This window comes from Cydia pomonella, chromosome 3 (genome assembly GCF_033807575.1).
Source record: "Cydia pomonella isolate Wapato2018A chromosome 3, ilCydPomo1, whole genome shotgun sequence".
In the NCBI taxonomy this organism is placed as follows: Eukaryota; Metazoa; Arthropoda; class Insecta; order Lepidoptera; family Tortricidae; genus Cydia; species Cydia pomonella.
Genome location: NC_084705.1, coordinates 25560870 through 25632958, shown reverse-complemented (window position 1 = coordinate 25632958; position 72089 = coordinate 25560870). Strand labels below are relative to the sequence as shown.

The 72089-nt window shown below is 35.8% G+C and overlaps 2 protein-coding genes across 3 annotated transcripts; both read left to right on the top strand.

The window, feature by feature from the left end:
- The first annotated feature begins 20384 nt into the window (after window positions 1-20384).
- On the top strand, window positions 20385-48795 carry LOC133516414 (glucose dehydrogenase [FAD, quinone]-like). Of its 2 annotated transcripts, none has more exons than XM_061849339.1 (4): window positions 20385-23684; window positions 41679-41836; window positions 43209-43323; window positions 43419-44763. In XM_061849339.1, the coding sequence occupies exons 1-4, from the start codon at window positions 22899-22901 to the stop codon at window positions 44751-44753; spliced, it is 2394 nt and encodes a 797-aa protein (XP_061705323.1). In that variant the 5' UTR covers window positions 20385-22898; the 3' UTR covers window positions 44754-44763. The 2 variants fall into 2 exon arrangements, with proteins under 2 accessions (XP_061705323.1, XP_061705324.1); XM_061849340.1 differs by lacking the exons at window positions 43209-43323; window positions 43419-44763 and adding exons at window positions 47178-47292; window positions 47394-48795 and having other exon boundaries at window positions 22702-23684.
- Window positions 48796-50296: 1501 nt separating this feature from the next.
- On the top strand, window positions 50297-55602 carry LOC133516411 (glucose dehydrogenase [FAD, quinone]-like). The gene is made up of 4 exons (XM_061849333.1): window positions 50297-50420; window positions 51041-51198; window positions 52019-52133; window positions 53320-55602. Exons 2-4 carry the CDS (start codon window positions 51170-51172, stop codon window positions 54634-54636), a joined length of 1461 nt encoding a protein of 486 aa, XP_061705317.1. The 5' UTR covers window positions 50297-50420; window positions 51041-51169; the 3' UTR covers window positions 54637-55602.
- The last annotated feature ends 16487 nt before the right edge of the window (window positions 55603-72089 follow it).

Sequence of the window (72089 nt, the reverse complement as noted above, 5' to 3'; positions counted from 1 at the left end):
AGACAACACGCCGCCTTGCGGTACGCCGGCCAGCGTGTTGCACCAAGAAGACCAGAGATCATTCACCTTAATGCATTGCCGACGACCAATTAAGTAACTGCGAATCCAGCCAATTGCCGCAGGAGATATGTTAAGGGACCGCAGCATACCAAGTAGAATGTCAGAGTCAACAGTATTAAACGCATTACTAAAATCTAGTAGCGTCAATACTGTCAACTTCTGATCATTCATTCCCGCCCGAATATCGTCGGTGATCTTGACGAGAGCAGTAGCAGTACTATGACCGGGCCGAAAACCAGACTGGAAGGGGTTAAGGAGGTCTTGTTTATTCAAGTAGGATACAAGCTGCTGATGAACAAGACGCTCAAGTACTTTGGAAAGAAAGGGGAGAATAGAAATGGGACGAAAGTCTGGAAAAGTGCTTTTGTTAGGTGTTTAATTAGGTGCTTTTGTTGTCATAGATTGAGCGTAAATTTATAAGTATTTGCCGGAGATATAGTTTAGATCATTTCTAGGTTAAATTTAATTGAACGTATTAGCCCAGATAAAGCTTCTAATTTTAAACAGGCTGTTGAAGTCTTCGGCGACGGACATTATTAAAAATTCCTTTGATCATTTTTTCAGTGCTCCTCAGGTTGTTTTCGTAGATATCCCGAGGGAAAATTTAATAATTAAGGTCAAAACGTTAGCTACTTTGTCTGTTTAATTTGTATTTGGGGCAACCTCACGGCCAAACGTAGCACTGTTGTAGCTACACATTGTTTCTCGACTACCGTACAGCGAACAACGCTTTGTAAGGAAATTAGGGAGCAGTTTCAGTGGACCAGGTGTTTTGCGGACGGCGTTCCGGAATCTACGCAAGCTTGTTTAGTCTTTGTCTTTAGCAAGATTTTATGTAATAACCTTCCCAGCTAGGTTATAATTTCATTTTTTGATGGTTGTGATGCAATGTATTTTAATCACCTGAAGCGGTGCATACATCTATAATAAGCTAAAAAACTCGGTTTCAGGTTAAAGAAACCGCACTTATATCGGTCCATTAGTTGGAGAGCTACGATGCCATAGACAGACAGACAGATGGATAGACAGACACTGGCGTCAGAATTTTAAGCCTAAAAACCTAGTTCCTCAAATGGCTCCATTGCGCGTTTTCCGGTACCAGGACCGGATTTAGAGACCTAGGACGCCTAGGTACTTGGTATTAGCACATGGAATTTAGAGACCCCCTTCTCCATTTCAAAACAATTGCTAAGTTGCCTGGGCCCATAGGCCCGGGCCTTGTTGGTCTAGGCGGAAACTGATTTTACCAGCCCTGACCGGTACTGATTCTTCGGGCTATTTTATTCATATGAATATAAAGGGTTTTATCGTTTATCATACATAGGTATGTAGTAATTGGTATTGTCCTTCTTCTATCTTTAAAAACAGCTTTAAAAAGAGGAGGATGCAAAGTCACGTGCTGAATGAACGACAATAATCAATTAATCACAAAGTGTCGCAATCGCCTGCAATTAGACTGTAACCAAGAAACTGATAACCAATGGCATTGAATTAAAGAAATAAGCGGTTCGTACTCATTTCCCTCGCAAGGTATTCGGAACGGTATTGTTACTTAGCAGGAAATGTTCTGTCATTTGGGCCTTGACTAAATACAGTGCACGATAAAGCAATTCAACCTCGTTATCATTTCAATTACCTATATTGTTCGCGTTAAGGCGACTAGTATCGCATATCACCTACAAAAAAGTACATAATAGGTACCAATACAATGTTTATTATCTGTCAGGGTCATGCTTCAATTGCTTAATAGATGCAAAGTTTGGCCAAAAATTTAAAGTAATAAGAAGAAAGGGGAGGCCTCTGCCCTGCAATAGGACATAAAATAGGCAAAATATATAAAAGAAAATTATATTTTAAACATACACATAATTCTATTTTTTTCGTGATTTGAGGACTATTAAAAGTTAGGGAAAACCAGCAACAAATGTATGAACCTTCTTTTCAAATTTTGCATTTTTACATACACCTTAAATTATACCTGTCCGTTACTGTATCCGTTATTGCAATTGATCTGAAATGCACTACATAACTGCCTTTCAAAACGTCACTAGTCACGAAAATTCACTACTAAGTAAGGATATTTGATTTTAAGCACATTATAGCTGCATACCATGCCAGATAATTCAGCAGAATTGTAGCGTTAATGCTACTCAATGTTGTAATTAATGACAACATTTTGCTGTCTAAATGTTAACGCGGCGTGTGAAAACAGTATCTTTAATTGTTTTGTCAATATTAAACTGAATGAATAAAATATGTTTCCAATGAGCCGTTCTAGTATTTTTAGTTCGTGTTTCCAGTTTTTTGGTAGTAGTCGGGAACCTCTACCAGACAACTGAAAATAACATCAAAATGGGTTTTCATGGTAACATGGTCATTTAAATTATAACAAATACAGTACACTCGTTAAATCCCCGCGTTCAATAATACCAATAATATTATGCAAATGTCGAAACACGTCATCAAAAATGTCTCAGTAAATTAGGGGGACACAAACATTCTGATATTAACCCAAGGATAGTTTCCAATACATAATGGGTTTACATATAGATCGATAAATTGTCTTTAGATCTTTGGTCATTGAACGTCTAGTTATTTAATTGTCTGCGTAACGGGCGGTTTAAATCAAAGGACAGGCTTTTGACGGGTTGTCAAAATCATCAGACTAGAAGTGATAAAATTCTCATTCGGTTTCTCTCTCGCGCGATCGGAGAGATAAATAACAATATGGCGGAGATTTTTCATAATTAATTAGTAATTTTTTTATACAACGAGCCGAAAAAGATACTTTGAAGGGTCATCTTTTTTCCAAAATATGTTTTATTTTGTAAAAGAAGATTTTTTTACATTACTATGTAAGTACGTACATTGTCTTTGTGATAAAGTGTATTTCTAAAGAAATTGCGAAATAATCTAATCTTAAAAGCTTTGTAGAATTGCTTTAGCGTCATTCATCAAAGTGGAACCTAAAATGTAAACCCAGGCAATCAGCGGACATCCGGACAGCCGGCATGCATATTCACGATCTATTTACGTGTGTGACAATGTATCACGTAGGATGGAACAAATCTTGCGATGGCGTCGTGCATAGAGCGAATCATATTAGTTCAGCGCAAATTATCGATTGTAACTTCAGCAAGGTTAGGATAGGTTAGCTACATTCGAGGTTTTAGTGGGTCAACCATGGGTCTCATAAGCCTATATGGGAGACCCACATAACCATCCCAGCCTGGGTGGTATTCCTAAAGCAATTCCCCTTAAAAATAGGTTAGCTACATTACTATTGCGGTGTCGTTGTTGTCGCTGCTATATCTATTGATTTCCTTGATAAAATAAGTCACGAAATGAATCGCATAATCTCGGCATTAATGTAGCAGCTAACGTCACTCATTTAATCAAGGCAATTGTCACTCATTCAATTAAGGTAATTGTCACTCATTTAATCAGATATAGCGACGGGAACAACGACGCCGCACCAGTAATGCAGCTGCAGATAATGTCCGAACGTCACTTTTGCTGTTGCAACGTTGCTGGTGTATGAGTTGGTTCCGTCATTCATTTTATTAATAAAATTGATAGCAACGTGTAGACGTCCGTATCTCGTTGCTGCAACGATTTAGTCTCAATCGGAATGTAGCCATTCATGAACATATATATGCGAAATGAATTTCCGATTTGTAAAAATCATGCAAAACCCTGCAGGATTGAGTGACAGTGTAATGCTTTAAGGCAACAAGCCTATTACTATTGTACATACATCCATGGTAAAGGAAAACTAAACAGCAAAACCTCATTTATCTTTTCTATTTCCTCGGAAGTTTCCCAACGTAAAATGTATCATGTTTCGTTCATTGCCACGTTGAAAGCTAATTTCTAGTTAACCTCGAGGACGTTTGTATTTACAGTTCTCGTTAAGACCAGTTTCCAGGAAATGGAGCTATTTACGGAACGAATGAAGGCAAAATGATTGGTGTGCTGAACTGGCCCCAGTTTGATGTTCGTGTAGATAAGTGTGAAAAAGATTTTTATGCAAAAACGTCTTCTAACCAGACGTACCATCCACATTTGAAATATCTCAATAAAAATATCTCGATTAAATAATAAACTGAAAATATATATCATAAATTAAAAAAAGTGTGATCGTGGTTAAACGCCTGCCTATCCTCCGTTAAAAAAAAGTGACTAAAGCCCTCCAGTGGCTTAGGTCCGCATGGAACCGACGAACTAAAATCTAAGCTATCATTAAAATACGTAAAATTAAGCCCTTAACACTTTCGTAAAATTATTATAAAAATATGAAATATCATTCTCCGACCTAAAATTACTAGTAGAAGTAGATAATAATCCACAATAGGCAAATGTAACATCAGTACCCCTAGTATAACTAAATTCGATTTTGAAACGTGACGTACGCGTTTGCGTTTAGTCTCATTTTGTATTGGATTTAGAAAGAGCGCGCCAAGCGGGACGTTTTGGAAACTCAAAATCCTATATATACAAAATGAGACTTAACGCAAACGCGTTCGTCACGTTATGATGTCGATAACATTTACACTAGGAGTACAGATTTTGACACAACGTTACGTTATAAATGGAATGGTGTCGAGATGAACTGTCAAAAAAGTGAAGTTGTGTACTTTTTGTTGTAACCAAGACAGCCAATTAGCCATCATAAGACATTTACCCGGTATTATAAAGTTACGATACCGTAATAATCGTTTGTCCCTTTCCATCGTACCAATACGTCGGAAAGGGACAAACGATTACCTATTAGCGGCATCGTAACTTTAGTAGACGTTTATGAATAAGGGGGTTAATATATTAGTAACCTAAACTATCTAGGTATGTTGTTGCAGCGCGAGGTTTGACCGATGATAATGTACATTATCTTCTCATAAACCCTCACTAGTTTAGCGCACTCGGGTCCATTTGATCATGTTTAACGATCAGATGGAGGTGCGATTAATCTGCATCATGAATATGCACAGACATACGATTTCCCTTGAATCCTAGATGTGTCAGGCGGAGATGACATATAACGCAAACTTACCTACCTAAATTATTAAACGTAACGAAACAAGGCCGATAACAATAAATACTTTATCTAGACTTAAAGGAGAGAGGTTGTGACCCTAATTCCGGGCCATTTACGAGTATGATGCAGCGGCAGCCTATAACTATAGTGTCTATCGCGATTCAACGTCTCATAGCGGGGAGCGTTCTGGGCACCTTTGCGTCAGAATTTTTGTTCATAACTCAGTTTATTTTGGTTTTAACGTTGTGTAGTTTAGATTTTCATGATATTTTTAACGTTGATGCGTATGTATTTAATATTGATAGGTTGTATTTTTGATTTAGAGCAATTAACAACAAAAATTTAAGTTGATACAATCCTGCAAATATTATATAATATGTCTACACAAATTTGGCTTGTGTTATTTTGGGATAACTCGTAACATAAGCAGCGTGGCGAATTTGTAAATTAAACGAGGTTAAATTGGTTTACTATTAGCTTAACTAGTAATCTCTGCTTCCCGCCTTTCCCCTTGGTCGCAAGCTGTGCTAGGGCGCATGAATGGTGATTGTCGTGTTTACTCCGCTCGCTCCGACACCCACAATTCGCCATATTGTAATACTAAATGATAGCTATATTATGTGCAGTGATCGGAATAGGCAGAGTATAAATACCTAAAATATCTTTAACCCGAAATTTGGTAGAACAAAGTCATATATAGTGGAGACTGTCTACTGTCTGTGACTAAAGTGCCGGAAACGTACTAATGTAATTAACTTTGTTATAAATACGTTAAAAAGCGATGTATTCCTCGTTTTTGTTCTGTGTAGATTCTAGAATGGTATCGGTCCGGGCCGAGGCTTTCGAAACTTCGTTTTCTTATCTGTAGAAAACATCACGTAAGTACCGATCAGCCGTCATACAAAAAGAAGTGTCAGAAGTGACCCGGGCCGTTCTAGCGTCAGTAATCCTTAAATAAACGAAATCGAAAACTATTCAAAAAATTATTTTCTTTCTAGCGTTTGTCTCGGTTTATTGCCACGGCTCATGGGAGCTTGGCGTCCGCTTGGTAATTAATCCCAAGAATTGACGTAGGTACTAGTGTTCACGAAAGCGACTACCATCTGACCTTCCACTCCAGAGGGGAAACTAGCCCTTCTTGGGATTAGTCCGGTTTCCTCACGATGTTTTTCTTCACTGAAAAGCGACTATTGTACATAAGTTCCGAAAAATTATTTTTTTCAAAATGTCATTTCATATTAGCCAGTACGGTTTCGGCTGTTACGGTTCAGGACATAATCTTTATACCAGCACTGGGGCCTGTTTCCTAATTCCTAGTACAGTTAAAAGGTCAGACAGTGGTATTTTTCGTAAAACCATAATTTACAGTCAAATAACACTTACATAAGTATCAAAAATCTGTAATCCTGCATGTAACAAACATTATCAAGTGAAGCCGTGTAAGCACCCGCGAACGCCGCGGTCCGCTCGTAAAAATGACAAATGAGCTCGCATTACGACACACACGGTGTCCGCATAAACATGCCTTAATGTGCCTTAATACTTTCGAGATTTGAATTTACTTTTTTTGTTTGGACTCCCGCGGTGTCTGTGGCATTGTCAATGACTTGTTCCATCGTAGTCGTGGTCCAGCATTTATTTATTCAGTAAATATGCATAGTCAGAGGAGTGAAATTGAGTACAAACATCCCTTACCCTTTTTTTCTTCTTGGGTGGAAACTGTCGAGAACAGAACCGTACCCGTAAAACCCTTTTTCATATGGACGGAGCAAGTCTCACTAATAACGTAGTAACTAAGTTTCTATAAAAATATTTTTTTTTTTTTTGCTACTTCTTTTAATATCCATTGCAATTATGTGTGCTTATATTTACTCAACAATTCCAACTACAAAAATTCCAATTCATCTTACTCAACCAGCAAAATACATTTTTATTGCAAAAGGCATTAATTTACATGTGAAAATTCAATTAATAAAACCGATTCCCAAGCGGTAGGTACACGGTATCAGGTAATTGGTATTGTTAAGCGATAGGTTATGGCCAGATTATGCCAGAATTAAACAATGAAACGTAAATGATCGTTCTCGTGAAATATGTGTGTCGTACGTGGACTATTGGCATAATGTTTAAAAGCGTCCCGTTGTCAAGCAAAAAGCACTTAAGAGGCAACAGGAGTGGTCATTTCTCCATAATAACGTACTCGACTATTCCCTCCGTGGTTTTTGAAGTTAGAGCAATGTTTTTTCAAAACAGATATTATTATTAATGTTTTGCTTTTTTTGATATTTTTGTTCTTCAAGGCGCTAGTGCACTTCAAATATACGCAATAACGGGCTAATTTACTAGGCCGTAAAGAGAAACATGGTATTCAAAACTGACATCAATTGGCCTAAAAAGCAAAACAGTCCGACACAGATAATTTTATTACCATTCAGATCTCAAAATTTCGTTACATTTGGTTAAGTTTTGGACGAGGAAATAGTCGAGTACGAAAGATAACATCGTTTTTTGAGATTTTTACGCAGAATTTTTCACCTAACTGGGCGTTATCCTTATCGCACTAGTTTTAGGAGCGCCTTCCGTTAGCGAAACGGATTTATTCACCAAAAATTCCCGTATCTTCTTAAATAATATATTATGTGTAAGTAAGATAATTATCATATTTTTCTGCACTTTTTTTTTATGTACACCAGTCGCACAAATTCAGTCCAACCGCAGACCGCTACGACACTATACTGCAATAATTAGGTAGTTTGTGAGTTTTACAATTAATGTAATTCATAGTTAGCCTCACAAACTAATTAGTTAGATATCTACATAGAAATTATACGATTTTAGTGTATATATACCGATTGCATCGTTATCTACGAGCAAATAATTCCAACGGCTAGTGTAATTTAGATATAATTCCTAGGGGAAGAACTAAAGCTCATATATTTTGCAATATACTGATTATGATTTGAGTTATAATTACTAAAGCGATTGGAGAGATAATGTAACGTTTACAAAATAAAGAAATACCTACATATGATCTGCAATTTCCGAGTTGATTTCGAAAATTCTACTGTTTTCTTTAAAAAGTTATAATATAACTCCAGATTGGTGGAACTAAAGGTGGGCGGCACCTTCCTTTTTTTTTCGCGCGAATTTAATGTGGCAGCTGGGCAGCTCATTTCTGTATTCGATTCGACTTCAAAAAACTTTCGTTTCTTAATAACGTGTCGAAGTATGGAAGATATTTTAATATATACTTAAACAAATAACTCATTCGACTTTGTAGATGGAAAAAAAAGTAACAAGAATATAAATTTGCTTATATTATATCAAAATATGATAAGGTGTCTAACTCAAAAGAATTAGTTTTTTTAACGAAATTGACTGCCGTGTTACCCATCAATCCGTTGAAAACAAGGCCTAATTAGGATATTTTAGTCAATTTTTCAAGAAATTTTAACCGGTACGAAATAGTATTACATTCCACGATTTCGGGTTTGGAATATGAATCCATTACCTTCAGGAATTTAGCTAGTTATATACTATGCCTTATGGTTAAATGTAAATCAAGGGACAGAGTTGAGTGTTACAACAGCTTATAGTTTTAAAACAAAAGATACCCAGATATACATTTTTTGTTACAATTCTCCTGAAAAATCATAAATCATGACTGAAATTTATTCATAATCCTACGCTTTTAGAGGCGCTTCCCAGCATATCTCCCTATTACCGAGTACACAAAAGCTTCTATAAAAAGAACAATCCTTTAAATATAACAATCCAGTGAAAGAATTCAAAAAGAACGGACGAAGTATTTTACAGTGCAACATGAACTACTCATAGAGTTGGCAGCGACAAGTAAAAATGTTATGTGCTCGAGTTTTATTAGTTTAGGATTTGCATTGCTGACGGTACTTTTGAGTGTGGAAATTTTATTCAAATTGATTGATTTTTTTTTTGTTTAAGTGTGGTATCTTATTTGAATAAGCGCCAATTGCACCATCCCACTAACCAGGAGTTACCATGGTTACCCATACAATTTGACACTGGATTAACGGTCTAACTGGTTAATCCGGATTAGTGGGCTGGTGCAAGTGGCCCTTAGACTCAAGCCAAGATATGTTGGCAGCGATTTTGACAGCCCAGACAGTGTAAGTATTTAAACGGCAAACTTCTATGAAATTATGATGTCTACTTAACACTTGCACAAGCAGGGCTATCAAAATCGCTTGCCTTGGTCTGACTCTAAGCGCCACTTGCACCATCCCACTAACCCGGGGTAACCGGTTAACCGTTAATTCAGTCTCATTCTGTTCTGGTAACCATGGTAACTCCAGGTTTAAACGGTTAACCCCGGGTTAGTGGGATGGTGCAAGTGGCCCTAAGTGTTTTAACATTCAAACAGTAGTATGAAACCTAAATCTGAAGCAAATTATTCTTATGTATTTCACACGAGACGGTGACTATTGTTACAATAAAGGTAATATTCCGATGGCAAGTTCTGCACTACTGTTGCCATCGCGCAAAATAGGCGCGAATTGCGACGTCGAGTTGCGGAAACCCAGCCCGCGAATACGAATACGAATACTGTTGCCATATTACTGATGAGGCGCTGATGCCGCCGCTATATCTGTCAATTTTCTTGATAAAGTATGAAATGTTCACTGGCGCATTACTGCCGCTAATATGACATTTAATCCATCACTCATTTTGACAATTGACAAACTCAGAAGTAATATCTCAACAGTAAGGCAGCTGCAGTTGCCCTCTGAATGTCAACTTTACGGTAATTAGAATTTGTTACGCTTTTATTATGGAGACAATCGCGAAACGATGTATTGATAAAAACGAGAGTCGAATGACAAATTGTAAACGCGAGTAACCTGCGGTAGGCAACGAGACGGGATGTATACAATCTTTACAAGTTTACCCGGCACCGCACTCCACTTTATGATCCGGAATTCAATATTCGATATCTGTTCACGATTTATGCATGTAAAGTCTGAATTGCGACTTTGTACTTTATGACAGATTTTATGGTGTTGCACTTTATAGACTGGTTTGGAGTTGTGCCATTGTTTTGTCACTGGTTGTCACTGCGGTAGCCGCAGCTGGTTGGTTTGGCGAGGTACATTCTATTTATTTTGTACTAAGAGAAGTTTTGCCAACCGATATTTTGTATACTTATCAAATGTTGATTAGGGCACTTCTTTAGTCAAAAGGGTACAAATGTAATTTGAAAACACACATAACGCTAAAGTAAAAAAAAATCGTTTATAAAGCTACATTTTGTAGATTGGTAGGTATATTTGCTTACGTACCAAGCTGTAATTGTAGGTTACATTTATTTTCATAATTAATTTGAGACGCAACGCTACTAAAGTAGGATTCAAATAAAAATTCAATTTCAATTTATTTGCAACCAAGTACAAAACACATACAACTTAATGCTAGAGGTGTACAGTACCCTGGACCCTGATAGGGCGCAGCAAAACTCGTCTTTTATGTCTCTTTTAAACTACGTGCTTGTTGAGTTCTTAAGAAATTTGTTTCATCTTTATGTAACTTTAGAAGTATATCTTATTTACTTTAATCAAACTGAAATGATAATTTAATATTTGAGACAATCCATATCAAAAGGGACCTTACGGCGGGCGGTATTTCTTTTATTTAGACCAATATCCATCCATTGCTATTTATTTAGAAATGTTTAAGTGTAACGGTTTACTAATTGAGATGTAAATTAAATACTTACCTAGTGCAATTGTTGGCCTAACATATAATTAACCATGCATTCACGGTAGGCAGTAAATTAACACTTGCTGTTGTTTAACATTAAGGTCAGTGCATGGGTTACGCTTTCTTGACTTAACGGCTGAAATCTTTTGATGATAAAATCATTTTTAATTGTCATGTTTGAATACTGGTTTGTACTTTGCAGACTTTCTTAATTAAGTACATGTTCATGATAATGAATATTACTTTTATAAGGCAACTTATACCAATAAATAAATATATATAATAATTTATTATCAGGCAACTAAGGCCCATAGATTCATACGTACATAGAATAACAAAAATCTTAATCATTTCGGTGGCACTGTTTTCTCTTGCGTCGCGTGTTTCAAGTGTTTCAACGGAACCACCGAAATAGTTACCACACCCTTCGAGCCAGAAGTTCGCGCTCGCTATGTTAATGAAAATGATCATGACTTCATGACAAGATTTAAGTGCAGTTTTACTTACTTTGAAGTCTTTATTTGAAGATTTTTTCTAATTATTGATTAAGTAAGTATATAATTTCTAATTCATATGCTCAGCTAGTTGAAATAATCACCTGTTAGATAAGCTGCCAAACAATATGGCTACATTGCCTCTTGACGTATAAAACATCTAGAATCTTCAAAGGAGCCGAACATGTAACAGTAACTCTCTCCATCAGTCCTTCAATACCTTGTATTTTGTAGGAAATTGTAGCCTTATAACTGGGTACTACTCGACACGACAAAATTGCATTCAAAGCAACTAGAAACGGCAAAGGAGCAAACCACTTTATTGAACACCGTGTTGTTTCCCACAGGAGTAAGCGCGTCACTACGAGTTTTCATTGGAAAGAGTCAAACTACAAAACCATAGAGGCTAATTCACGAGCCAAATCGCACGTACACTGATATCAAGGGTCCTACCGCGAAAACCGAAATTCACAAATTGCGGGGATCTTTCTCTTTTACTCTCACTGGGACGTAATTAGAGTGATAGAGAAAAATGCCCGCTATTGACGAACTTCGATTTTCGCGGTTATAGCCCAGAAGTATGACATCTTAGAGTCACCCTACACTAGGGTCTTCCGAGCGTCGGCGTCTAGTCAACTCTATGGCTGCTGCTCGACGCAACGTTGGCGCAAGGAGTCCAGTTGCCCAAGGAGTTGCAGGAGTCCTAAACAATTTATATGTTAAAATGTAAATTGTTTAGGCCTCCTAGTTTATAAAATAATAATTATAAATAATTGCCAGAAGGTGGCAACGAGCTATCTGTGTGCAATTCTGAAGAGTCTAATAACCCTTCAGGAGGCTTATAAAATTGATCACGGTTTGTTTCATATAAATGATCTGTCAGAGTCAAAAGTAACATTTATAAATCAAGATCAAATACAAGTTGTTTTTAGTGTCAGAACACGCCTTCTGGTGTTACAATGACAAATTACGACACCAGATTTATTCGAATATAATTATACTTATTAAGGCTAACGGGGAGCGAATTATTGATCTGGTTATCCGCGATATAATTAATAATTTATCAATTGTATAACTCGTTAACTTACTTGCGTATTTTTGATATGCAATGAATGTTAAAACCCTCCCACCACTAAAAGAAATACGCAAATAAATAAAACAAAGCGCCGCAGTATCGCGGATTACTAAGCAATATTATTGTTCTAAATAATGGACTTCCGCAAAGTTGGTAACGCCTGATTCAATAAATTATCTTGTTGTTAAATTATTGTAACAACAAGATACGATAGATTAATTTTACGTATCGCATTTATCAGATAAAATTACCTATTGCAGTATTGGATGATCCGAAACTATTAAAGAGTTCATAATATATTTCGGCTTTTCCATTAGTTACCAGTGTTAGCCGAACGTTAATTAGAATTGACCATTAACCATTACAAATTGAACCGTAAACCGTAACGGACGGTTACAGTTTACGGTTCAATTTGTAATGGTGAATGGTCAATTCTAATTAACTTTCGGCCAACATTGTTAGGTACTCGGTACTCTTAAAAGCCGTTGCGTTCATACTTAGAAATGTATTCATTGTAAAATTAACAGTTTCGTGCTCTGAGTATATTAACTAACTAACTATTGTGGCGCAGTGATCCAAACAGGGTCTTGGCCTCCAAAACGAGAGAACGCCACATGTCCCGATTCTCTGCCACTTCCTGCCAGTTATCGGCTTTGAGTTGGCACAGATCCGTCTGTACACTGTCGCTCCAGCGGTATCTGGGCCGACCCACTGGACGGCAACCAGTCGGTCGTCCCAAATAAGCTCTCTTAAGACCCCGATCCTCAGTAAACGGCCGAACCAGCGAAGTCTGTGGCATTTTGTTTCGCCGATGATATTGGGTTCGGCTACTCCTCGATTTCGGCATTCATACGGATCCTCCAGGTGCCGTCATCTCTCTTGATAGATCCCAGGATTTTCCGTAACACCTTTCTTTCCGCTATCAGGAGCTGACTCTCTTCTTTCAGGGTTAGTGTCCAAGCCTCGCCTGAGTATATTAAGGTAATAAAATCCTCATTGATTGTATGAGACTAAAGCATGTTACGAGTACGAGTATGTAAGGAAAATGATGTACCTACCATGTACTATACCACCTACCATGTAGTTAGATGCGAATTTGCGTGGAGAAATTATGAATGAATTCATTGATAAAGTTGCCCTGCACTTTTACGGATAATGGTATCTATCAATATTCTTACAGCGCGGCTTACGTGGGCGATGACTCGCGAATGCGACGCGGCATGGCGCGGCGGCCCAACTGCATTCGGAAACACTTCCATAGGTATCAAAGTATTAAATTCACCCGCGCTGCGCCGCGCCGCTTCGCGTTCGCGAGTTATCCGCTCAGGTAAGGCACTGCCTTAGCCTTCATCCAAAAACAAGGTTCTCACATTAAGTGGCTTTGAAGTGTGTTTTAATAATCCAATTTCAACTTTTTATTTGATAGTTTGGACCAAAGAAAAATGGTGGCAAGGTTACTACAGAATATAATTTATTTAGTAGGTGAACTGCTGTATCATGCAACTCTAATTGATTTCACTTTCATTTCGTATCGAGTTACAAAAGTATCGGTTACAGTGTAAGTAGTGTTCGCAAATGTACTGCGACATTATTTCCGACCGGTATTGTTCGGGTAACTTACTGCAAAAACTTTCTACTGCCACAATACTATATTTAAATGGACGTATAAATTCTGCATTCGCGAATGTTACGTCTTGGATAAAACAACAAATCAACTGCTGCGCAACAAAGTTACCTGAATAAGGACATGTAGACCTAAGATGGTCGGCTCTTTATCATTTGTCACCATGCCTGTCACGTTCTAACAAGTATGTAAGTGCGAAAGTGACGGACATATTGACAAGCGATAAAAATAGAACCATGTTGCCACTGGAATCCTCATACCCTTTGTCTTGTCCCAAGTAAAATACGTATACTATTTTAGTCTTATCCCACCTTAGTTGATTTTATCTGCAATTAAATTTAAAAATAATCAAATCTCCCATATACCACAAGTTTATACATTGTATATTTCACCTTTAACCAATAAATTGTACAATATCGATACAACTATTTAGGTTTTACAAGAATTACTATGAAATATTTTTTAAGTTATTTATTATATTTTTTTCACAAAAACAAGAGTAATGCATATGTCATCAGTTTTGTATGGGACTGTAAAAAAAATTGAAAAGTTTCGATTGCTCTTGAGTGTTAACGCTATTCTGACCTACCAAGCATAAATAGCTATTGGAAGATCAGTTGGAAATTATAATTTGGTGTACGAAAATATGGTAAACAATTAAGACAATTCCAAATTATGTTTCGATATTTGACACTGCCGTCTACCGCGTGCACACGGAAAGGTGGGCCAAAATGGTTGCTGAGGGGGACTCACGGAATGCCATAGACGGTGCAGGACGGGGTGCAGGCAGACCGAAAAGAAGATGGCGGGACGACATGGACGCATTCTACCCGAAATGGTGAGAAAATATCGATGGCAGGGCTGAGTGGACAAAACAAGGAGAGGCAGCAGTGGGGCACGAAAGTAGGCTAATTCAATTGTATAAATATAATTATTACACATAGGTACAAATTCCATTCTAATATCATTTTAAAACAGCCAACATAATTTTGGTAGTTACTGCCAAGTTTCCCACTAGGTATGATATTTTCATTCCTGCAACATTGCCGCTACACTGGAAACGCTACAAAAACTTAAATTACACGTCAGTAGCGTCGCCTCGTGTGAAAGATGCACATTGTTCTCAAATGAACGAATATTTTTCAAAACTTTCTGTAAAATAAAAAAATGTAGAAATGCAATTGCGACGTGTATTAAACTGCCTCCAGGGACACTAGAAATGAAATCACAAACATTTTTGTCTTAATGCAGGTTTTTTCTTCTTTAATTTAATTGCTATTATTTATTTAAAAATGCAAGTCTTGTACCGCAATTCTTCTACGGCAAAATGTTTAGAGATGTAATGCAAGACAAGGCCAATAACTTATTCAGAACCGTCCTATCTACCGGTCTATAGAACTCCAAAGTCATATATAGTTACCTAAAGTTATAGATATTATCTAATAACAATTTGTTTAATTACTCATTAAAGAAACAAAGTTTATCCTCACTTTGACGACACGTGGCATACCAAGAACAAGCCGGCATCTCGCTCGCTTTTGCCCCGAAAGTACAAGTTATGAAATCAGCTACCTTCTGAGGTGTTTCCCTTGCGCTATGACATGGGGTTTCAAGAAGCAGGTATTTAGAGTTCTCAAAGGTTGGCAACGCATAAGTGGCTCCTCCGATGTTGGTTATGTCCATGGCCGCCGATGACTGCTTCCCATCAGGCTGCTTGTCTGCTCGTTTGTTGCCTATTACATTAAAAAAAAATAGGATGTTTTGCAATCGCAAATCGCTTTACTTATAGATATACCCGTATGTGTATAAATTTGCTATTTATTGCGATATTTTCAATTAAGTCTAATTTCAACTATATATATTAAAAATTATTTGTTTATATAGCCAAGCAATTGCAAAGTCAATCCATCACAAGTTAAATATGGTCGCTGGCCATTGCACGGTCGCGGAATTCCGCCTCCTTGTTAAATAAATCTGTAATCAGTAGGAAGAGCGAAATTTACAATAAGTTGAAACCGAGAAAATGAATATTCAAACTAAAAACCTAACTATATAAATTGACGTAAAAAAAACTGTAAATTTTGTTTTTGTGTTGTGAGAAAGATTTTTATTATACATATATACGAGTACTAACGCTTTATTTATGCTTCCGTTATTCATGCCCAATGATATTAATATTGATAAAAAGTCAAAAGTCACAATGGTCATTTACGTCTTTTCTACTTGGTTAAAATGTCAAATGCGACCGGAATCAAAGTATTTGAACTCGTTTCCGTACGGACCAAGCTAAAAAGACAGAAGTGTGTAATGTGCGGAATGTACCTACCTATGTAGGTTTAATTAATTAAATAATTAATTATTAATAAATTAAAGAACTAATTATTGTGAGAAAAAAATGTGAAATCTATGAACATACCCCCTTTTAACTACTTTTATACATATATTACATAAAATAAAGTAAATTATACTAGCACATGCGCAGTCTTTAGCTCGTCACGGCAATATAAATAACTTTTATTTTAATATTAGTCGCCTTTCTTCTTAGTGATGACAATAACTCAGCTACGAGTATCTTCAACGTAAAGCAGCATCAGTCTTGCGTGAATGACAGCTCAATACGTGGCAAGATAATTTTGACTATAGTTTTGATAGTGGTATTAGTTGCGTTTGTATAAATAATAATTTATTATACCATTTTGGTTTGGACACAAACCCTCAACAACGCGTGCTATGAAAGTTTGAAACGCAGGGAAATTAACCGGGTCTGAATTTTTTTTCTCCTCAAGCATGTTGATCGGCATAGGTTTTATAAAAAAATACACAAACATCATGAATAAAATCATACTTTTCGGTAATAAAGTATTTAAATAGGATTACCTAATCTTTGCCAAATACATGCTACATTCCACAATAAGTACAGCGTTCTAACATATATAGGTATTATAGGTATGGTATTTACTATTGAGATGGACATGTAAAATTGCCCCTGTGGCCTATTTGCTGAATAAATGTTTGATATTTGATATTTGAGTACTATTTAATTCGTGACTGGCCTAAGGCTACAAAGTGATTGGAATGATCAGTTAAGAAATGGGCATGACTAAGATAGTTTACCTGACTTATCGTAAAGGTTTATCTACCAGTTAAGCATATTTGAAGATTGTGAAATGCCAACGATGACTTTATTCTTCAGATAAGTGGCAAGTAGCTTATTCAGGACTTTATTTGAACGTTCTGAAACAGGCCCTAACACTATTAGCATATAGTTATTTACCTTTTAAAACGTTTAATCGCAATAATAATCGTATTTTTCGTGTATATGTATAGTTTTCTTTTTTTTATTTACTCTATAAAAAATACACAACAATATTAATTTTACATATTTTTCGCCAAACTGCATGACAGTTTGTTGGCGAACGGGAATTCGAAACAGTTAAAGTCTACATACAACTAGACTGTTAGATAACAAGCTCTACAAGTCCCAGTGCTGCAATGCTCGGCATCAATGTCACCGCAGTCGTATATCAGACATTTACAAAGCCCAAGTTGAGGCGAACGCCATCAAAAATTCAGGCCCGCACTATAAAGCGGCCATAACAGTTCTCATACCTGCGTTGTGGAACATAAAACAGGTGAATTCCCCGCTGCGGCTGCGCCAATATTGTTATGGCGGCTCAAATGTTGCGAAAAAACATAATGTTGGGCTCGAAGCGTTACTGTTGGAGATTTAGTCGATTGTTTCTCTTAAGTACAAAAAATTGGGTATAAATATAGTTCAGAGCTTCTTAAAAAAAAGTACAGTTTAAACAAATATAGCATAAAACAATTTCGTACATACATTTTTTTTATACTACGTCGGTGGCAACCAAGCATACGGCCCGCCTGATGGTAAGCAGTCTCCGTAGCCTATGTACGCCTGCAACTCCAGAGGAGTCACATGCGCGTTGCCGACCCTAGCATTCCCCCCTCGTTGAGCTCTGGCAACCTTACTCACCGGCAGGAACACAACACTATGAGTAGGGTCTAGTGTTATTTGGCTGCGGCCTACATTTCAAATGCCAATATTATTTCGGAAACAATAAATGATTTTGGATCAAGCCTCTTGCTTTTTGGTAGCCATTATAAGTACAATTAATTTGTACTGAGTTTAAAATAGGGTTGGAATAACAAGTTTAAATGATATATGACTGCATACATATGGTATAGCAACGAAATTTAATAATCTACGTATTTTTGTAATAAAAGTAAAATGTTCTAGAATACTGCAGAATATGTATGTATGTAACCGTTAAAAGTTTGTTCTTAAAACTAGTTTTCCTTATCGCCAAAGCGAAACGGAAAACTAGTTTTAAGCAAGGAAAACGCATTTTTACTAAAAACGGTTTTTTTACGGTAACAAATATTGTACAGTATGCCTTTGAATCTGTTCCAGTTAAAAGGTCCAGCATTCTTTTCGTTGCTTTGTTTCTGTCCACTGTACCGTGTTTTGATTTGTGCCTACCTAAGAAAAACAAAAGACCTGTGCCATTTAATGTTTTTTCTAAATAAAATTGCAAAGGAACGAGAAAAATAAAAACGCGATTATAAAAATCTCATAAAAAAACTCCGATCTGTCACATTTTCAGGAACAGAATTAGTATTCTGCACGTATACTAATTAAACAATTAGTGTAATTATCTAGTGACAATGAAAAAACATCTGATCGATACTCGATATTTTTGCTACATTCTATTAAGGTTTGAAACTAGCAACGTTTTATTTATTTGCATCATTTATTTATCTATATACCTAAATTACCTAGTATAGCAATGTAGTCGGGATTCAATCTCAGAGCTCGACCACATCACTTTGTTACCTGTTGAGTTGAGTTTATCGCTAATTCACCTACATTTGTACAAAGATTGTGTTTACTTACTGCAAATCAAACTTCTTGTTCCTCTCCTCAGCTATTGAATAAATTTATTGGAAGTAACGGCCCGATTGGAACAATGCTTCTAATAAGTCACAGCGATACAATACCGATCTGACGTTTTTTGGTTAAAGAAAGGTCACTTTTGATAGTGACAGATGGGTATCGTATCGTTGTGACCTGTCACTTCTTAGAAGCATTGTTCGAATCGGGCTGTAACTATCGTTTCATATTTTTTCGGCATTGCGCTGTAGGGGTAATTAAGGTGGTAGTTATTTAGTGACTACCAGGCCAATTCGAAGCGCACTGACATCAAACCTATATTTGAATGATATTGAAATAATATCAGAGACGCCCGCCGAGTGCAGATAACCACTACCAAGTACCAGTATAATTTAAAATCGGATTGATGTTAGTGCAGGTTCGAATCGGCCTGATAATTTAAAATAGATAATATTTCAGATTATCTTATAGAAATAGCATCTAAAGATATAACTTCTCTTTCGCGTAGTACCACTTCATTACGGAACAGCGGTGTTAGAGAAAACTCGAAAATATCAGAACTGTAAACAAGATGGAAATAACAACTTACTGAACACTGCATGAATAGAGATGCTCCATTTCACCCCTTTTAATAATAAAATACAGATGGAACGAAATGGGATTCGTTTTGTGTATATTTTTATACATTTTATTAATGTGGTTTCCAGATCAATGTGTATTTATTATACGGGCAATAATATATATTGTGGAGTTAATACCATGGACTGGATTCACCAACAAAGAATGATATTCAATTTATTGAAGTTATAAGCGCATGCATCGCATAGGTATGAATGCAACATTTTTGGTATCGTTGAACTGTGCCCCTAGTGTAAATTTAGTCGATAGCGAAACGTGACGTACGCGTTTGCGTTAAGTCTCATTTTGTATGGGTTTTTGAACAGCGCGCCAAGCGGGACGTTTTGGAAAGTCAAAAATCTCATACAAAATGACACTTAACGCAAACGCGTACGTAACGTTTCGCTGTCGAAAATATTTACACTAGGGGTACTGAACTGCAAGCGAACACGTGATACCCTACGTGTATTTACGTCCAATGATATAGGTACCTATTTCAGATTTAGAGTCAGGTAAATTAATTCTTGCAAATATCATCGAAATTAATGAAATCTACAAATATGAATTTTTATTGATATATCTTAAGTTACCGCGATAGTTACTCATGAATTTAAACTATGTAAACATTTTAGTACCAGTACCCCTAGTGTAACTTTGATCGACATCATAACGTGACGAACGCGTTTGCGTTAAGTCTCATTTTGTATAGGATTTTGAGTTTCCAAAACGTCCCGCTTGGCGCGCTCTTTCGAAATCCAATACAAAATGAGACTAAACGCAAACGCGTACGTCACGTTTGAAAATCGAATTTATTTACACTAGGGGTACAGATCTATAGAAGTGTTACTTAAAATATTTGTGATGTGTAATTAGCCTCATTACCCTATTTTGCATGTATGACCACCCATAACACATTCACTGCCATCAACGCATACATGCGTTCACCGTCATACATAATCACATCCTCTGGCAGTAAATCTATTAGAATTTAATGTTTTTGTTTCATAATTTTTGTATGTGATTATTTTTGCGCATTGTCAGATTGACAAAGGTGAATTTTATTATATATTGTCACCACACACGCTTGTAAAGGCTCTCATGATTGTGAAAACTGATGAGAAAGTTGCATTTTAGCTACGAGATTGGCAAAGTAATTTGGTGCAAATTTTGGGTTGTTTCCTTATGTTGGCTGGTAAAATTGACTTTTAAATGGTTATTTTGAATGGAAAATGTTTAATAACGTTTATTCAGATATGATTTGGTTTTGTTTTGTATGATGTTTCACAGTTATTATTTTCATCGCGTTAGTGTGGTGAAAAATGTTGTTTCAGTCTGTAGCAAAATTTGTTTAACCTTCGTGCCTTAAAACGCTCAACCCTATCAAATGCTCAAGATTCCGTTTTTAATGGAATTTTAAAATCTTTCGCTTGCTCGGATATCAATGTTAGCACGAGCGGTTAAACAACAATTTTGCCCCTTGTCAAACAAATATACATTTCCTCGGTCTCCCGTAGACCACGAACGCTGTAAAGGATTCAAAATGGTTGAGAAGCCCAAGAGGGGGTTTTGTAGTTACTTGAGCGCGTCAGATTAAGATATTAGTGATATCTACCCCGTAATGATCACCATTTTTAGTTGTCTACGTTGTTCCGATCCATCGTGGGGTCAACAAATCGTTAAGCACATTGTGGATTGGTCATTCTAGTCCAAAATTAATGCTACAATTGTTTTATTACTAAATCTGCCAATTATTTGTTCGAATTCTCTTAATCTCACGGTTATAATTTGAAAATCGGGCGACGAACTTGAAACCCTTAAAAATTTGTAGACGCTTTCCTGCTCGCTGGAAAAGAAAACTTTATAGAGGTAACCTGTTTTCCTTCTAATAATCTAATCTTACGATTCCAATAAGTCTCTATGATGCTCGAGTAACTACACATTTAACATCGCCGGCTCCCCAACTAAAACGTCGGAATGAACTTTAAACTTTGGATATATTTTAAATTCATTATACGCGATATATTCTTCTTTTTATGTTACTTCAAGATATTTCCTGGGAAGGATTTTACCAGTATTATATTAATTCGATAGAAAATAGTCATATAGTTGGTTCTGTTTTTGCATTATAGAAAAAAAAACAGTTTATACACACATCCTTTTATATTTTAATGAATGTATGGTCTCCTTTTAAAATAGTAAGTAAAACTATTTAGTAAGATAGGTAAAAAGTACATCTTTTTCAATCATAAAATTAAAACATAAAACAAAATCAAAAATATAAACAAAAAATAATCAAACCAAGACAAAAAAAAATTATAACTACTAAGTAACTAATTCATGTTGTTTCAATAACAGGACTATGAGAGATATAAAAATAAAAAACTCCTTAGAATTGAAGTTCGTGAATGTTTAAATATTCTGCCTTCCACATCCTTAACACTGTCAGTTGACTAGTTCCCAATACTAGCTAGCTTCAGTAACCATGATTCAAGTGGCATATTTCTTGAAATGTAATTACTTAGCCATTTCTTAACGTAATTAATTGAGTCGAAAGTTAGCCTCAGATTTCCCTCGAGAATGGTTGGATTTCACAGTTAAAATATCAATTATTTGTTTACTAGGATGAATGTGATTTCACTGTATAAAATACTTAAGAATATTTCTCAGGATGGCATTGGCATTGGGAATTTGAAGAACATTATACAGCTACCTATTATATCTTATATTATTGTCACTGGATAAAGCAGCTGTAACATTTGAAACTAAGTAGTAAGGGCTCGTTATGGGCACACGTAGGTTTAGCTTAAAATAGATATATTTTATTATTTATTGGGAAAAGGTAAGCATTTGACCATAATCTCACGAGTTGGTAAGCCGATGCTATCTAAGATTGAACATGCTTACCTAAAAGATGTCTATTTACTCTCAATTTACGATCCAAGTTGTAGTGAACTGAAAAAAAAACTGTTTCGAATTTACAATGTGACTGGTTGTGGCAACTATGATGAAGTCTGCGACGTAGTTTCCACAATAGGTTATTATGTTACAAAATTTCTTCTTTAGATACTCTATCTAGCCTATCTAGTAAATTTTGCAACACCTCTGTGTTTTGTTATATTTTAAGCTATTATTTACTATAAGTAAAAAAAAAATAGTTTCAAAACAGTCTATCTTTTAGGTTACAGATGAATAGGAGATATTGCAGCAAAAATCAATAAAATGCATCAATGCACATACATTGTTGTTAGCGCATCGTAACTAAACGCGTAACTTAACCAGCGAAAGGCTCCACTGAATTGAAAAGATAAGATTTTGCAATTAGCCGCCGTTAGATCTTTCGCACGTTTATGAATAACCTAAGACTAAGGACACGCCACCCGCTTACAGCTCAGGCGAATGTAGTTGAACGCGCGCTCACGGTGAAACAGCACTTGCCAGAGTTATGCGACTGTTATAGTGCCTCAGTGAACCCGGTAAACACAGTGGACTCAGTGACGATGGCCTCTCAGTGGTTCCCGCCCGACATAAGCCAAGTATGCGCTGAAGCAACCGCACCGTTGACTCAATGTTCCCAAACAGGGTTTCTCTATTTGACCCTCCTTGCTCAACTGTTCGGACGCTCAATAGATGACGACGCTTACCCTAGAAGAAACCCATATTTGAATGCTCCCAGCTCGGTCGGGCCAAGTTTTGAAACAAGTTTCCTACGGCCGATGCAAGTTCCATTAGGACCGACACCTTTGAAATTAAACCCGGAAATTAACGCAACTCCCCTAGGCCCTCTCTTGCCAAGCTCCACAATCAATCAGTACAAATCAACGAATGGTAAAAGTTACCTCATGCAAACGTTCTATTTAAAGCCGGATAAACAGGAGCCTAAATTCGAATTCGGGAGGAAATTCGAGCATCCGTATTTGAAGTTCGATAAACCGTATGAGTTTGGATTTAATGAAAACAGATATTTTGATGCGGATATAGCTGACTCTAAAAAAATACCGGTGGCTGTGGAGAAGAAAACAACAAAACGCAGAAAGAAAAGACAGGCGCCAGAAGAATATGACTTCATCATAGTCGGTGCCGGATCAGCGGGATGTGTCCTCGCAAATCGTTTATCTGAAGTTAAGAAGTGGAAGGTATGTTAAGTTATCCCTATATTTAAAAAAATACATCACTTTCTTCTTTTTATAAATCATTGGTAAGTAAATGATTAAAGTTATTTGTTGACTTCACTAATTTAGAGAGGAAAATTAAATGATTTAGTTGGCCATAGATCGATTTTGTAAAACTTAATTTATTTGAAAACATAAAAAACTGATTTAAAGACCTACTATTGTAATAAGAAAAATCAATATGTCAGAGTGCGGGGTAATCAATTTCAATACAAATAATAGAATTGATTATTACTTATATCATTTGTTATGCTCGTAGTTAGGGCAAGTACTCGTATGTAAATCTGTGGCGTAAGTGAAAGTGATTTCGAAAACTTTAGCTTAACTTTTAGTGTATCGTTGATCGTTCGATTTTATCAGGTAAACAAGTAAGTAGATGGGTAATTATTTGTATTCCCGGACTTGAATAATTTTGTAATATGGGTCAAGAATCTTTGGGAAAACAAGCGCCCTTCCTAAAGTTAACGATTTAGGTACCTGTAGAACTAAAGCTCTCTACATATTGGTATTATAAAATGAAACATTTGATTAAGCTCATAAGGATTCAGCAAGAAAATTATTAGGGTTTAAATTCAATTTTTTATATGATGTACACAGCAAGGACCCATAACCTTAACTGATACTAAAACAGTTTTTAATCAATCTCCAGTAAATTCGCGTTTTAGAAATAATATTAAAGAAAATGTTTCTAGTTAAAGAAAGGCTATATAATTGAGAACATTTTCTCAAGCGGTCATCGCATTTATTGACATTAAAAAAAAATTGAAAAAAGATAATGTTTGCTTAGCATAATTTTCATACATGACTGATATATTACAAAATAATTTGTAAATAATAATAATTTGTACAAAATAATTTGTAATTTGTTGCTTGTTTGTAATTGTTGTTGTTTTAATGAAGTGTAAATGTTTTGTTTGTTGTTTGTGTTGTAATAAGACATGCATGCACTTTAGTTTAAAAATGCCTGATTAATCGCACTTGTTAGTAGTATAGATATTATGTACATGATATATATTTTAAATGTATATACCTATTACCATGTGTGATGAATAAACTATTATCTATCTATCTATCATAAAAACTTCTAGATTTTGCCGGAAAAGCTATGATTGCATTGTCATATTCATTTGTATAGTTTGCGGATTGAAAGGTAGAGAAATAAGAAAATAATAGAATAAGGATAAAACACAATTAATTAACGGCTAATAAAAAATCCGCGGTTTAAGAAATGGATACAATAATATTCCATATACTAATGAAATGGATATAATAATATTACGAGTAACATATACTAGGAAAGGTTCACTAGTTACTGCACGTGCAACATAATGTTCTACAGATCGGACAGAGGCGATACCTATTTTAGTTATGCGCGGCGGGGAAGTTCCTGCTTTTTGCCCGTCCGAGGTCACGATACGTATACAACAATCTTTATTCGTCCCATTTTGACAAATATTCGTCAAGCATCTACGAGTATTGTAGAAGAGTAAGAGTGAACTAGGAACAGTGCATTGTCATGCAACAATGCAATGCTTTACTTTTTATATGGGAATTTACGCATATATGCTGTGCTGTGGGAACCTGCGTTGCGAAATAATGATTAAACAATACACATATAATGATTTTATTGTGTTATTCACCTGGCTATAAAATAATTTTTAAATACATATGTAGACATAATCGTAAGAGCATTTTATGAAAAGTTTGGTACCAATTAGTTTCAACATGTTTCGTAAGAGATAGCAGGATGATATTGATAGGAAATTTATAGTTCGAGTAAAAGTATAATAAATAGTTATAATAAAATGTGTAGTAAAAAATTAATACTGATGGCCTAAAACAGATCAATTGCAATTTTGTGACATCTTGTATTCTCGTATGTTTTATACAATCGTGACATGACACATCATGTAAGTATTTAGAACCTTTCGTATCACTCAAGTTCAGTGTTTAGGAAGAAAGGTATGAGATTTTAAAAGGCAACGACGATAGGCCGAGTATCTTGAAAGTGCAATTAAAACTTTTCTGAACTTTATATAAACAAAATTGATCATGCAATGTGTTATTTTTAGTCCTTAACTGAAAATAAATAAATTAGACAGCTATGCATTTTTTTAAAGTAATTTTCCAAAAAAGGTGTGTTTGTTCTTAGCTGTCCAAAACATTTATTATCATAGGTAGGTTCATATTAGAACAATAGTTGATTTTAACGGCCCGATAAGTTTTTAACGCACCTAATCGTATGATAAAACGTAGCTCTTAGTTATCTAATGGAAAGAAAGCCATTTGAGCCAGGTACGATTCGTGACGATTATTTAATTTATTTTAAATTGTTAAAGATTGTGTTTTAAATAACATTTCATTTATTTAAGTATATAATTATTATTTATATTGATTAAATGTAACATTGTATTAAGAAAGATAATTAAATTTAAGTGTAAGTTTAAGCTTTTAATAGAAACATTTAGAGTCGAAATCTTTTATCTCACCGCATAAAAAGATCTCAAACCATTTAACATGAACGCTTAAGGAAATTCAGAAGACACTCCAAGAAAACCCGTAAAGAAATAAGAAACTGCGTTCCTGAAAAGAAAAACTATTATTCTCACTCGCGATATCGTTTACTCAGATCGTCTTTAAATTAGTATGTCCGTACTAAAGTTGGGCTTGCGGAAATATATCAACTGGATATGAATGGTACTTCTATTTGTAAACTAAACTGCCCACGTCTTTATAGGCATGGAAGTCGTTATACTGCCCTAAAAACACACATTAGACCCTCTATTTTGTACATACATATAAACACGCCTTTTTCCTGGAGGGGTAGGCAGGAACCACGGATTTCCACTTGTCAATACGATCCTGACATACCTCTTTCGCTTCCTTCACTTTCATAACATTCCATTCATTTTCTATTAAGCATATGTCTGGAAATGATACCACGATGCTTAGAACGAGGCAAAGTGGATAAACTTACTGTCTAGTTGCTAGAGCGGTGGTCTGGAATCCCGGGTTCGCAGTTCGAGTCGCATCCGAGACAATGAATTTTTCCACTTTGACTATTTCTAATACCCTCAGTTCTATGAAAACATTTCCGACAATCTCCAATTTGTACTGTAATAAACTGTATTGGCTTGACATTACTCGCAATACATCTCGCTCGCACTTAAAGCCGTACAAGTAAATTAAATCGATGAGGATAAATCAGATTTATTTCAAGTATTAAAAATGTTCTGCTAAGGTATCTGGCAGTGTTAGCACCAGTGTTCGCCGAACGTTAATTGCAAATAACCATTATAAATTGAACCGTAAACCGTAACGGACGGTTACAGTTTACAGTTCAATTAATAATGGTTTATTTGCATTAACGTTCCGGCCAACACTGGTTAGCACCCCTTAAAAAAAATCTTGCCGCTTCTATAAACATTATAGTTTTTCTTAGTGTCGCTTCCAGCACAGCGCCTCTTCCGCAGTAAAACTAAAACAATGAGAGTTGGTCTCAAAGCGAAAAACTTGTACAATTGCAGTTTGTGAGTTTTGTCTGAACTGTATTCTCTTTCTCTACAAGCTTAGGTACTTAATAGTTGTAGATACACCTACAATGTAAGCTAAATAGGTATGCAACAATTTTGCTGCTTCATAGTAGTTTAAATTTATTAATTTAAATATATTTAATGTTCTAAGAGAACTCTGTTCTACGGGGTAACTAAAAAAAGTGTTGTAAACCACGTTCGAAAATTAATAGAATCGGACCAAACTAACTCTTCATGGCATTTGTAATTACAAAATGTGGTAATGTCATCATAAAAGACATATATTATTATAATAACAGAATTTAAGCGATTTTTGTTAAAACGCAAATTCTGTTTTAAGTCACTGTCGAAGCCAATTTTGAAGAACAATAAAGATGTGTTCAAATATACTTGTAATTTATTACATTTTATAGTATTTTTACAACGTTATTAGCATTTAACAATATTGGATTGGATTAATAAATTCATTTTCTTTGAAGCTGAAAAATAATACGCGTTGGCAACATAGCGAAACAACAACAACCTTGCGACATTAACAAGTCCTTGACGCTAGAAGGACGGTTACATCTTTATTTAGTCCGGTGCAAAGACCCCACCAGTCAAATCAATCAATGCAGTAAGGTGTCACAAGGTTATAATAGTATTTCATATAATCGTGATATAATAGGGAGCTTTTCAGTCGAGTATCGTGTTTAAACAGCCAAGCTTGCTGAGTTGCCCATGTAAGGTACGAGATTGAAAAGCTTTATTATATCACTATTGTACTTATACAATACTTTTTCTACGACTCGTCTAAAATAATACTTTTTTTACTATGAAATCTAAGTGATTAATGAAAATTGGGATATCTCACTGGACAAAAATGTAGACATAAACGCGCGACTCCCGCCCCGCGCCCGTTTAGTATTTTCTATGCGAGCGCGGCGATATATGATTGGTAATTTTTTTTATAATTGACTACAGCGTATCGAAACGAATCTTATAGTTGAGTGGCCCATACATGTAAAGGACGCAATTATAGTTTGGTATGCGAAATCTTAATTCAACCATTACAGTCGACGAGTAGAAAAACATAATTTCAGCAGCATACACGACAACGTTATCGTAAAAACGACCATATTCAAAGAAAAGGGTCGCTATTGTGTTATGACAGCGAGTTATCTTCTGTTAGCATCAGTTAGAATTAATTACTGCATTGCAGCAGCCATTGCACTTTGTCGTAATTAGAATGAATTTAGGAATGATTTCCCATACATTATGTGGCAATTTTTTAATTGCTAATACATTCCGAACCTCAATTGACGACACTGTTTACAAAAAAGAAAAACTAGTAACTATATTCGGTCACGGTCTCTCTAATGATAGTTTTTTGTTACTATCGGCACAGAATAAATAATAGTACCTATCCGGTCCTTCATTAAACGTTACTAAATCAATATTTACAGCAAACAAGGGCAAGCAAAAAAATAATCTCTTTTGTTTTTGTGTCAATGGTCATGGTCCAAGGTATCATTCTTTAGGAACAGGTCACTACATAATATACTTTTACTGTATAATTATTTCTTATGTCTATTGATATGGTCGGAAAGCAATTTGAAGTTATAATTTCTGAACTTGATATGAAATCTATTTTACCTATAATAGGTACACGTGGTGCAAAATGCAAATGAATAAACAAGTGCGAGTCGGACTCACGCACGAAGGACTCCGTACCGTACGGAAAACGGTAAAAAAATCACGTATGAGTAAAAAAACTGCTGGAGTAAAAAAATGGCGTTCGAAGCAATTATTACAGAACTTCAAGTTATTATGGAAAGTTTATCGAGGTTTAACTTAACCACAAAGTTGGGTACATTTTCACAACCATTTAGTTTCTTAGTGAGACATGAACGGACGGACATATCCGATATCCGATTCTGCCATTTCGACTACGACAAAAAAGAAACCCTGAAAACGGCAGCAAACTGGGGATTTTCTGCAAATAACGTTGCAAAACACAAAGGTTCTTTGTTATTTATCCACGGCCAGGGCTAAAGTGAACGCAACACCCGCAGCCTTTGTACTTAGATCAGGTCATAGACAAGTTCCTATCGCAACACCTTTCGCCTATTCAATAAATACACCGCAAAGCAGTGTGCGGTCACGGACTTTAATTGTTGAGCCCTTTAGGGTTTAAAGATAAAGATAGTTTATTATTCAAGTAAGCATATTACAATGCGTTTATGAACGCACATTACATTGCGTTTACTTTACATTGGACATTCATACCGCTAGTATTGAAATCCAAATTTGCTTGAACCCTGAATGGATTAAAATTAAACTCCGACCGTACAATAAACAGGAAACTAAGTATTCTTATAGTCAGCAGCAGAAATAGCTAAGCTTGTGAGATGTCTAAGATGATCTAAACACAACGGTGCAGTTGGTCTAACCAGCAGTTTTGACATATCGTGGCGCTTTATTACAGCAGAAAATACTTCTGTAACTTCATTATTTCTAAATGAGATTAAACAACACTTGCTCTATAGAAAAATAAACACGAACATAGGTGTAAATTGCACCATTATTTTTTTTAACAATGTTTGCAAACAATTAAAAATATGAAAATTGCTTCTAAAAATGCGCAATTTTATTTTTGATCGAACGCGTTGATTACTTTTTATTTTGTTAAAACTAAACTAAAAATAACAATTCAAAAACAATAATATCCGCGATCTCGGGCCGCACAACCGTTTCGCTCACGCTCACAATCAGTGAGAGTGAAATAAGAACCTGAATTTACGAGTTTAATTTTTAGCATCTTGGCCATAGTAAGAATAGAATAACGTACGATGTACGTATACTTATATGAAAGATTGAAATGGCCTTAATGTTCATAATAAAATAGATTTATTTGAGCAGCAGTGTCTGGAAGACCTAGATGCTAAGCGACATATCCACAAGACGCGACCTAAGCCCTTCTACACGTATACCCACAACTTGATTGGACAACTTGGGTATACGTGTACTCTCGATTGGACAACTCCACTACGCAATCTTCAAAACAAAGTTTTGGTTTTGCAAGCCACATTAGAGCATTTCATAATCCGGATAAGAACTGTTGATGAAGTCGCTATTGCCGGATACGGCAAGGAAGAAGATGGATGGAAATGCGAATGTAACTCTAACCTGTTCACTCTTCATGTTTAAACCGCTGAGCCGATTTAGATGAAATTTGCCCGCGACTTCGTCTGCGTATAATAATGATGATAATGATTGTAGGTATATAATAATAAAAACTACCCTTTGTCCTACCCCTGGCCTCGAACTATTTCCATACCAAATTTCATCTAAATTGGCTCAGTAGCTTAAGAGGAAAGTATACCACGTACTCGTCCATGTAAAAAGAGAAAATATATTCTTCCACTTTTCATTGACACAATGAAAAACTAGTTTAATAGGTTTTCCTTTTTTTCAAAATTTAAAGCGAAGCCTATATCCCTAGAATATATTATTCTAAAGCAATCGACATCAAATTCAAAGTAATTTGTTAAGATTTATTTAAGTAGATTTAGTGGAAACTGTTTGTACCGAAATGGAATTATAAAGAAAAAGTACTGTTATTCCATAAGGATCGCAAAGCTATTCTTCCCTCTTAAGCGTGAAGAAGTAACAAACAGATAAACAGAGTTTCCTTCACATTTATAGTATTATATAGTAGGTAGAGATTAATGCATATATATATAATAAACAAAAACACTTTTATAGAGCACATAAACGGAGCTGCATATTCATTTTCATACATAACACCGCTCTGCACGAGTTTTTAAAACTAACCGCATCAGAGAGGCCATTAACTGAAAGTTTAACAAACTCATCTGACGATGATGAAACTTCTATTGGGTGTAAACTATCAAAATTAAATTAATTGCTTTCAGTATTGAGTTTCCAGAACAGAAGCTTGTTTATTATTAGGTTGGATTTTTTATGCATAGTTGTTTATTTTATGGAAGCGCTCGTACTTTTTTTTTTTGCGTACTTTTTATGTGGCTAAAATTAGCTCCTATAACTTTACTTATGTCAATTTATATACCCTGAGATGCTTTTAAATACCTATTGCATTTCAATAGGCGCGAATCTTTTTCGTTGGTAGGTACTTAACACTCGATATACTGTTAACACATTCACTGCCAATGTTTTCGTAGCGCAACGCTCAAAGCCGATCCTAGCGTTTTCTCGCTTTGTAGAGGAAAGCGACTACGAACAGAGAACTTGCCAAACGAGTTCCCGGCGCTCAATGATGCACCGAAGGAGACACATTGAAGGGAGAAAGGATTTAGGTTTTTACAAAGCATGCAAAATTGGAACGATTTGGAACTAAATGGAACGTTTAGAAACAAACTAGGCATAGGCAATGACAAGTAAAAAAAAAACAACCTTACATTTAGGCGTCGGTTAAAATGTGGCCTTTATCACCCGAGCTATAAAAACGAATGTTCTTCAGTGAAAAACTGAACGTAAAAGTATGAAATATAAGAACATGTAGAGGAGAGTCTTTTATATTATATCGAGGGCTTCATGCTAAAGGGGCGTATAAGCAAGAACCCTACTTTTCAGGAGAGACAAAAAACTGAATAACTTTTGTTACAATGTACCGATTGTTCTACAATTTTGCATAGAGTATTTAAATTACTGTATGTTTCATGTGTCATGCCTAGTTTCGTTCTACGTATTCTAAAAAGCAGTAATTATGTAGTTACGCCTCTTTACCACGACAGTAATTTCCGACATATAGGTTGAAATTTTTTGAAAAATACTTGAGATTTATGGTCGTATAATTCATTTTTTTTTCTATTCGATAATTTAATCATGAAAGGTGGAAATACTGTTAATAATGCGAAATACTTTAATTTTACAGTAATTTAGTCATCATTGTGTAGTTTCTTCTATTTTTTCTGATTTTTATACGCCCGTCTGGGCTGACGAATCTATCGTGTAAGTATCCTTTATTTGTGGCCGTATAATAGGGCGCCAAATTATATTTTGACTAAATATTCATAAATTCATCTAGATTTTACCATTAAAATGATTCCTGATGATTTTGATAGTGTCACAACTGTCCACGAGATTAAGCAATGTCGAATCGAGCTGGTTACCGATTGGGTAAGTAACTATTTTGAATTGCCACTTTGAGCATATCAGTGTTTCAATAGCCTCCGTGGTCTAATGGTTAGAGCGGTTGTCTCTTGATTCGGAGGTTCCGGGTTCGAATCCCGGTGGGGACACTGTCAAGCAAAAGTCGCTTTGTGACTTTGTGAGACTATTCCCGGTTTGGCTAGGACATTGCAGGCTGAATCACCTGATTGTCCGAAAAGTAAGATGATTCTGTGCTTCGGAAGGCACGGTTTAAAGTCGTTGGTCCCGGCTGCTATCTATCCGGTGGTGCTCGTCGTGAGAGCCATGTCAGAGGCCTTTGGCGACTCAATAACTCTAACACCAGGGTTTTTAAGGTACATCAATCTTACAACCCACACGATAAGAAGAAGTGTTTCAAAAGACAATCACGCCGCTTATTCTGAATTTTGCCTATAATAGAAGTCGTTTAGCACTTCGCTGGGAGCTAGAGTTAAGACGTGTGGTCTTACTTAAGAAAACTGACTTAACTGAATTCCAATAAGATCATTTTTACTATTTGTGATAGTAGGTAAATGGTAGTCGCTCAAAAGTCGAGTAGTACAAAACGATTTAATAGAAAAGAATAAAATTGAAATTGGTAGTAAAGGATGCATGGAAATTGCTAAGACAACACAATGACAGCTTTACTAAAAAAGCAGTCAAGAAACAATCAAACGATTAAATTTAGAGTGCATTAACTAAAACAAAAGGTTAAAGTTAAAACGTATCAAAACTTGTATTCAGACAATAAACATTACTCCTTCTTTAATGGTACCATTGGTAACAAAATTATAACTATCTTAAACAATAAAATATTAATCAAAACTTCTAAACAAATAAATACGACATCATTTATCGTCATTTCATAAAAAGAAACAATATTAAATCTTCTGTACTAATAAACCTAAAAGTAGTTTAGCTAACAACTTAACTCATTTACGTCTCCATCAAATTATAACAGAGGAATGTTACACTTAAGAATTACCATCACCCCGAAGGAGGACGAGTGGCTACAGACATATGAGGTAATCAGCCCGCAGCGCACGCAGTGGACCTTAAACAGCTTTGACTCCTTCAAATCTCCAGGAATGGATGGGATCTTCCCTGCGCTTCTTAAATGGGGCGGGAAGCATCTCACTCTGAAGCTGACCATCGTTCTGCGCGCCTGTCTGGCTCACCGGTACGTGCCGAAGCAATGGAGGGAGGTCAAGGTTATCTTCATACCGAAACCAGGTAAAAACGACTACTCGGACCCCAAATCCTTCAGGCCCATCAGCCTGACCTCTTTCATGTTGAAAACATTAGAGAGGTTGTGTGACAGGTACCTTAGAGAGAGGGTGCAAATTCATGTGCCCTTGCATCCAAACCAATATGCCTACAGCCCTGACAAATCTACAGAATCGGCACTTCACGCAGTAGTAAGTAAAATTGAGGTGGCGGTCAAAAACAGATCCATGTGCTTAGGAACCTTCATAGATATAGAAAGGGCTTTCGACAGGACCAGGTTCAGTAGCATTACAGCAGCACTGGTAAGACATGGCGCGAATGCAGTTATAACAGAATGGATAAACAACATGTTGAGCCAACGAACCCTCAAACTCGGGACGGGCGAAACACAGCAGGCATTAATGGCAAAAGGATGCCCTCAAGGAGGAGTCCTATCGCCACTACTATGGAACCTTGTGGTGAATGACCTGATCACCACACTAAACAATAATCACTATTACATAATCGGCTATGCTGACGACATAGTGATACTGACGAGCGGCAATCATGCAGGTACGGTATGCGATGTTACCCGCTCTGCACTAGCCATCGTGGAACGCTGGTGTTTTAACAACGAACTCTCAGACAATCCCAACAACACTGAGCTGGTTATGTTCACCAACAAACACTTCCGCCTGTTCGACACTGAACTCCAACTCTCTGCGGAAGTAAAGTATTTAGGGGTAATACTTGACAGCAAATTAAATTAGAGCAATCACCTAAACGGCAAAATTGACAAAGCCACAGTCGTAATCTGGCAATATCGTAGAATAGTGGGTAGAACCTGGGGGCTAACCCCAAAGATAACTCTATGGCTTTACCAGGCAGCCATGCGACCAATAATAACGTTGGTGGCCACGCACCACACTATCCGTAGTTGAAGCTGAACTACAACGAATCCAGAGGTTGGCCTGTATGGCGACCACGGGCTGCATGAGGACAATACCAACCGCGGCCCTGGAAGCCTTACTGAGCCTGCCGCCGCTGCACCTCTTTATACAACAGGAAGCGCTAGGCTACGGCGGTACGTCTCAAAAAATCTAATCTCTGGAGACCACCTAGGGTACCACACACCGAGATCCTCTACGAGGCGATAGGTAAGGAACCGCTAATAGAAGCGGTGACTGACAGGATACCCAGACAATTCGTCTTCGACAAGAAATTAAGATACAGTTACACGAAGAACCTCGTGAAGGACTCAACCCATGAGAGCTGAGAATCTTCACGGATGGATCAAAGACAAGGTCAGGCACTGGCGCTGGAGTATTCTCAGAGGACCTAAACATACATATCTCAACACCACTAGGACTTGACTAGGTGCCCACAACACAGTCTTCCAGGCAGAATTGGCATCATAATGGCAGCACACGCAATCGCCTCAAGGAAAGTATTGGACTACTCCATCCGCATACTCTCTGATAGTTGGTCAGTACTACAAGCTCTGCAAAGTTATACTTTGACCTCAGGGCTAATCTACAAATGCCACAAAGCTCTGTCAGAGGTAAGCACCACCACCAGCTTAACTCTGCGGTGGATCAAGGGACACAGCAACTCGCGAGGGAACGATGCGGCCGACATATTGGCGAGAGGATGTTCGGAACTGAGGGTGGCAGGACCGGAGCCAATTATACCTCTGCCTTATGCCTGGCTCCGGAACATGCTGCGACACAACACCAAGGTAAAACACCAACCGTACTGGTCTAACCTAGGCACGTGCAGGCAGGCGAAGGAAACCCTCCTGAAAATCGACCCCGGTTTGTCGAGGAGGCTGAGACAGCTGAAGAGGCCACAGGTCCGGCTTTTGACTGGGGCCATAACCGGCCACGCCCCACTGAACAAACACCTACTAACACTACGTGTTACAGATAGCCCCCTCTGCAGAGAGTACTTGGAGGCAGAGGAGACAGCCGCCCACGTCATTCTTGAATGCCCAGGGCAGAGCCATCAGCATCAGAGCGCTCCACTTTATTGTTATTATTCGCACGAGATGCATACCATACTGTAACGCACTAGACACTGACTGAGAGACAGGAGGCCCTAGTGCGCTTACCCGCTTGACAGAAAGGGATAGCAATATGCGGCAATCAAGGACGCTGTCTCCGCGCCCCTTTGGCCCGGCATTATTTGAAGGCCAACGTAATTTTTGTACGGTCGTATGTTCATACGCCTCTTTGCCGCGACGCACTTTGAGGATAGTTGGTAAAAGTGTATGGTCGTATGTATGTACGCCTATATAGCGTGACACTATTTGGTGGTTCGCACTGTCACATGAGAGAAGTATGTACGTACGCCTTTTTACTCCGATGAATATCGGGGACTGAATGAAAATATCACTTATACGCCTTCAGTACGGCTTTTTGGAACGACATAAAATTATGACTGTCTGTTATACGCCAAATGATTTTTTAATTATTTACTTAACTAATTGTTATGATAAAATTATGAAAAAAATTGTGCTTACGTATTGTTACAAGACGAATACGATGCCGTTAAAAACGAAAAATGGCATTTTTGCGTATACGCCCCTTTGGCCTGAAGCCCTCGATATGGTACACCATTTTATTTATAAAGGCATAAATAAAACATTACAACAAAGGTAAGCGGTGGTGGCCGAGTCCGACGTCCGACTTTCAATCCGGAGGTCGCGGGTTCAAATCCAGGCTCGTACCAATGAGTTTTTCGGAACTTATGTACGAAATATCATTTGATATTTACCACTAACTTTTCGATGAAGGAAAACATCGTGAGGAAACCTTCATACATCTGCGAAGAAATTCAAAGGAGTATGTGAAGTCCCCAATCCGCATTGGGCTAGCGTGGGGACTATAGCTCAAGCCCTCTCGCACATGAGAGGAGGCCTGTGCCCAGCAGTGGGACGTATATAGGCTGTATTATTATTATATAAATAAAACATTACAGTACAAATGGTGGACTTAATGCCTTAAGGCAATCTCTACCAGTCAACCACTTGCTAAATAAGAGACGTTTGCGTTGACGTTTGTGTTTTACACATGCGTTTGAATGTGCATAAAAAAGTTTAGTACCTTGGCTACATTAATTATGAAGATGAGCATTCTGGGAGTAAATTAACTGAATCAAGCGAGTAGCAAACAAGTTGATAAAATCTAATTTGCAACGATGAAGAATTATACATGTTTATAACTTAGGTATTTTATATTTAATTGCCAAATATTTATTACTAGACAACGAAATTGTAAAGATACAATTCTAAAATTCTTGGCTGTTTAATCGTTGGTACGACAATAGTTAATACTTAGTAAACGCCGATGCAAACATAAACAATATATGGAAATAGCAATGTGACTTTTCGTAGCTTCTATGACGACCGGTTTGGCCTAGTGGGAGTCTGATGGTTCTGGGTTCAAATCCTGGTAAGGGCATTTATTCGTGTGATGAGCATGGATATTTGTTCCTGAGTCATGGATGTATTCTATGTATTTAAGTATTTATATATTATATATATCGTTGTCTAAGTACCCTCAACACAAGCCTTATTGAGCTTACTGTGGGATTTAGTCAATTTGTGTAATAATGTTCTATAATATAATATAAATCTATTAGGTATCTCGATACATTTATACTTTTCGTCATCTAGTTTTATTAATCTATATGCAAATACTTTAAAAAGTATACGTTTTAAAACTCACCAATTGCATATTTTTACCTTATCTAGATCACAAGTTAGGTTGTTACAAACCCACACCAAAAGTTAGATCAAAACATTTTTTTTCTTTCATTCGTTTTTAACCGTATGCCATGTCTGATCTGATTATTGAGGGTAATACCGCTGGATCATAGTAAAATAAATTAGGTTATCTAGTGGGAAATCTAGAGTTGGTACGATTTAACCGCTAGTACTCGTACAATAGAGCCGAGCCTCCCCTATCTATACATAATTTTAATTAGTTATACTCACGAAAAAACGAATACTTGTGAAACAAATTACAATTAGAAGGTAAATTTAACTTTTCTTAATGAAACCTACTTATTGACATCAATCTACTGCCACATTTCTAAACAGTACATATTTTTATATGTAAGTTATAGAACGTGGAAAAGGGAAAAATGGCAAATTCTTGATATAGCGATAAAGTCACAACGTTTACGATGTCTCGGGCTGTCTCAGAACCATTTAGAATTACGTTTGGACTATGCGGTATAGCTATTATGCAAATGGCGTCCTTCATGCAACATTGACACTGTAACGCAGACATTGACCCCGTGAAATGCTGCCTGGCGTTGGGGGATTTGGTGCGATCTTACAAATGTTATGAATATTTGTTATGTTAAATGTTATTTTGAAGGAAATAAAGTACTTACTCATGTACACCTTTTAGTAAATTAGCAAGTAACGTTAATGGCTAAGGCGCACCACACATGCGATGATTATCAGAAATTCAGCACCGGAATCTTTATGGGCACGTAATAAGTTTTGATGTTTTGTCAGTGCCATAGACATTAATATCTATATTTTTTTAACAAGCATAAACGTCTGCGAACGATGCTATTAAGCTTAGAATAAATTCAAAAGTGGAAAAAATACTGCCTTGGGTGAGACTTGAACTCACGGCTTCTGGGTCGATACTCCAGCCCTCTGCTAACTGAGCCACCAAGACCTCATCCATAGCCAGCGAATCTTTCCACTATATGGGTCTAGGGGACCCTAGTGACATCCACCGTAAGAGCGTTACACTCCTTAAACGGCTACCAGCGGAGTTCCTGTACTAAATTAACTTTTAACAACGCAGTATTTTTTCCACTTTTTTTATAAAATATGTATATATATTCCAGATAATAATTTGGTTTGTAATTTTTTTTAATACCACGTTGGTGGCAAATCTCAACCCCATACTGTAGCCCCTCGGGAAAATCTCGGCAGGAAGCTCATTCCACAGCCGAAGCGTGTGGCTGGTAATAAGTGTAACTTTAATGCCAACAACACATACTGTATCTGCTCAAATATTCACGTTGCATCTACTTCTTTAACATTGAAAACGAAATTGGCCATACATCAGCAATATCTGCATGAAACCATGTATAGCATATAGGACGATATTTTTTGTGAATTTTCGCTCGAGATGTTTGTGTAGCATTTGAACATAATTTCAGCAAATCAAAGATTTGTTTATATGTTCGTATCCTCATCGCTTGAATCGTGCTTGGATCCTTTATTCAATACACTATTAGAAATTTAATTATTAGAACTCCGGAGCTAGCGGTAGAACTATTGCAATCAGCTGGCTAACTTTGGTACCGCATCGGTACAATATCACAATAAACGTAAAATAGAGTCCTTTAAAGCATAGGCGTTGTAACTTGGACACTGAATCTGCAAGTTTGTCGCGCTTGCAGGGGTATCATTATAATCACTGAAAAAGCCCGAGTGAGTCGATGTCTCGGTCCAGTCAGGTTAAGTGTATTATACGACTAGACTCACTTGTATGACTATCGAGGTCTCTTTACACTGGTTTAATATAGAACTCGACTCCCCAGCATTTGCGCAACTAATGCAAATACAAGGACAGAGCGGTGATAAATTGAGCGTATTGGCACTAACTATTGGCACTCAGAACTGCAGGCGAATTATAACATTTCTAATAAATCAATATTTTTATTAACCGCAAAATAGGTTTTAACTGCTATAAGTTACAAGTTCGCAAAATAAATAATAATTATTGAAATGACCAATAAAATCGCGAGCAATCGTATCATAACAAATGAAGTTGAGATTTTAAAATCTGAATACCGCTCAATATGAGGCGGTGCCATTTGACGGCTTGTTATGTCAGGTCCGGCTCCCGGATCCCTGCCACTTACGTACAGTCCGGGTCCCGGTCCTATGCCACTCAAGGGGTTATTTAATTACAATATATTTATCTAATATTCTTGTCTTTATTACTGTAAAATTGCACAGTTTTCGGAATACCAACGAACGTTTGTAAAATAACATAAAAAAATACTTACACTTGAACTGACCGCACAATAGGTAGCGCTCCTAGTGGTGCATTTCCCCGATATTCCCTAAGTCAAACTTTTTTTTAAAATATCGATAGGAACAGCACTGTCCAAACTGTATCATTTGTGCATATTTACTTGTCAATTTAGTTCGCATACTTCTGAAGGCAACTAGAATAAAGGGTATGTCTTTCAGATTATCACTCCTTTAAAGATAACGTAGATGAGAACAGCAGACTAACTCAAACGCTGATACAAGTTTGTCTCGCAAATTGGCGTTGGAAAATTGAGTTGCTCCGGCGTTTGAAACTAACTGCTCCAATATTAGTTAAAAAGTAAAGAAGCAACCAATATATTGGATATGCTGCAATTTAACTTGCAAAGCTAGAGCAATTTGGAACTTGACACACAAGCTCCGCAAACCCCTGTTGTGCGCTAGCATCGGTATTTGCTTACAAGATGTATTAAGCTATGAAATGGGAGATTTGGCTATGAAATTTTACGGTTACTACTTTTATGGATTTATCTTATCACATTTTTTCATAGATACTCTAAAGCACCAAACGCGTTCCGTGCTAAATGAGAATAATATGGTTTACACACGAAATAAATAAAACTATGAAAACTGACTATATTTGTTGGTCGACGGTCGACGAACGCTTGAAGAGTACAAAACGCCGGGATAAATTTTAAATGCATTATACGCAATATAATCCTTTTCCATGGTTTTATTTCATGAGTAATTATCGCGGTAACCGAATACAATATTACATTTACAATTTCGTATTCGGAGATGATTTGCTCGAATCCGCGTTCGTACCAAGTATCAATTATGTTTTTCAAAATATGCGCGCCAACCATGCATATCTTGGTATTTTTTAGGATGACGTCGAGAAAGTAATAAAATAAAAAGGACATGATATGTATGAAGAGATAATAGTCTTAATAATCACAAATTGCTGCACAATTCTGGAGCTAACGTTAAAACTAGTTTAAGCAACTCGCTTGAAACTTGTATCGCAATAAATGCAAAATGGCTACGTTCGCTAGTGTGTGTTCAATAGCGTCTATCGCAACTAGGGCTGTGTAGTTCGTCGTTTAACTGAGACCGGTATTTGGAAGTAGTGTTTGAAATTCTAATTGGTTCATTGTTAATGAAATTGCAGAGACGCTCTAATGGCGACGTTTATTGGCAACTATTACATATCATGTACTTATTAATACTCTTACTAACAAAACAAACAAGACATAATTGGTAACGGTTGATGAAAGAAGTGATGAACGCGTGGATATATAGGATACGTGTCGTGTAAGTCGTGTTCGTGTACTGCTCGATAAGTGCGACAATCTATATTAAACATTCGTAGGTAAGGTACCTACTTACGTGCCTTACACCTAAGTATTATATCATGTCGGGTTTGTATTATAAAAGTGTATTATTTGTGTCGTTTCTAAGCAAAGTCCCACTTTGTCGCTTGCTATAAGGACGCTTTGACAGGTTATTCGTATAAAGATACAATCAAATTTCGTCCTTATGGTAAGCGACAAAATGGAACCTTTGAGTAGACTTCGACATATTTATTTATTTTACTGTTTTCTTAATAAATAGTACCTATACGTTTACACCGTAAGCAAAGTCCCACTTTGTCGCTTGCCATAAGGACGCTTTGACAGGTTATTCGTATAAAGATACAATCAAATCGCGTCCTTATGGTAAGCGACAAAATGGAACCTTTGAGTAGACTTCGACATATTTATTTATTTTACTGTTTTCTTAATAAATAGTACCTATACGTTTACACCAGTAGATAATATACAAGATATACAATGTATTCTTTATTACAAAATATTTAGGATACGTTTATCGTTCTTATACAAATCCCACTACATAAATTATTAACTTACATACAGCGGATTACGATATTTCTAAATGTTCATAAATTCGTTGCGGTCGATAGTGCCTTTTTTCCACAGAGCAATGATACATAAAATTCAACCAAAATGTAAAAAGCACAAATTATCTTTCCAGATACTCCTTCTAGAAGCGGGTCCCGAGGAACCAGAGGTAACTAGCGTGCCTGCGCTGGCCCCGGTTTTAGCTGCGTCGAGTATTGACTGGGGCTACCGAACACAACCCGAAGAGTTGACTTGCCTGGCTCAAAGAGGTCGCACTTGTGCTTGGACTAGGTTCGTACGTTATCCTATATGTTATCTATAAGACACTACCGTGAAAATCAAAAATCTAAATTTTGTTATCTGTCTGTTCTTGCATAGAAGAACGAAAGAGAAGCAAATCGACGAACGAATTAGTTTGCGATAAGTCCTTAGGTGTGGCTGGAAGTAAATGTCAAATAGTAACAAGCCGCGTACCTGACTTTCGGAAACGGAAAGTCAACGCAGGCGTGCGAATTTCCAATACTAGGTCATGGGTTGATCCTGTCTTGTGCCAATGTGTTTCTCAGAACGCAACAACGTGGGAATGGAAACATTTGTGAGCAAACCATGAAGCGTATTCTGATTGCAATAAAAGATTTTAAATTTGATCTGGATTTGCCACGGATATTATTCTTCAACCAGAAATGTCACTTTTGATACTGACAGATCATTATCCAGATCTAATTCATAAGCTGTTATTACAACCAGAATACCGTTACTGGCAGTTGCTAGCTAGCAGTTCGTACCGCTAGGATCATAGGTGGGGTTTTAAGATAGTGGGATTGTCATAAACTGGTGAAGATGAAAAAGTACACCGGTGTATCTTAATTATTTTACTAAAATGTGTATAATTAATTGCAACTAAACCATGATGCAGGGTGAAAAAATTATCTAAAGGAGTACCTGTTAATGTAATATCCCTGCAGTTTTTTTTATAATATGATAAATAAAAATGTCAATAATAGACCCCACTAAACCCCCGACGCGCGACGTCAGTTGTCAACTCATTCTGCTAAATAAGTACAGATTCATTAAATTTAACGTTCACGAAATGTATACATTTTTGCATACATTCAAATTATTATAGAATTAGTAGTGGATGTTTAAACAAAAATATTGCTGGACTGGTATTCAGATTTTAAAACTTGTTAAAGTTTTGATATGATTATGATACTTACTACCTTGACAGCGCACCTCAAGTGCATCAATGAGTGCGAGCAAGATACCTCTTATGGCATGACTACCAGTGCAATTGTCGCACATGAGCGATCGTATAATAACATTTCAAAATAATAACAAATGTTAAAATCTGAGTAATGCTTTACCTTTTATTGAACTAAAACATGTACGAAATGATATATATTGTGTGTTCTTTACACTAGTTCGGTTTAACTCTTGTTATTATTTTATTAAAGATATCGATAATGCTCGTTACTGATTTTTAATCATATTAGTGTCGAGATGTAGGAACACAACCTCACACAACACTAATTGAACAAATCACTACCTACCTGATTTTATGAATACTAAGTATTCAATTTATTTCAGATTGAGTTAAAGTGAGTTATGTAGATAGTTCGAACAATCTCAGTTTCTGCGGTCCCTAATAATTTTTGGTTTACAGTGGTAGAGTGATGGGTGGTTCGAGCGCAATTAACTATTTAGTATACATGAGAGGCAACAGAAAGGACTACGATGATTGGGCAGCTTTAGGAAATGTTGGCTGGAGCTACAAAGAAGTAGGTCTCGCATCATTTCTATCAATCATTTTAAAACATTAAATATGCGTCTTAGGAGTTACTTAGTTAATGAAAATGTCACAAAACTTTTCCAGGTCCTTCCATTCTTCAAAAAATCTGAAAGCAATCAAGATATAGAAGCCAAAGACATGACATATCATGGTGTAGATGGACCTATGAACGTTGAACGATTTACGTTTGTGGACCCAAATGTTGTGATGCTTGTAAAAGCGTTTCACGAAACTGGACTGCCTTTGGTTGATTTTAATGGTCAAGAACAAATAGGAACAATGATAACTCAGACAACATCTCGAAATGGGAAAAGAGTATCAACAAATGAAGCTTTTATAAGGCCAATAAGAAATTATCGACGGAACCTGACAGTTAAAACTAATGCTCAAGTTACTCGAGTTCTCATTGAACCTGCAAGAAAAATTGCTTACGGCGTGAATTACATTGAGAATAATACATGGAAAACAGCTTATGCTACAAAGGAGATCATACTGAGCGCAGGCGCATTGAATTCTCCTAAAATTTTAATGCTTTCGGGGATCGGACCACTTGAAGAATTAAAATTTCTGAAAATACCAGTTATCAAAGACTTAAAAGTAGGATACAACTTACAAGACCACGTGACTACTAATGCTATGTTGATGGAGTTGACAAGTGCAACCTCAACGCTGGTGAGCGGCATGAAATTAGTAAAAGAAATAAATAATTATAACAGTTCATACAACAATAATGGACCTTTAGCAGCTACTGGACCTCTACATGGAACTGCTTTTATTCAAACTAAGTATACAACAGGAGATAAAACAGTCCCCGATATACAGTTCCACTTTGACGGTAGAAATAAAGAAGAATTTTATTCAGACCCGACTACTTACCTAGAAACGAATACTTTACCTCTCGCTTTCTATGATAGTATCAACGTTAGACCAATACTTCTTTCACCCAAAAGTAGAGGTTACCTAACATTGAACAGAACAAATCCAGTATTCGGTCAACCGTTAATTTATCCAAGATTCTTCACTGAAGAAGAGGATTTAAAAACATTAGTAGCAGCATTAAGGTTTGTCGTACAATTGGAGAAAACTGCACCGTTCAGACAATCTGGTACTAAATTCATAAGAAAACCAGTGTTAGCGTGCAATGAGTTCATTTGGGGGACTGATGATTATTTTGCATGCTTATTTACGAGATATACTGGAACTATTTATCACCCTTCGGGAACATGCAAGATGGGGCCAAAATACGACGAATATGCAGTAGTTGATCCGAGACTAAGAGTGTATGGAGTAAAACATTTAAGAGTGGTTGACGCATCAATAATGCCAAATATAGTTCGTGGAAATACAAATGCTCCTGTAATTATGATTGGAGAAAAAGCTGCGGAAATGATTAAAGACGATTGGAGAGGTCACGCTTAGAACATTACTACAATTCGCCATTTATAATTACTTTACTTACAAATAAAAATTAGTACGTATTTACATAATGCCGTCTTCTATTTTTTTCTTATTAAGTTAGGTTTTCTTTCTTATATAATTTAAACTAGTGAATCAACTGTAAGTACCAATAAAAATATAAAGTAAAAGAATTTTTACCTCGTTTGCACCATTAGTAAGACACTAGATAAAATTATTTTGTTACATAGTAGATGAAATTCCTATATATACATTCACACACGCACACACATACACACACAATACCTATATTATTCATGCAGCTTACTTTAGTAAATGCTTACATTTAATTCATTTAATTTAACTAATAACTGTAACACATATTTTGAAAATGTTATGCTTTATTTTTATTATTTTTATGATATTAATTAAAACATTTCTATGTTTTCTCGGTTGGAGAAACAAGCTAGAATCTGTCCACGCTAAGTCCCCCGCATAGTTTTAACTGACATATTTTGATAGCGCATCTAGGGTTACTACTAAAGAGTGCCAAATCAGTGCAAACATAGCGTAGTTAAAAGCCAAACTAAATTATTAGATTAAGATATTTTAAGATGCGTCTGCTTAAACATGCTTCTCAAATGTCTATAACGAAAATTTAGAGTTAACAACCTTACAAAGAGAATAATTTATTTACGAATAATGAAAACTTATAAATAATATTTAAATATAAATAAATATTGTAGGACAAGTGTACACAGATCGACTTACTTAATCACAGAGTTATCTCAATAAGGCTTGTGTTGTAGGTATTAGACGACGATATATATATATATAATATATAAATACGTATATACATATAATATCCATAACTCAGAAATAAATATTTGTGATAAACACACAAATAAATGCCCTTCACAGAAATCGAAACCGGGATCTCCTGCTTCATAGTCAGGGTCACAACCAACTAAGCCAGGGAGGAGTTATAAAATTGAGCACTCCTTCAGAGATCGCTTATAAAAGTTACTTTTTTATTTAAGTGATAATCCTAGGAAGCCGTTTTGGTTTGAAACTGTTCCACTTTTAAGACTGCTCTGACCTACGAGTATCTATTCTAGTGGCGCCCTCATTAGGGGAATTATGTTTTCTAAAAACCAATAAATTTCTGTACAAATCAGTATAGTAAACACCTCTATAATGTAACAGGCACCAGTAATGGGATGGTAAGGACAAATCCTGTAAAACAAGAATTTAGTTAGCAACAGTTTTTAAACGCTGAAAACATTGAACCATAAACAAGATCCAGAGCTGCTTAAGTTTAATTTTTCATTGATATTTTGTTAGTTTGAAAACTAATGACGCCATACATCCCATGACTGGATCAAAAAACCATTGTTTTAATTGTTTAATAATATTGAAACCAATTGCAGTAGATTCCATTAAATAAATAGAAAACATAGAAGACGAATTGGACCTTCAACTTTTAAAGCATAAAGTGGTAAAAATTTTACACATGTCGGCGAGATATCACACATACTCCATTTTTTCTCGTAAATGTCCCATGATTGGTGCCGTTAACATGTATTTATTTTGTTGTTCTACTGATTCCCCAACTATTGATCTTTGTCACATATAGTTTTATTGGTAATGGTGGCCACATCGTCAAACCAAAAATTCTAACATTTTCAGAAGTATTCCAAAAGCAAGTAGCTTTCATGAACAACAAGTAACTTAATTAGAAAAAAATCCGATTGGTACACATATATTTGATATAGTCTTTTCACAGGTTTTCATTTGAAAAACCCTTTTTTTCATATGCGAGCGCCTTTTTCCAAATTTATATAGCCTATGTTACTACCACCATCATAATTCTGACAAATTCAACGACATAAACTGAAATAAATATCATATACTAAGAAAAAGTGACCAAGGCCTCCAGTGCCCCAGGCTAGAATATTTTCTGAAAATAGTTTAATTTGTTCTAATACTTATAATAGTAACTTCAACCACACCCAATATGTCAAAAACCGTCCAGCCGTTTGAGCTGCAGAGCGTGCCAAAGAAATGGCCATACATACATACATACGTTTGAAAACCATTACCCTCCTTCTGACGCAGTCAGGTAAAAATAGTGAGCTACTTCAATTCAGTTCAATCCTGTCGGCTGCTAGAAGGCAAATATGTATTGATCGATCTGTGGACTGAAATATTTCTATAAGTTTACTGTATAATTTATTAATTCATAGTAGTTAGTGACTAACTTTAAAACATAGTAGTTAGATTAATATTGCATTGACTAATTTGGACATTGCTCTAAAAAAGAATGTCGCATTTCTGAAATGTCTTGTAACACTCACTTTTTTTGTTTAAATTATTCTCATTAGAGCAATTCCAATCAGTTACAATTAATATTCTGACCAGTTTTTGATTATTATTTCATGTTTCTAGGGGAAAAACTATGGGTGGCTCGAGTGCGATAAACTACATGGTGTACATGAGAGGCAACAAAGCAGACTATGATGGATGGGCCACCGCTGGCAACCCGGGCTGGAGCTATCGAGAGGTTAGTTAAGATTTTAATAATTTCTGTCGCATGCATGCAAGAAGAAAAACTAAATTAAACTACAACTCTGACATACTGAAACTTACTTAATTTAATTTCAGGTGCTACCTTATTTCAAGAAAGCGGAGAACAACCAGGATATCGAGTCACACAACACACACTATCATTCTGTCGGCGGTCCGCTTAATGTAGAACGATTTCCATATATAGATAACAATGTTTTAATGTTAGTGGAGGCATTCAGAGAAAGAGGTCTGCCGATCACTGATTTTAACGGAGAACACCAATTAGGAACGGATGTAGCTCAGTCAACGTCACTCCACGGTAGAAGATTTTCCGTGAATGCCGCTTACATCAGACCTATACGACACATTAGACCAAATTTAAAAATAGAAAATCAGGCGTATGTCACTAAAATTATTATTAACCCTGTAACCAAAACAGCTATCGGAGTAGAGTATATCAAACATCACGCAGTATTCACTGTATATGCCGGTAAAGAGGTTATTGTAAGTTCAGGTCCAGTCAATTCCCCAAAGTTACTGATGCTTTCAGGCGTAGGGCCTAAAGAGCAGTTATCACATCATGGTATACCAGTATTATCTAATCTGAGAGTAGGTTATAATCTACAAGATCACGTTACGACCGATGCGTTAATTATTTCTCTTTCAAACAAAACGTCAACTCTAGTGGATGGTCAACAATTACTGAATGAGCTTTATGATTACTCTAGACAACATTTACATAAACACGGGCCTTTGGCATCTAGCAGTACGTTAAATGCCGTGGCATTTATAAAAACAGAATTTTCTGAACAAGGCTTGCCTGACATTCAATTTCATTTTGATGGTAGAGTTGTGGAAGAATTTTATGCCGATCCGCCATCATCCTTAGCAAGTAACATCTTTCCTTTGGCATTTTATAATGGATTAGCAGTGAGGCCCTTACTTTTGGTACCAAAAAGTAAAGGATACATAACCCTTAACTATACTGATCCTCTTTTCGGTTCACCACTTATATATCCCAGATTCTTTACCCACCGGCTTGACATAGATACGTTAGTATCTAGTATGAGGTTTGCTGTATCGTTGGAAGAGACTCCTGCGTTTAAACAAAGCGGCGCTTCTTTTGTAAGGATTCCCGTTCCTGGATGTGAAGGTTTCCTGTGGGGATCTAATGAGTATTTTACTTGTTTGTTAACACACTATACATCTACCATATATCACCCTGCCGGTACTTGTAAAATGGGTCCCAGTTGGGATACCGAGGCTGTAGTTGACAATAGACTGAGAGTGTATGGTATAAAGAGGTTAAGGGTCATAGATTCTTCAATTATGCCTCAGATTATTAGAGGAAATTTAAATGCACCTACAGTAATGATTGCGGAAAAAGCCTCTGATATGATTAAGGAAGATCATTTTTCATTTTAACTTATTTAAATTATAAGAATTATACAATAGAATAACTATGTACAAATTGAGAATTACATAAGATTTATAATGACTAGCGTTTTATTGTATTGGAATTATACATTAAAAATATTGGATAGGTATTTGTGAAAATAATTATAAAGTACATCTACTGTTACACAGCTAATGTATGATACCTACATATGTAAATTATTTAAAAATTAATTTATATTATCCTTATTTTATTATAATAATAGAAGTCACTGAAAAATATCAAGCACGTGAGTGGTTATAATATATGATTGGTATTTAAGCTCATATGTTTGGGATATGGACATTCTGTGAAAAGTTGTTTTGAGTTGTGCGATAGGTACTTTCATTAAATTAAAGAAACAAATATGTATACTGGTAACAAATCAGGCGTATGAACAGATAACGTCCGATAATAAAAAATAAACAATTAGACACAAAAATGTCTTATACCTGCAGTAGTAGATTTATTTACAAATTAATACTACTCCAATTACATGACGGCAATTACCAACGCACAGATACTTACTTAATGCGGCAAAATGAGGAGGAAATACAGTCAGCTTCTGCTCCAGAGATAGCTGACCCCCCTGGATAAACTTTGTTTGCAGCTGCAACTATCTCTGCAGCTGACTCTACTTATATTAATGTTTGGTATTTAAATCATTACAATAAAGCATCACATTCCTTTTTTATTAAGTATCACACAGTAAGAATGACTTTTATAATATGTACAAGTAATTAGAACATTGGTATCAAATAAATATATATTTTTATTGTAAAGCAATCAATTCGACATTTAACGTAGTTTAAAAAATAACTGCTTTATAAACTTGACTACTCATCATGATATAGATACAGTCAGCAATATTAAGCTTAGCACTCTTGCATAAAAATATGTATGATAAGCTAACCTAAGCTACTTTTGTTTACTGTACATAATTCAGGAATAATAAAATGTAGCTAATTTCTTTTTTTATCATACGAGTATATACCGTAACAGTAGTTTTTATCATGACCATTATAAAGACGCTACCGAAGCGTGAAGATAATACAAAATATCTACTGCCATAAAAACCGAAAGGAACAATGACACTTGTTTTTGTATGAATCCTCAATTGCACGGTCGTGCGAGTCGTCAAATATGCCGATTATGTGTAAATAGGACTTAGTGTTTCATTAAATGTGACGATGGCCTCTCAGTGGATACCACACGACATCAGCCAAATTTGCGCTAGAGCAACTGCACCGTTGACCCAGTGTTCAGAAACAGGATTTCTTTATTTAACACTTCTTGCACAGCTGTACGGCCATTCAGTAGATGATAAACCGTACTCTGGAAGGAACCCGTATGCTGATATGGCACTGTCCGACATTGGAACCAGTTCTTCAGAATCTACGGAAGAGCCATTAGATTCAAAGTCGTTGAATTTGAACGCAATAATATTACCACCTCCTTTAAACCCTATCTTGCAAAACATTAAAGCCAAAACTTGCGTTCCGCATGCGGTACACGTGAAAGTGGCGGTTGGGAAAAGAAAAAAGAAAATTAGGAAAAAAAGACCTCAACTGGTTGTAGTACCAGAAGACCCCCCATCACCACCAGGAGAATATGACTTCATCATAGTTGGTGCTGGATCGGCAGGGTGCGTACTTGCTAACCGCTTGTCCGAAATAAAAAATTGGAAGGTAAATAATCCAATATCATTATATTTGAAGTATTTTGAGGCCTAGTTTCACCTTAATTTTCATTATAAGATTAGATTTAAAAGTCATATACATCGTAAGACTAGATTGATTTAAGAAAGAGTATTCATAATACTTATTTAAAAAACACTAATACTGATGGATGAATGACATTTATTGCAGTTATTCCAATCATATCACCGCTAATAAATGTAATCACTTAAGAGTAATATCATTATTATTGATACTGCATGGTCTACATTACATAATACTTATTTAAAAAATACTAATACTGATGGATGAATGACATTTATTGCAGTTATTCCAATCATATCACCGCTAATAAATGTAATCACTTAAGAGTAATATCATTATTATTGATACTGCATGGTCTACATTACAAATAAGTAAGTACTAAATTCGTCTATAGGCACGACCAAGTTTAAATAGTAATGACCTTGTCTACAAAGGTAGTTTTCCTGGGTTCAATACCCGGAAAATAAGCGCATGTTCCTAAGTTCATTTATACCAGTAGATGAAGATAATATGCCTATTTCTGCACATGCTTTATTAAGGTTGATCTGTATGGTTTTGTCTCCCAATTTTTATTTATTTGTTCCTAGATCCTTCTTCTAGAAGCGGGCCCCGAAGAACCGAACGTGACTAGCGTTCCAGCGCTTTCACCGGTTCTAACATCTTCCAGTATCGACTGGGGCTACAACACGCAACCAGATGAGCTTTCATGTCGGGGGATGAAGGGACACATATGCCATTGGACTAGGTACGAATATCTACTCTTATTTATTATCTACATTATTTAATAGGTAGTATTCAATCATGTATTTTTTATGCTATAAATGCACATTTATGTAGATAAATCTTACCTTACCTAAAAAGACTGAACCCATCGTACTTACTTGAGAACTGTAAGAAAATCAAATATTTTTGTACAAAATAGTAGGTTGAGGCGAATAGGTTATTTTATTGTCAATAAATGTTTGATAAGCAATTTAAAAACAGCATTTTATTCTCAAAAGAACTGTATTAATTCGTTATTCAAGAACGAATAACATAAAAATTCAATTAATTCCATATTTGGCTGGAGTCGAATAGCTTCAAACAAGAACTGTATCAGAAAAACGTATTTACAATTGTGACAATGTTTAAGTTACAATCTCGAATCAACGTAGCAATAAATTGGCCTTAAAATGATATTTTACGCAATGTTTTTAAACTATTTTTTTTTTATAATGTCTTACTTCGTAAATGTATAAACAATAAGTTCTATTCGCTTGATCACATTCACATGTTCCAGTATGTACTTACTTCAAGAGAAAATAATAACAAAAGAAAATTATTAGTTAATCAACCAAAATTCTAAATAATGCTGTTTGGCTATCACAATAATAGCATAATTTGATTTTGATGACTTCACGGACTTTGGTTGCTCCGTTTTGTACTTTTCTTTAGTAAGTTGCTAACTGATTATATTTTTACCGCTTACGCTAGATATGATTTGGATATGAAGTTTTTTTGTATTAGATTGTTTAGTAAGTGCACTTTTAAACTTTCATTTTTTTTAAATACTTTAAAAATTTCAGAGGGAAATCCATGGGAGGCTCTAGTGCGGTAAACTACATGGTGTACATGAGAGGCAACAAAGCTGACTACGACGGATGGGCCGCGGCTGGCAACTCCGGCTGGAGCTATCGAGAGGTATTTTATTTAATCTTCTAAACAACTGTACAGGTCCAGATCACGCGAGGCTTTTGGCGGTCGGAGCCCGGGAAGCCGGCTACTGGCTACATGCCCATCCTTCACCTAATACTGGTACTTTCTTGGATCCGACCTCCCTAAGACTGGCGACTGGTTTGCGTCTCGGGGTTTCGGGATGCACGGCACATATATGCTCTTGTGGCACTGACGTGGACCAACTGGGACACCATGGATTATCTTGTCAAAAAAGTGCAGGTCGTTTTTCAAGACATCCGTCGCTTAATGACATAATTCGCCGATCTCTTGCCATCATCAATGTGTCTGCTTTTCTTGAGCCGACTGGCATTATCAGGGATGATGGCAAGAGGCCTGATGGGGTGTCCTTGGTTCCTTGGAGCTTGGGACGCATGTTAGTGTGGGATGCTACCTGCATAGATACACTGGCACCGTCCCACCTCGAACGGACTAATGTAAAAGCGGGCGCAGCGGCGGAAAACGCCGAAATTTTAAAACATAATAAATATAAGAGCCTCGGTAGAGAGTACCATTTTGTACCATTTGGCGTTGAAACTCTAGGTCCATGGGGTCCCGGCGCGCACAAGTTTTTTGGAGAAATCGCGAAACGTCTGGTTGACGTAATTGGCGACCGAAGAGCTGGCGGCTTCCTCGCACAACGTATCAGTATTGCGATACAACGAGGAAATGCCGCCAGCATCCTTGGTACAATGCCTCAAGGGCCTATTTTAGATACATATAAGCTAGTTATAGTAATCATCTGTATATATCCATTCTGTATATTGTTATAGTAAATAAAGATATGAAGTTTTTTATCTTCATTAAATAAGTAGGTGACATTGAATTGGCCATGTAGGCATGGAAAATGAATATATTCACTCAACATTAACTTTATTAAAAAAAATGAGTTTACTTAATGTGCATAATATGATGGTTATAGGAAAAAAAAGGAGACAAACTTACTATTAAAAATACTAAGCACTACCAACTTATCACCTTGTTTTAATTATAGAGACGTACTTGACTGTACTGATATAAATAGTTATATCTTGCATTTCTTTTGGTTTTCATTGATAAAAGTTGATGAAAGAAATCCAGTGAATCTTGGATTTAAGTCTTTGATCTTTTTTAACTTAGGTACATTTTATAAACTAATATTTATTTACCTCAGGTGCTGCCGTACTTCAAGAAAGCAGAGAACAATAGAAATCTTGAAGTATACGACAAAAAGTATCATTCTGAAGGCGGACCCCTGAATGTGGAAAGGTTTCCATATATAGACAATAATGTCTTAATGTTAGTCCAAGCATTCAGAGATAGAGGTCTACCGGTAACAGATTTCAATGGAGAAAACCAACTTGGAACAGATATAGCTCAGTCGACTTCACTGCATGGAAAAAGACTGTCCGTAAATGCAGCCTATATCAGGCCAATACGTCATATTAGATCTAATTTAAAAATAATAACGAAAGCATATGTAACTAAAATTATTATAAACCCGATTACTAAAGCTGCTGTTGGAGTAGAGTACATCAAAGATGGAGCGTTGTTAACCGCATATGCTTCTAAAGAAGTTATATCAAGTGCTGGTGCGATAAATTCTCCAAAGTTACTGATGCTATCTGGTGTAGGACCCACAGAGCATTTAACGAAACAGAATATAACAGTTTTATCTAATCTTTCAGTTGGCCACAACCTACAAGATCATGTCACAACTAACGCGTTGCTTATTGCTCTTACTAACAAAACTGCGGTTGATGGCCCGCAATTGCTAAATAACATTTATGAATATTATAAACAACCACCTCACAAGAATGGTTCTTTGGCTTCTACAAGTACTCTAAACGCAGTCGCCTTTATTAATACAAATTTATCGAAACAAGATTTGCCTGATATTCAGTTTCACTTTGATGGGAGGAATATCGAAGAATTATATGCTGATCCTCCGTCATCCATAGCAAGTAATATATTTCCCTTGGGGTATTATACTGGCTTATCAGTGAAACCTTTGTTATTGGTTCCTAAAAGTAGAGGGTACATAATGCTTAACCACACTGACCCTGTTTATGGTCCTCCGCTAATATATCCTAGATTCTTTACTGAACGAGAAGACTTAGAAGTTTTAATATCTGGAATAAAATACGCTACTACTTTAGAAGATACCCCAGCGTTTATAGAAAATGGTGCTTATTTTGTAAAGGTACCTATATCTGGATGTGAAAGTTTTAATTGGGGTACTAATGAATATTTCTCTTGTTTATTGACACACTATACGACTACTATATTTCACCCGGCTGGCACTTGTAAAATGGGCCCTAGCTCGGATACCGAGGCTGTTGTTGACGCAAGGTTAAGAGTGTATGGCGTTAATAAGTTAAGGGTGGTAGATTGTTCAATTATGCCGCAGATTATTAGAGGAAATTTAAATGCCCCTACAATAATGATCGCTGAAAAGGCCGCTGACTTACTCAAGGAGGAATATTGTTAAAAGTTAATCATGTTTCAAAATACGATTATTTCAAGCTGTCGTCAACTAAACCAATATTAAAGTTTTCATTGAAGGGATGTAGAAAACGTCCTATTTTGGTGCAAGTTGCAATTCGAGATAGTTTAAGAAATAGGTTACCAGTGTATTTTCTAGTCCAGATTTCTAACATAAATCACAGACTTGAGACTAGCTACCAGCTGGTGTAGTGGACAACACGAACGCATAATATGGCAAACAGGAAGTGTTACTGTAATTAAATCAATTGACAATTCTCAAGCTTTAAATTATTTAACTTTGCACCCTATCCCCCTTAGCACAAGTTCACTGCGATGCAAGATAATCTATCAGTCTAATGTTAACTGTCAATAACCAAATTTAAGCGGTGCACTATGGACCCATTTGAAATAAAATAAAATTTACAGCCTGAAAGGCAGAACTCGAAGAAATGATGTAATCGCCATCATTTCTTCCAGTGCAATTTGCAATACAACAATACGATTTACTCAAATCATTTATGACGGATTCCTTATTTGAGTATAGCAAAGCTTCAAACTTCTTAACTGCAAGCCGTTTCCAGGAAACATATCTGTAAAGTCTCTTTGCAGACTTTAACAAGAGATATACAATTAGAGCGTGCACGGTGCCGTGTGCGATTGTATTTTGTTTTATCTTGTTAGGAGTCGAGCTCGAAGTCCCTTCTTGCTTTTAGATCTTACGCAAGCGGAAAATGTCTTCTAAGTATGAAACTTATCTGTTTTTAACATAAAAGGCCTTACGCAATTAGTGACGAAGAATATCTGTTGTGTGCTGATATAGCAAGTTTCTTAATGAAGCTTATACCTTCATTATTTTGAACAGCAATTACAATACCAATTCTTAAAGTGGCCGTCTTGGTTATTTATATTCAAAAGCAAATATTTAAAAGAAAATATTAAAAATATACTAACTAGTTATAATCTAACCATTAAGAATATTAAATATCCTATATTTTTTGCACCTAGAATATCTATTATATTAGGTCATAGTTATGATTTATGACATTATGATTGTTAGATAATAATAAAGATAAAATAAAAAGTGTTTGATTATTTTCTCTTTTACATCTGAAATACTATTAATATTAACATACTATTAATATACGTTTATTTATTAATAAAATATAAGTATCGGCACCAAATTTTTAAAAATAATGTTTTTTTCGTACTAGTAAGTTCAAGTAATAGCAACTGCAAAATAAATAATTTGATAAAAACGTTATTTTTTTCGTGAATTTTAATAACATTCACATATTTATCATTGTGTGTACTGTGTAACAATAATAAATAATCTTTCACCTATATCACCCAATTAAGTAACTAATTGAGCACTTACACTCTTTAACGTATACAACGAGGAAGAAACTTTAGTTATAACCAGTATTAAAACACTAAGCATCTAACAATCAACTATTATTTATAGTTCTTTGATGAAGTTCCGTACTATAAAACGAGCGACCATTTTATATTGATCCGCCAATCATTTCCCGTATACCATAGAGAATATGAGGATTCTTAAGTTGGACGGGGCAAGAGAGGCCAGTTTAAAATGGTGATCATTTCAGAAGCTTGGAATTGTACGCGGTTTATGGAGGCAGATAATGGGGGTGCAGCAACGGCAGATGGGTCTTGAGTGAGGCCACAAAATGCGCGAATATAACTTTAACCCTTATCCGGCAGAAGTTTTGTACACCACTTGTCAACACAACGCACCTGTTAACTACATTAAAAATAGCAAAATACATAAAAAAGTATAGGTAATCGGTAAACAATGCACTGTCAGTTATAAGTTCCGGCACAAAAAAATTACTGATAAAAATTTCCTTTATTATTCACATATATATGTGGTTTAATAGTACATTATGATACAAGTGTGCTAAGTTGGTCATTACACACGAGCGATATTGTGCGCGCGAGCTGTAAGCGAGCGCGCAATAAGAAAGCCGATGTGGGTAATGACCAATGCACACGCATTTCATACGACGTTTTTCAACACACTTGCGTGGAAAAAACAAAACTTATAAATCAGATTTTTTTGTCAAAACAGTAAAGGTACCTACAATTTTCAAAATGGTGGCTTACAGTTCTAACATCGAATAATTGCACCAAAGAAATAGAAATAGAAATAGAAATCTTTATTGCGAAACCATGGTACATAATAGATGTTATATTAGAGTGTGAAAACACATGGCACCCTGTTAGGGCATTGCAAATAATCTTACATCTAGGTATTCTAGTTTCTATCATGTAATGTTCTTAATTAAATATAAACAACATTGTCTAAACTTATTAAAGAATGAACTAAGAATTAAATAGTCGTACCTAAATTAACATTTCAGTACACAAGGTGTTAATTAGGGATATATAATATGCAATAAGGGAATATCATTAGTAATTACAAAATAAAGTTATCTTCCATGAACTCTTGGACGGAATAGTATGCCTTCTCCATTAAAAATAATTTTAAATTTGATATGAATGACTTTAAATTTTCTATGTTTCTAATTTTGTTGGGCAGTTTGTTGTAAACCTGGATGGCCCTGAAATAAGGGCCTTTTTTGTAGATATCTAAAATTGGTTCCGGGGGTGAAAGCCAAAGCGTGCTGGGTTTGTAGGCACTTATTCGCCAGTTCATTGAATTAGCTAATAACACGTTTTCCAAGAAAGACTGGGCGTTTTCGCTGATTTTCCATTGAATAAAAGTTTCATATGCCGCCAATTATTTTTCACACGATTTTGATGGTAAAAAGCTATCGTTCTCGGCTCTTGCCTCTATTAGTATTACTGGCAGCGTCAATTGTATGTGTTCTTCATTTTCAATACTTGAAAATGACATGTTCGTCAATATATAAACTAAAAACATGCCAAACTATTCCAATTTTATGACAAATACGGAAAATGGTGGCGCGTTATTTTTTTTACGCACGATTCCAATGCGCACGCAAGGCAAAGGCGCGAACGAAATCGACAAACAGCCAATTAAAAAAAATTAAAAAGCTAATATTTTTGTTTTGTATTTCTATTCGACGGATGGAGATCAAATAAATTATGTTTGATGTGATAAAACCTCTTTGAACTAACATTTGAAACCTAATAGTTGGTTTTAAAAAAAAAAATTACTCGACCAAATTAAGAAGGCTCCGTTTCCATGCATATTATTTGCAATCAGTTCCCTTCTTAACTGAGTCGGATAATATAATGAAAAAGCCCAAGTGTTATAATATACTGAAAAAGCACGCGTGTTTAATATCTAGGATTATGAGCTAAACATCGGTGGAATAAAAACGTCGTTTTGAGCAAGTGTGTTGAAAAATATTTTAATAGTGAATCATTTACAATATAATTTACTGTCTTAGATTAACGTAATTTTATATTACATTTGGAAAATTATAAAAAGCAAGCCAAAAAACACGCTGAATTTTAAAGTCATTTTGATCCCTACTTATTTATTTATTTTTGTTTTTTAAAACTTTGCGTCGAGCTCGGCTGAATTTCACCTTCACATACAAAAAAAAGTTTCGTTCTCAAAATTTGGTCATGGGTAACACTTTAGAATCCGGTTTTTATTATTATATCCATTATTCCTACAATTGCTTGAATAATTTCCACTTAACAGAGCATTAATATGTGTTTCAATATTTTGTATTTATTTTGCATGCTCTGCCATTACACACCTCACATTGATAACTCCTCTCCGGATTATCTCATTCTTGATTCGTTATCGTACTTCAACTCTACTTCTCTCCCTAAAACCCATTGTGTATAGACTTTTCTTTAGAAATCTCTACCTCCCAAAAATTACCTTCTGTAATATTACGATTGTAATTATGACCAACTACAAAATATTATACTGACTGCGACAACACACATGAATTTAATATGTTAGTATGAACAATAGTTGTAGTATAAAGCGCCCTAAATAATTAACCCTCTACATCTCTAAGGATTTATTCTTTATCTATTTTATCTCTGACACTTAGAGACTTATACATCTCTAAAGAATTTTAGTATTTTATGGTTTTATTTTTTTATCATAGTTTTTTTTGTGTAATTTGACATTTAGAGACAGTATACATCTCTAATAAAGTATTTATTATTTCATAGATTCGATATTTGTAATTGTTTTTTTTTTTTTAATTTATTGTTTGTAAAAATGGACATGTAAAAGTGCCCCTGTGGCCTATTTGCTGAATAAATGTTTGATATTTGATATTTGATATTTGAAGTATTTATTTTTGTAAAATATGTATAAAACATGCTAAACATTGGCTGTTAATCCTGATTTTGTGCAACAAATAATAGACCGACTAATCGCCCTTTTTGCCGACTAGTCGCCGACTGATCTCCGACTACAAATGTGGCCGGATGTATTATAGTCGGTACATCCCTATTAAGTATATATTTCATGTATATCGGACTGACTAAATTGCTCCTGTATACTCGTATGTTTTACCAAATTTACTTGTTGTGTAAATGGGGTGGGAGGAGGTAACCCAAGCTGCCCAGGACCGGAGTCAGTAGGCGAAAATGGTTCGAGCCCTACACCCCAGCAGGGGGTATCATGGAAAGAAGAAGAAGACTTATTGTGTGGCAGTCCAATTTAAGCGTGTTTTGGAAAAACCATAATGTGCAAGCGGTGCGCCTTCCTGCTAGCCAGAGTCCGCTGCAGCACTAACCGGATCCTGAGCGCGTTCGCGGACCGCTGGGATTCTGCGTTGATGCGTCGATGGATCGCGCTCCACGTAGGTAGTTTATAAGTTTTTATTTGTAAATTTATTTATTATTATGATTTAAAAAATATTAACATTAGCTTATAAGTATCTTGATTGATTTTTTATGTTATTAACCATGCTATGGAACGTACACGTGTTCTGAAAGTACAGATTTGTCGGAAAACAAAATACAAAATAATGTTCTAATACAGTAGGTTCATACAATCAAACAACTGTAAATAGTTTATGAATATGACACTCATCTTTACTCCTTTTTTTGGATAAAAATCACAATTCAGACGCGTGTTTGCGTCTAACGACAATCACAAAGTGCCTACGAAATCAAGAAATTAATAAAGTGACGATCTAAATTTTAATTACGTTACCTTAGATGAATATCAAACAAGCTTTTAAATCATGGCTACATTTTTTAAGTGAATACTTCTTTAGCGGCGCTGTGCACTTCTTGGGATGGGGAAAAAATGTTAAACTCGCAACAGGTCACGTGACCGACAGATTCGACAGATAAAAAATTCGTCAGACGGACACGTACACGTAGTTGTAGAAATTATGCATGTTATGGATGGAAGTTGATTTTTCTGAGAGATAAACTTTTTAATGTTAAATAATTGTAATAGTTCAGAAGTGTTAAATTTTTAATGTAATAGAAATTGTCATGTTTATGTACAATAGCGCAATAAATGAATATCGTATTTTACCACATAAATGATAGTACTTTTATACTGATAATTAAAGCAATTAGTGCAAAATTATTCCCTAAGCATTCCAAAATATCAAAAATGCACAACGTTAATATTCAAGTTTTCACTTCTGCCGGCACTCCCGGAGTGCAACCCGTTGTTTTTTTATTTAAAATTTTATATCAGGTTTTATCTGCCAAAATCTTTGTGACAGAACTTCTGGACCGACCTGGTTAATAACTTTTAAACCGTAATTTTTACCATCAAATTTACCTAACTGTAACGTGATCTTGGTTCCGGCAATGACGATATTCATCAGCGCTTTGCTTGAAAGAGTGAAGCGTATAAGCAATTGAGTCGGAACCCTTTTGTTTTTACTTCAATGCACACAGCGTACAGCAACCAAATCCATTTTTCGTTTTTAAGTATAATATTTTTCTGTTAATTAAATTGTATATTTTAGTTTTAGTTCTGTTTGTAATTTATTTGTAAAGTGTGTGTAAATCTGTAGGTACCTATATCCTTTCTTAAGATATTCTTTTCGTGGCCTCAAGATTTTCTTGCAGATGAGTCAGCGCGAGATATTTTGTTGGTCTTTGTTCGTAACTTTCTTGTTTCTACTCACTCGGCCTACAACATAACTGGGCTTTGAGTGAAACTTTACCTAGATGGCTGTTTTTAACCGACTTGATATTTTTTAACGAGATGGTACTCAGTTAGTCGCCATTTTTCCGGGATTAGTCGGAAAAAACAGGGGCTATTAGTAAGTATCGTGTACATTGCAAGCATAAGGGAGTACCTTCGCAGCGCTTTGTACTTCTTTTTACTGAGAAGACATTTTGCAATTACTCAAAAGGGGCTGGACCGATTTATTAATTTAAAATATTTATTAATCTTCTGTTTTACGATTTTTATTTCATGTACCCATAGTTCAAAAGTTTGAGGGGAGGGGGACAATTTTTTCCTATTCGTTTGTAAATACCTATCCGACGACACCCCACACTATTGGATTATAAATCGTTTTTTTTTCAATAACTGTAATTTTGTATGGGAGATACCACAAAAAACAAATTCTGGAGATTTTATTTTACCGTTCTGTCGCCATGCATGATTTATGTACTTACATACACATCGGTACATCCATGCTAAATTGCGGCTTTCTAGCATTAGCGATCACGGTGCAAAGTCGCGGACGGACAAACAGACAGACATGGCGAAACTATAATGGTTCGTAGTTCCTAGTTGATTACGGAACCCTAAAAACCATATATGAGAAACAAAGAATTCCTTTATCAGGTTTCGAACCACGGAAGAATGGCACTTCACGATAGTTAATGTTAGCTTTGTCTGTCTTTATAATAGCATTGTAATTTTTTTTTTTAATAATGACAATATAATTCATGAAAATAATGGACTATATTCATGTAACGTTAATTACGTAACTCGGGCAATTCAAATTACTCCATTATTGAGTGCAAAGCGAACTTCCGACACTCAGCGACAACTCGATATCAAATCAAATAGCTAACTGTTACTGCTTATATTCGGACCTCTCTTACCTACACAGGAGGAGCGACAGTGACAGCTAGAGACCAGTAAATCAGTTCCGTTTCAGGAGTAAACACGGATAACTCCGTTAAGTTATTATCCATGTTCCCTCATTTGCTTGATTAATTTGAACACTTCAACCAGGCCTGTATGAACAGTAAAATATGAAGTTTTTATTGTTTTAATGTTCTTTTCATATTTTAGTTCATAAATCTTTTTTTCCCAGCGTGAAAAAGTTCATAAATTCTTTATAATGGGCATTTTCCTTAATTAATAAAAATAACACTTTCAATGTATCTGGCTGTGTCAGTCTCAGTGTTGTTCATAACGATTCCAAATTTTAAATTTCTCGAGGTATTTAGCAATGACAGTGACAATGACATACAGGCGGACGGACGGACAGTCTCACCATAAGGGTTCCTTTTGTACTTTTTTAGTACGGAACCCAAAAAAAGTGCTAGGTACCTACCCTAAGTACCTACTATTGAAAAAAAAAACAATTGATGTAACAAAAAATTGGTTTACAGAAACAGTAAAAACCGATACGACAAGAGCACTAAAACTCTAGAATCTCGTTGCATTAAATCGAATGAATTTTAAAATTCAAATAGATCATTATAGGAATTAATTCCACTTGGAAAATCCTGGAAAGTTTGCAAAGAAAATTAGAGTACCTGGGCTACTCATTTAAATTTTACATCAAAGTTGCATCCGCCTGCATACTGTCAAACTTTGTGCTTGTATTATGGAAAAGTGGCTTTCTTTTCAGAATACTTTTGTATAGTAATTGGCTTAATGCTTTTAGAGGTTTGTCTGCTTCGACAAGAGAATTAACGATGCCAAAGAAAGTAGTTTCAATGCAGCAGGGGTAAATAAATTGGCAATAAATGTAAAAAAAATACGTTTGGGGAACGACGGGTAACGGCGGCAGAGGTCGAATTTTTCCGAGCATAATTATGCATTTGGTACTGAAGGCTTAATGCGCCCCCTGACGATAACAGAGGACGCTGCTTCGATTCCAGCTTTGGGAACTGGAAACCTGAGTCATTCTCTTAGAAATATGACATTTATTTAATTTTATCATTTATATAGTAGTGTTTCTACTTAAAATAAAACAGATGAAAATATTTTCTAATAATAATTGAATTTGTTTTAATACTTCCAAACAGAACCCTTTAACCCTTTAATTTTTCGACATAGGCACGGTAAGTGCTCATTCCCGCACTAGTGCCGGAAAGTAACACCATATGTACTGTAAAATATACACCTATTATTCCTGCTTTTCATCAACTGTGTAATATCACTAATATAGTAACGTAAAAAAATTATACATAAATCTTACATTTTCGTAATTAAACATATCGATGTAAATATGCAATTAATCATAGCAATAGATAAAGCGTTACCTAATTATTGCAATAAATCACAACAATTAATATACAGCTACAATACAGCAAAATGTGTATGCAGATCAGATTAATCATTCAAACGCGGACACTATCATTACAATGGTTGTAATCAGTATCTACACTAATTAGGTAATTATGAATGCAAAGTTAAGGTGACATTCGGATGGAAACTGCAGTTGCTTTACTGTTGAGGTCTTGTCGCCGGCGATGTTACTGACACCGTCAATTGTTGTTGTTGTTCTAAGGCACCCTAGAGGTGCAAAGGGCCTTCACAAGCTCGCGCCATGCCTTCCTATCTTCAGCGACCCCCTTGGCCATTGTCAATCACTGTCAATTGCCTAGTTAATATGAGTGATGGATTGAACGTGCGTATCATCAGTGGGGCGACACTCCCCCTTTCAGCTTTTTCCGGCTCTGCTCGGTTCAGCATGGCTCCGAGCAATTATTAGGGTTGGCAGAGATAAGATAATGTTTTGAATTTTGACAACCCTAAATGGCCGAAAGGGATAGTGCCATACATTAGAAAAGGACAGCATAATTCGACCCTCAATCGCTGTCAAACTTCGGTTTTGTAGGAACTGTCATTTCTGTACGGTAGTACTATTATTTATTTTGTGGTATCGTGGCAGAAATCCGACGGCGAACTTTACTCATTTTTCAAGGAAATTGACAATTACATCGGCCACGTTCACGCCGCAGCAGTAATGCCGCCAAAGTAAACCAGCTAGAATTGCTATCCGAATGCTGTACAGGAATATTTTATGTCCCTGCACAAAATATTATTTTCATTTGTCATGCTCTGAAAATGGGTCGTTGTTTTTGTAAAAAGTGTGCGGAAAGTAATATTTACTTAAGATTTTTTTATAATAAGCAATTATAATTTTGGTTTTAAATGGATTTCTATTACAATTTCCATTCTGATAATTAACTCCCCATTCCATAAATAAAGATATTTTTACCTAAATTGTTGATTAAAAATACGAAAGATACGTACAAGAAATACCTCCGAAGTTTATAATTAGCCGTGTTTTTTTATATGCACGTGTATTTTACTTTCCTCGTATTCTAAATGAAAAGTAACAGTAAAATTAGTTAACAATCTACAAAGTTATGTACGAAGCTGGAGGTCTAGACCAACTCGACCAATTAAGGAAGGCTCCGTTTCCATACTTATTATTAGCAATCAGTTATCTACCTTCTTATCTCAGTCGGATAATCAAAAAAAAAAATCAAATACAATTATATGTCGAACAGTGTCCATATCGTGTTAGTAACATACAAATACTTAAATCAAGGATTAGTATGACATGACATTAATACAAATTCCTAAATAAAGGGGCAGGTAATATAATGAAAAAGCACGAATGTTAAAATATTATACCGAAAAAACACGCGTGTTTAATATCTAGGATTATGAGCCAAAAATCGGTGGAATAAAACCGCCGTTTTGAGCAAGTGTGTTGAAAAATAATATGGTTTATGCACTCGTGCAGTTCAGACCGGCTAGCATGAATCGCACGCGAGTCCTTAGTTCCATACTTGAAGTCGCGCTAGAAGCATGGAGTCGCGCGCGAGAACGCAACTCATACTAGCAACTCAAATGTAACTGCTTAACCTCGCTATAACGTGCGATAACTAGTAAGTCTAGTTTTGGTAACAATTTCCTTGTGACGGATGTCCTTTTAGTCATAAATCGATCACAGCCGGCATTCAACTTGGTCGAACGAGTAGTTGTGAACTCTTGGAGGATTTAACAACTCGTTGTTAACTCAACAACTCGTCTCGACGCCTTGTCTGTAATTTTCTGTACAAAACAGTCTGCCGATTTTTGCGGGGGAGAGGCGCGTCAAATGTATGGCTATTTGTACGACGTACAAAGAGCCGTGTCAGTAAAACGCCAGTACATACAATACATTATGACCTTTGGCCGAGTTTTTCGGCAGAGGGGAAAGCCCTTAAAGGTGACTCCAGTTGACATCCTCTAAGTGTGAACTCGATATCCCCAAAATCATCAACATATTATAACTATATTAACACTATTGAACAAGGCTTAATTGAGGTTTAATGCTTAAGACACTTTTTTCTTTCGATTCCGAGGACAGAATTACAAAGCCTACATGATCGTTTCGTGGAAATTTATTGCTTATATATCCGATTTCGGAATTTGACCCTTAATGTTGTATGGACAATATTCTATATCAGCCCCGTGGCGCCAATCTGCCACAGGAGCGCAGGACAGTCCTAGTTTTCTCAATTATTGCCCAGCAGGGCAATCTAGCAGGATTGTGTACCGCAATTGGGGCAATTTATTTTTACCTTTAGTGTTACGATAACACTAGTAGATATTCTCAAGACGTATTTTAGCAGGACGTTTGGATAAGTAGACGACGCCAGACACATGTGACAGTCCAAATCAAAAGGGACCTTATGGCGGTTGGCGCTTACGTCGCGTAGTACTGCATTAGTATTGGCGCGCCGCTAATAATGGGGTAAGCGCCGACCGCCATAAGGTCCCTTTTGATTTGGACTATCACATATGATAAATAGCTCCTAACGTTGAACACCACTTATCGGTCTCACGTTGGTGAGTGTACAGATCGTTTTCATACTACGGGCCTCTAAAATACGTGGTACTAAATGGTGCGATAATCTAAATTCCTAAAATAGTCCATCCCTCTTGTAGTATGACAACGACGCAACCAAGTGACAGAGACGCAAATAGACAAGCCCAAACAAATTAGTCGTAACTAAGCAGCCAACAAGATTATCCGGAATACAGTAAAAAGCGTGAAAGGGATCGGATATATTATAACAACAATTTATTTGTAAACAGGCATGTTTGAAACTATTGGATTATTGATATCAAACGCATTCCTAAAACTGATCGTTGATATTGAATATCAACTAATCAATATATTACAGAATGTATTATTAGTAATCATGTGTCATTTCCATTAATATAATATTCATTTCCGATAGTATCACAACACATTGAAAGCGATTGCCTAAATATTACCGTCTACACTACACACCGTTTATTCCGATTATATTACGATAGATACTAGTTTATTTTAAGTTTAGTAGTAGTAGTAGTAAAACACTTTATTGTACAGAAAGAAACATAAAAAAGGACAGAACATACATCATTTGTACAAAGGCGAACTTATCCCTTTCAGGGATTTCTTCCAGTTAACCTTTGAGCAATTGAGGAAGAATTGGAGAACGGTAGACAACAAAACTGTACTAAACGCCATAAAAAAAAATTATTTTTCTAATAGATAGGTAAGATAGGTAAAGTCCTATAACCTACAATATATAAATGGGATATGACATAAAACAAATATATAAATGGTCATATATAGTTATAATATATATATACAAAATGACATAACCGCACACATCTTTTTGATTAAGTTCCGTCCGAAAGCCACAACTTTTTTAAATTCACCTTTTTTTAGTTTAAGTTGTAATGTTATTTTTTGAACAGAAAAGACAATTCGTTTGTTAACAGATACAACTGGTATAATAAATATTTACAAAAATTATTTACCTAAATATCAAATACAGACTTATATTAGACATTATTTACTCATAGTCGTAACTAACCGCGTCCATATAAATCTTATTTTAAATATTCTACAACTAACATTACACTTAGGTACACCATTATTCAAATTGTGCAGAATGTAATAAAAACTTATGTTTGCACAGCTTATTAATACGTAATTAGGTTACCACACGCAAAACAGGCGCTAGTAGTCGAAATGAAGAAACCTGCCCATATTACAATACAATACAATTTGTTTTATTCGTAGGTTTACACAGATAAAAATAAATTACGAATTTGATGGTTGAATGCTAAGACGTTGCGTCACAATTTGACGTTTAAAAACAAAAGAAGGTTGCTTTACAGTCCTAGTGTGTAAGGCTGTATTAAATTCCTTTACATTTATAATCTTCACTCATCGCACCTGATATGTAGTATTTCCAGACCAAATTTGACCTAAGTATAGGTACTATTACATGCGGTACGTTTAAATAATGCCTCAGACCCTGGGTTATTTAGAACTTCTCTTAGTACACCAATTTGCCCCTTACTATACTAGAGACCATTGTCCCCCGTTCAACTGCATAGAAGTAGTTAGGGAGGGGATAGTGTTCTCGTTTATCGATATAAATTTAAGCCAAATGATTTCATTAGTATTTTATTTTATTTCGTCATGTTTTCATTGCATAGTCGAATAAAACGATTATATAATTATTAGTTAGGTTAGTTACATTTAAAAATGAATTGACATAAATTATTTGTGTTATAATATAATGACAAAATATTATTTATTAAAAATACAATGTTGAAACCTTATTTTTTACAAAACGTAATTAAAACTCAAATTATTATTTATTATTATTATGTAATTTTTTGCAAAAAAGTTGTAAAAACAGCTTCAATAATTTCTATAAATGAAAATAAATTACGGTAATTTTTTTACAAAGTTCGAACGACTTGAAAACTGAGATAGGTATTAAATATTGTAGGTAGAATGTGTATGATTTTTATTCAGTTTTTATAAAGCAACAAGTACATCAAATGAAAAACAGTATTTGAGAATATGTATAAAGCCATTATCAGTGTCTACTTCATCACAACTAGGAATACTACCTACACACTTCATATCTATAAAGCAATTAATTGCCGCTATAAAGTTGAAAACATTATCGATATTCTAGTTTATCATCCCTATTTCACGCCGCGGCAGACACCTTAATGGTCCGCCACTTCGCTCATTTTCCACGGAACCGCGTTATTTTATCTCCGTGTCAAGCCCTCTCCGCTATTGTAGTTTTATTTTTATTCCCACAAACAATACTAAAAGCATGAGGTGTGTTCCGCTATCGGTGTTCGTTGTTTTATCCCCCCGGAATTGTGTAAAAACGGGATTCTGACGAGGTTTATCTGCACATACGTATAGTGCAAGCTTATGTCATAATAGCAGACGGAAACGCATGTTAGGAACGCAATTTCATGTTATTTTTAACAGCTCGTGTTGATGCGAGAAAAACTGAAATTCTATGAAAAATCATACACCAGGGCTACAACCGCGAAAATTAAAGTTTGTCAATTGCGGGCATTTTTCTATGTCACTCTAAATACGTCTTAGTGAGAGTAAAAGAGAAAGATCCCCGCAATTTGCGAAATTCGGTTTTCGCGGTAGGCCCCCAGCTTAGCCAACGTGCCAATTGTTATCGCTCCGTAGGTTAGCGTAGTCATCTTTACTATCACTCTTCCATATTAGTGCGACAGTGACAGTTGCGTTTCGTTCCACTACGGAGAGTTAACGATTACATAAAACAGCATAAAATCAGTCATTGCGACACTCAGTTGTCGCAATGACTGATTTTATGCTGAAGCTTATGGAAGTAATGTTCGCCTTGGTTACCTTTGACTTGAATGCTGCTAACGTTTTCCACAAAAGGTATCAAATCAGTATGTTATCGTCTAAAAAGCACTTGGTTTCTGGAACACAATTTATTTGCGCAGTTTTTCTTTGTGGTATTACAGACAGTTTTCATATGTCAATTCAAACTAGTATTTTTATTCTTCTTCCACACAAACACAAGCAGGCGGAACAGGCGGTTGAGTTCAGCAATGAAATAAAGCCTAACTAAAAAAAGAACGCTTACCACAAGGAGTTTCGTTCATTGACCCACCTATTGCTATCTCTATTGCATGTATGTATTGCTATCCCGCTTGCACGGTAATGATGAAGATAGTTTATTATTCAAGTAGGTATTGTATACAATGCTCTTATGAACGTCAAATAAAGCTACACCGGCTCTAACCCTAAACCTCTGACCCGAGAAGATTTAAATCCCCCCTCAATTGGAGGAGGGTATCCCAATATAGGACCGGCAAGAACTAGGCAGGACACATCTTTTCAAAACATTACATCTTGTAATTAACATGCATTAAATAAGAAAAAATACAATTTTTAATTACTATAGGATTCATGCAATTAAATACAGTAGGTACTTTTCTTTACAGAAATTTGTTTTAAAAATATATAAATATGTACATCAAGTTATACAAATACATAGTTATTTCAGAAAACATATCGAATTCTTACAAATTTAATAAAATAAATGAGAATATAAATATTATATTATCTAACTGGCATCATGGGCGGGACAGCAATATACTTACCCGCGAGCGATAGAGATAGAAACAGGCAGTTCAATGTACGAAATTCTTCCTGCTAAATGTCTATTCTTTAATGGAAGGGAAAGAGCACGATAAAAATGTTTTTTTTTTTAATATGCAAATATGATATCGGGATGATTACCCAAAATAAAGAACCAGCGATCAAAATTCAATTAGGTAAAAAGTTAAAATAATTGAATTCCAAAATTTTTCTTCAATTGTAATATCGTAAATATCGGTCCGTTAATCCGGTATTTTGGGATTCCAGAATTCCGTTATGCATGCCCTACTTGAGTGGAAGTGAGAGGTATACACGTATCAATGATTTATATTTTTGGAAGCTCTTACTTTCATACATATTAATCATTAAAATAATTTTAATATAGTATGGTTATCTAGAAATAGTATCTTTATTGACACAACAAAAACTATGTAAAACTAAAAACATGAAAAAAAAAACTTATAAATAAAAAAATTGGCCTATGTTAACGACACCAATAATCGAGAAAACATTTAAGAGAAAATTTACAGTATTTTTGATATTTCACCGACATCTTTAAAATTTCTACCACTTTATGCCTTAAAACTTGATCGTCCAATTCGTCCTTTATGTTTTCTATGTATTTAATGAAAACTGCTGCAATTTGTTTCAATATAAAATTTAACCAATTAAAACTATGTTTTTTTTGCTCCAATCATAGGATGTATGGCGCCATTAATTTTCAAACAAACAAATATCAATGAAAAATCATACTTAACCAGCTCTTTGGCTCTTGTTCATGGTGAAATGTTGCCATCGATTAAAAACTGATGGTAAATAATTGTTTCACAGGATTTGTCTATACCATCCCATTTCTGGTGTCTGTTCCATTATAGGGTTGTTAACTATACGTCGAAGTTGCTCGGTAGGGTGCCCAGAAGGCTGGCTGAGTAAAATATTGATCAGCCCTCTAGTCACCAGATAGCGGCATCTGGTGACTAGAGGGCGGCATAAGGTGCTTTGACAGCTCTCTGCTGACCTAGAAATTTATCGTAGAAGATTGTTAGGTACTTGAAGCAACTAAATCTCAGTTTAATTATTTTACCGTACACGAAAAATGTGGCGTAGATACCTACGCCACCATAAAATCTTCTCATGTATATACAGGGGAATTCATAAGACGTGAGCAGGACTAATCCTGCACACTCAGTAACAGTTATTGATCGGTCGCCATCGTATTTAAGTGAAACAACCACACTTTTTCCTACTTTTTTACTTTTTGATGATGACAAATTATACAAAAAACTATACAATCATGGTCACCCTACAGCACCTAATTTATAAACATAAAACCTCTTTAACCGTAATGACAGCATTTTGATTGTGAATAAATTAAACTGTATGTGTGTGTGTGTGTGTGTGTATTTGTAGGTTTACATGTACGTAAACTGTATAAAATTTGTTCATGCAATAAAGAATATTTACTTACTTACGTACTGTCAAACTTGAGTGATGATATTCAATTTGACACTTGTCACAGAGTATCGGTTATGTATCGGTATTTGGCGGAAATATTCTACCTGTCGTAAATAAATGGGGTTGGCCGGTCGAAGTATTAAACAGATGGCGCCATCATAGCTTGCCCTGTCAATCCCTAGAATTTTGTCAAATTCTTGTTTTTAGGGTTCCGTAGCCAAATGGCAAAAAACGGAACCCTTATAGATTCGTCATGTCCGTCTGTCTGTCCGATTCTGTCACAGCCACTTTTTTTTTTTGGAATTTTGTGACCTGGATTCCAGTACTTTAAGCCAAATCTCAGACAAAACTAGAGACAGGGGCAAGCTATGATGGCGCCATCTATGCAAACCTTTGACAGTTGCCAACCCCATTAATAACTTATTTCAATAAGACAAAAAACGTTATTGTCACTGATACTGAAACGAAACAGTTGCTTATAATGTACCTACTAAATGCCCAGTGTTGATCCTGCTCACATCTCCTGAATCAGCCTGTATACATCCTACATACATACTAATAATAGTCAATTTTCTGCCAACGGTAGGTATGCGTAAACAGGCCTTAGTCAAAGCTGGTGCAAATATTAACTTGTCTAATACTAGTTGCCGTCTGATTACAGAAGGTTTGAGTTACAAGGTTTCAGCTTTGTTTACTTGCAGTATATTATATAATAAAGTTATTTTGTAATGTATGTAGGTATTTTTCCTTAAAGACTTTATCTTGAAGTAAATGGCATTTGCTTCTGATAAAATTCTAGTAAAATATGGGTTGTTTGTCAGTTCACAGACATTAAAAAGTATGAAAGTTTGGGCTTTAAACTAAGTATGATGCAATATAATAATACCAAGGAAGAACGGGACTATATTTAAATATACAGGTTGACATTTTAACCACACTCTACGTAATGACTTTATACGTCATGCTGAACAACTTTTGGCCTATGGACTATGGAACCAATGCTGGAATCGCGAATAAAAATTGACTGTTTCATACATTTCGGCTGATGTGATGCCGCTGATTTATCGGACAGCCAATTTTTTTTTCGCTATTTCGACATTTGCCCCATAGTAAAAGATGTTCAGTATGACCTATAAAGTCACTACACAGAGTATGAATGGTGGTTAACATTTGACCTTGTATAAATTGCCATATCTCTCATGGGGGCAAGCATATCACATCTCTATACAATAAAATACCAACTTTGATATTTGTGCCAAGGAATCCAGATTCTTGCCATATCAAGCACGATCATCGCATATAATTGTGACATGAATTGTAGTTGCTTTCATACGTTTAACTAATAAAACATAGGTCAGCCTTAATTACCGTTTTTCGGGTTCCGTATTTAATT

Coding starts and splice junctions, on each gene's coding strand:
- LOC133516414 (XM_061849339.1), top strand. CDS start 22,899: ATGAATAACCTAAGACTAAGGACACGCCACCCGCTTACAGCTCAGGCG. Junction 41,837..43,208: donor CGCACTTGTGCTTGGACTAG/GTTCGTACGTTA, acceptor TTTGGTTTACAG/TGGTAGAGTGATGGGTGGTT. Junction 43,324..43,418: donor TTGGCTGGAGCTACAAAGAA/GTAGGTCTCGCA, acceptor AAACTTTTCCAG/GTCCTTCCATTCTTCAAAAA.
- LOC133516411 (XM_061849333.1), top strand. CDS start 51,170: ATGAAGGGACACATATGCCATTGGACTAG. Junction 51,199..52,018: donor CACATATGCCATTGGACTAG/GTACGAATATCT, acceptor TAAAAATTTCAG/AGGGAAATCCATGGGAGGCT. Junction 52,134..53,319: donor CCGGCTGGAGCTATCGAGAG/GTATTTTATTTA, acceptor TATTTACCTCAG/GTGCTGCCGTACTTCAAGAA.